We start from the raw sequence: 70,072 nt of genomic DNA, 5'->3' as shown, positions 1-70,072 counted from the left end.
TGAGAGTTGTAAAAACGAAGCAAAATATAAAGCACCCGCCCATATGGACCCGCTTGAAGACTATCAAACTCATATGCTTCTCCCCCTTTTGTCAGTAAGGACCAAAAAGGTTCGAAGACATAGAGCATCTACTCGTTCCCATGAAGAGTAGGTGAAGCAGCAGGGTCGTCGGTGGTGTTCGGCGGTGCAGAAGAACTTGGAGCAGTGTCGAAGCGTGCTGAAGGAGGTGGCGGTGAAGTAGCATCGTCTTCATCCTCGATCACTCTGGCATTCACAGTTGCAGCAGAGGAAGAGAAATCAGAGTCTTCAAGAGATGGAGTTCGTCGCAGCACTGCCCTTCGAGGAGGTGTGGAGTCAAACTTGAAGCGTTCAGAGAAGCCATCCTCTTGAAGATCATCTTCAGAGCACATTAGCGTCAGCCCTTTCCAGGTGCGTCGAGAGGTTTCGTGTGCAACAAAGGCATTCTTGGTGGCAAGATTGCGAATGCGATTAACATCCACCAAGAGGCTTTGCATTTGACGCTTCAACCAGTCATGATGCCTATCCTGTTTCTGATGAAGAGCCACAAGAAGCTCTCGGTCGTTGAGAACACGAGTGCGCTTCTTGGGTCGTTGGGCAATTGTGCTATCAGTGGCTTCAGTGAGAGCAGGATGCGGTGCACGTGTAGTGCCAGCCAAAGGATACACACGAGTGACTGCTTCAACTCCTTCAATGTTCTGAGAAAAACTTTGATGCTCCGCATTCTGAAGACTTAGAGGTTCCTTGGCAGGCTCGGGATAAATTGCTTCAACTGACATATCCACATCAGGCAGAAAGATCCGATGATTGCGAGCAGATGGCTGATATGAGATGGCGGAGTGGAGTTTGATCAGTCGCATTATCCATGGAGCGTAGAACTTCAAGCCAAAAGATCAGAGCCTGATGCAGCAAGTTGGTGGATGAAGAAGTCCTGTGCATTGAAGCATTTGCCATGAAGAATATAGAAGACCAAAGTCTTCATTGCACCTTCCAGCTTGGCATGTGGAGAATGTCCTTTGATGGGCCAGAGAGTTCGCCTTATGATGTGATAGATAGTCCTTGGCAGATACTCAAGGTCTTCAACAAAGAACTCCGTGGGATATATAGCATCTTGGGGCAATGGCTTCATCATACTGAGCATCTGACTCATGTTAGGTTCAGGCTTCTGAAAGATGCTCTCCACAGCTTCACTGCGAAGCTGACAGCCATGTTCGTAGAGATCGCCAGGAGTGGGCAGACCAGTGAGCTCAATGATGTCAAAGGCTTTGTCTTCGTGATGAACATTTCCTGTCATCCACTCCAGGACCCAAGTCTTCGAATCTCTGTTGTACCCACGGATGTGAAGTGTGGCATAGAATTGGAGCAGCAACTCTTCATTCCAATGCTCTTGGTCGGTGACGAACGGCAGCAATCCAACCTCTTTGAAGCAATCCAGAGCTTCTTCCAGACAGGGCAGACCAGTTGTTGCTTCAATGTCAAGACGCTTATGTGGGAAGATGCGACCTTGATTGTATAGAATGCAGGAGTAATAGCTTCACTGCGGATAGCTCCAGAACTGATCAGATGATATTATTTCCCTTGAGTAGGGGTTCCTGGAGCTATTGAAGAAAGTGTTGTCTGCTTTGAAGCCATTGATATTGAAGGATCCAGGTGCTGATGCAGGACCTGGAAACCTGGGCAATCTTGGGATTGGCTTCTGGACCTGAGGCCTGTGCTCAACATGATAGTCGAACTGAGGACCAGCAGCAGGCGCAGGAACAGAAGTAGTGGGATCAGTGGCTTCACTGACTTCTGGTGCTTGGGTTGGTGAAGGCTCCACATTAGCTTCAGCCATGACAGCGTCATTGGCTTCATTGTTGTTAGTGGTGGCAGCCTCGAGATTCTCAACCTCCACTTGACGAGCTGGAGGGTCGGTCACAGTCATGTTCTCCTCGAGAACAGCTTCTTGGTGAGACGGGGGTGTAACACCGCTTGGTGTTTCTTCTTCATCGGCTGACACAGCCGGAATGTCTTCAGTAGCTTTAGCTTCAGACTCAGAGACTGGAGGCCTTGGTCCTTTGCGAAGCCTGCGCAACGCTGGCGACGCCTGTGGAGTTGGTGTTGGCTGGGCCTCAAAGTCTTCTTCCTCTTGTGGGCGATCAGCCCATGAAGCATCCTGAGCAATTGGTGTCAGAGGACGACCAATGCTGATGAGTTCGCTGTGCGTTAGCACAGGCGATGATACCTGTTGGTGCTCGAGCTGAGGAAGAACTGCATCATCTTCAACATGGTCATGATGACCAATGTCTTCAGCAGCGATGGGATCAGCTGCTGGAATGTCTTCAGCTTCATGAGCCCCTGTGAAAGCAGGCTCATGGACAGTCAGTTGGCGTTCTTGAGGTTCAGCGTCAGGGTGAACCATGGAGATGGGTTCAACAATCAAGGGCTCTGTGGGAGCAGCCCGTTCCTTCTTGGTCTTTCGCTTCTTCTTGAAGGGGGCAGTAGCAGAGGCTTTAGGATGTTTCCTCTTGCTTGCTTCAGCCTCAGCAGTCCTCGTCTTCTTCAGTTCTGAAGCAGTAGACCTGGCTTTTGGCTTCGAGCCAGTCATGCTAGTTGGGAAGACAATGGGAACTACTTCCTGCCTTGGTGCATCGGGTTCATCCATAGCGGGCTTCTTCTTCTTCTTTGCAGCCATCCCGGGGTCGATGCCAGGACGCCCAAGGGCCTTGCGCTTCTCAGCCTCATTGTAGGCTTGCACACACCTGTCAGCCAGGACCTTCATGCACTCACGAGAACCCTGAGCTTCTGCACGTTTCTTGAGAAAGGCTTCCTTGAGCTCGTGCAGCATAATCTTGAAGTTCTTCACCTCTTGCACGCTGAGCTTGGCCATATGCTTCTTGAACTGAGATTTCTCAAAGTCAATCTTCTGCTTCAGTTCAACAATGCGTTGGGCGATAGCTAACTCTGAAGCAATGGCGCCATGGAAGGTGACACTGAGGCCAACGGGAAGTTGCAGATCGTCGAAGCTGATGTTGGGCGTGTCAAACCATTCATCAATGAAGTTGTGGATGATTGCCACGTCAAAGAGAGGCAGATTATTGAAGATTTCTGCTTCTTCTTTGCTCTTGATCAGTTGCTTAAGAGCGTCATTTGCAAGATCTTCATCGCTGGACAGATCAATGGCATCATTACGCAGAACAGCAGCAGCTGTCAGTTCTTGGCCGGTGTGTGGTAGAGGCATCTTGACCTTCTGGGGCTTGGAGATGCGTGACAAATCTTCAGACTGCACACTGTCTTCAAGAGGTGCAGTTGCCAGTGGCTTCGCCCGTGAGATTTTTGGAGCAGAGGCAGGCTTTGAAGCTTTAGGCTGCTTCTTTGGCTTTGGCGCTGCAGGCGCTTCATCTGATTCAGCGTCATTTGTAGGCTCATTCACGGCTGTCCCTTGAACCAAGATATGGGTGATGAGACCTTCAAGGTTGTAGAAAGGACCGACGACATTGGGTTCTGCATCTCGTGTGCCGTCAGCCCTTGGAGCAGAAGGACCAGGGTTGAAGTCTAGTCCCAATGTCTTCTTGTTCTGCTTTGCTGAGTTCTGGGCAAACTGGAAGTTGTGCTTGAACAGAATGTCGTCACGACACCATAGTAGTGACGATGAGTGTGCATCTGCAGGCTGTGGCCCACGGACCATGCAGGGATAGAAGCCTTGTTCAATGGCTTCATCTCTGGTCCTGGGTTGAAGATTTTTGTAGAGGATGTCTCCCCATGGTCGCTTGATGGCATTCTTTTCAGCATATTCCTTTGTCACAAATCTGTACTTGAACCACTATTCTGCCCAATAGCGTCGAATCCATTGGATTCGTGTCTTGTGTTGATTGTAATCCTCTTCAGGATCTGTCTTGTACAGCTCTGAGAGGTCATCGGGCAGATCTCTTGATGTTTCTCCACGACGCTTTCTGCCACCCTTCCTTGTTGATTTCTCTGAAGCCATGAACTTTAAACTGAAAGGCTTCGATACGTTCAAAGGCTTCAAAGGCTTTCGCTTGCTGGACAGACAGGAACTGGCTTCGGGAGAATTTATGTGATACTGTAAGAATTCTGCAAATGAATGCAGACTATGAGAACCAAGGGATTCTCCCACGGACATGTACCTGTGACAGCATAAAGGTGCAAGGGAAGGGGAAGAGGTCATATGCATTCTCAGAAGATTTTGAAGATAAATCAGTTTAGAAGACATTGACCTCATCGTGCGAAGACATTCACTCATAGATAAGGAGTTGGTTCCAGATTTGTACGAATCCATGGATCAGTACAAGTGAGGAATCTAACTACTTTGTGAAGCATAAGTGAATATACTAGGCATGTTATGAGATGCAGTATGAAAGAGATCCAACTTGTGTGAATAGAAACTGCTTGTGGTAGAAAGTGATAAAGCTATAGGATCAGAGGGGCCGTAAAAAGGAAGTTTTATTTACCACACGAAGAACTGCTAGACGGAGTGGAAGAGGAGGCCGAGCAGTTCGATCTTCCGTGCCCTAACTTGGCGATGGAGGACACCTATGGCGACGGCGGAGAGGACGATGTCCGCGGTCGGCGTGAAGACGGCGTTGGAGAGGTTGCGGCAGCGAAGCGCCTCGTCGCCGGCGTCATCGAGGGCTAGCGGTGGCGCTAGGGTTCGTGCGAGAGTGGAAGAAGAGATAATGACTGTGGTGAGGCGTGTATTTATAGGGACAGGGGCGGCTCAGTGTTATTACACAGGTGCCCCTGGCGATTCATATTTGAGGAACACGTGGTCATCATGCAGCATATCGGGGGTTGTTCCACATCCCACGCACGCCTGGATTGTCGGGTGGTTGTTCCCACTTCTCCGGGTTTCAGGTGAAGGAATGAGCATTGAAAACAGAGTTAATGTTTGTCTCTGTATCTTCTGCTGACAAGGACGCAGAGAAGACATTCGATAGTTTCAATAGAATGCATATGATTTGGAGAGATAGAGTTTGAGATAGAAAGCATAGAGAGGTTAGGGTCCGATCACATTCACTTAGTTCAAATGATTCAACAAGAAGACATAGCTATAAGTGAATGCTGTAGAGGACAGAACACTAGTGTATATATATATATATATATATATATATAATCAACATAGTGAAGATAATCATGAAGACATGTTGAGATTGAAGCCAAACCAAATGTGAAGACATAGCAAATGTAACGCCATGAGTGAAACACTTCAAACAGAAAATTTGGTGGTGGCGTTACCCACCGTATAGGAAGTATTAGACCCAGACACGGCGCACAATTATCGTGGCGCTCCGAAGTCAAATTCCACATTAATGTATTCACACTTAGAATGTATGTCTTCATTGATTGAAGATATACTTTACTTCGTGTGTTGCACATCTAAGTCATCAATATGCATAAGTGTTAGGATGTGTGCCTAATCACAGGACATTTGAGGATTCCAAGATATTTAGCTCACACCGTAACTTGCAAAATCTCTCCTCATCCAAGGGCTTGGTGAAGATATCTGCCAATTGCTCTTCAGTGTTGACATGTATGATATCAATATCTTCCTTCACAACGTGATCTCTGAGAAAGTGATGACGAATTTCAATGTGCTTTGTCTTCGAGTGCTGAACTGGGTTGTTGGCAATCTTGATGGCGCTTTCGTTGTCGCAGTAGAGTGGCACTTGCTTCAGATGAATGCCATAGTCCTTGAGTGTTTGCTTCATCCATAGAAGCTGAGCGCAGCAAGATCCAGCAGCAATGTATTCAGATTCAGCAGTGGAGAGAGATACACAGTTCTGCTTCTTTGAAGACCAACATACAAGTGATCGTCCCAGAAAATGACATGTGCCTGATGTAGACTTGCGATCCACTTTTTCACCAGCATAATCAGCATCCGAGAATCCAACCAGATCAAACTCTGAGCCCTTTGGATACCATAATCCTAAATTTGGGGTGTGAGCCAAATATCGAAGAATTCGCTTCACAGCTAAGTGATGCGACTCCTTTGGGGCCGCTTGAAATCGAGCACACATGCAAACACTAAGCATAATATCTGGCCTAGATGCACATAGATAAAGCAAAGAACCAATCATGGAGCGGTATACCTTTTGATCAAACTCTTTACCATTGTCGTCAGGACCTAGATGATGCTTGGCTGGCATTGGCGTCGTGAAGCCTTTGCAGTCTTGCATACCGAACTTCTTCAGGCAATCTTTGAGATACTTCTCTTGAGATATGAAGATGTCGTTGCGTTGCTGTCGTATTTGAAGACTAAGGAAGAACTTCAGCTCTCCCATCATGGACATCTGATATTGCTCTTGCATCATATATCCAAACTCTTCACTGTACTTCTGATTGGTGCAGCCGAAGATAATGTCATCCACATATATTTGGCACACAAACAGTTCACCATCATATGTCTTTGTGAAGAGAGTGGGGTCGAGGGAACCAGGTATGAAGCCTTTGCTCTTCAGGAAGTATTTGAGTGTGTCATACCAGGCCCGAGGGGCTTGTTTGAGGCCATACAGTGCCTTGTTGATCTTGTATACCATGTCAGGATGTTTTGGATCTTCAAAGCCAGGCAGTTGTGCAACATACACTTCTTCTTCAATCTTGCCATTGAGAAAGGCGCTCTTCACATCCATTTGATATAGAAGTATGTTATTATGATTTGCATAGGCCAGCAGTATGCGTATAGCTTCAAGTCTAGCCATAGGAGCAAATGTTTCATCGAAGTCAATGCCTTCCACTTGAGTATATCCTTGAGCAACGAGACGAGCTTTGTTTCTGACAACTTGACCATGCTCATCTTGCTTGTTGCGGTATATCCATTTGGTGCCTATTATGTTGTGCTTCCGAGGATCAGGACGCTTAACTAGTTCCCATACATTATTCATCTCAAACTGTTGAAGCTCTTCTTGCATAGCTTGAATCCATTCAGGTTCCATGAAGGCTTCTTCAACTTTCTTGGGTTCTGTTATTGAGATGAATGCGAAGTGCCCACAGAAATTTGCTAGCTGAGTTGCCCTTGAACGAGTGAGCAGACCGGGTGCATTGATGCTATCAATTATTCTCTCAATCTGCACTTCATTGGCAACACGAGGATGTACAGGGCGAAGATTTTGCTCTTGCTGATCATTGTCATTGTTAGAGGGATTGTCTTCAGGCTGAGCATTGTCTTCAGGTTGATCAGGTGCGGAGATGATAAGTTCCTCTTCAGGTTGAGCTTCAGAAGGTATGATTTCTCCAGTTCCCATTAGCTTGATTGATTCGCTGGATGGAACTTCATCTAGCACATTTGGCAGGTGTTCTCTTTGTGAACCGTTAGTCTCATCAAATCGCACATCCACTGTTTCAACCACTTTATAATGAAAGAGATTGAAGACTCTGTAGGAGTGCGAATCCTTTCCATATCCAAGCATAAAACGCTCATGTGCTTTTGGTGCAAATTTTGAAGTGTGATGTGGATCCTTGATCCAGCACCTGGCGCCAAATACTCTGAAGTAACTGAAATTTGGCTTCTTGCCAGTAAGGAGCTCATAAGATGTCTTGTTCAGAAGCTTGTGAAGATAAAAACGATTGATTGTATGGCATGCAGTATCAATGGCTTCAGGCCAGAATTTTCTTGGAGTCTTGTATTCATCAAGCATCGTTCGGGCCATCTCAATGAGTGTTCTGTTCTTGCGTTCGACGACGCCATTTTGCTGTGGCGTGTACGGGGCTGAGAATTCATGTGTGATGCCCAAGGTATCAAGATATGTATCAAGGCCAGTGTTCTTGAATTCAGTGCCATTGTCACTTCTGATGTGCTTTATCTTGACGCCATAGTTGTTCATTGCTCGATTGGTGAAGCGTGTGAAGACATCCTGCACTTCAGTCTTGTAGAGGATTATGTGCACCCAAGTATATCTAGAATAATCATCAACAATGACAAAGCCATAGAGACAAGCAGTAGTAGTAAGAGTTGAGTAATGAGTGGGACCGAAAAGATCCATGTGGAGCAGTTCAAAGGGTCGAGTAGTAGTCATGATTGTCCTCGAGGGATGTTTGGCCCTCGTCATCTTTCCTGCTTCACAGGCACCGCATAAGTGATCTTTCTTGAACTTGACGCCCTCGATGCCTATGACATGCTTCTTCTTTGCAAGGGTGTGGAGGTTCCTCATGCCAGCATGCCCAAGCCTCCGATGCCAGAGCCAGCATTCTGAAGCTTTTGCTAGAAGATATACGGCAAGCTGTGGTCCTGCTGAGAAATCTACCACGTACAAATCATCTTTCCGATACCCTTCAAACACTAGAGACTTGTTAGATTCCATTAGAACAAGGCAACGATATTTTCCAAATATTATGATCATGTTCAAATCGCAAAGCATTGAGACAGACATTAAGTTGAAGCCAAGGGATTCAACAAGCATGACTTTATCCATGTGTTGATCCTTTGAGATTGCAACTCTACCTAGACCCAATACCTTACTTTTACCAGTGTCAGCAAATGTGATGTGACTCTTGTCGGATGGACGTAAGGTTGAGTCCATAAGAAGGCTTCTTTTGCCAGTCATGTGGTTGGTACACCCACTACCAATAATCCATTCTGAAGACGCTGGTGTCGTACCCTACAGTGCAGTTAGGGGGATAGGCTTCACGAAGAGAATTGTGAAGCAAAAACATTTGACGAATCAGTGGGTTATGAAAGCTTAGATCCAGATTAGGACTGATAGGGAGAGTAGCAAGCGATTCAGGAACGAAGTACATAGTAAGACCATTCGGGCATTTGATCTTGCGCCCTACAAGATGTTTAAGGTCCCCAGCAATAGCGTCAGACGATTTTGGTTTTCTGCTGGAGACCTTTCCCTGCAAAAGAGAGTTAAGCTTTCTTAGCCACCCACATCTTCAAGGGTGGCTTAGAAGCGATAAGTCTAAGTGCAGCGTCTGAGAACTTTGGCTTTGGAGCCCTAGAAAAAAGTCTTGCAGGCGGACAATAGTACTCATAAGAATAAGCAGAATAGTTCTTGGTCTTATGAACATGGCGGTTCGATGAACCGCGCTCATATTCATAGGCCTGAGTATGGTTTCCCTGCAAAACATTTGCGTTAGTGCGACTCAGGTGAGTCCTCTGTCTGTATGAAGCCTTTGGACCGTATGAAGCCTGTGGTCTGGGGTTTGTCTTCTTCACCTGTGGTGTCATGATGACATTCATAGGAAGATTTTCCAAACACTTTTTCGGCACCCAGATCTTCTTCATAGGCGGCCCATTCCTGTAGTTAGTACCAATATACCTGGCAAACACGTCACCATTCTGATTCTTAAACAGTTTATAGTTTGCATCAAAGGATTCATCAATGACAATGGGGTTAGCACAAGTGAAGCCAGATAGATTGGATGGATCTGCTGAAGGTTCCTTTGCAGCAACCCAGGTGGTTTTGGGGTACTGCTCAGGTTTCCAGTAAGAGCCATCAGCATTCATTTTCCTTACGAACCCAACACCCTCTTTCCTCGGGTTTCGGTTCAGAATCTGCCTTTTGAGGACATCACATAGTGTCTGATGCCCTTTAAGACTTTTGTACATCCCTGTTTCAAGCAATGTCTTCAACCTAGCATTCTCATCAGCAATAGCAGTGGTATCCTCAGCAGAGGGGTTAGTTACCACATCAACAGTTGAAGATATTGCAACAGTAGCAGCAGTAGAACATTCAGCAACAGAAGTAGCATTATCGCGCTCAATGCATTTAAGACATGGTGGTTCAAATCCTTCCTGAGCGGAACTGATCTGTTCGGCGCGAAGTGACTCGTTTTCCTTTTGAAGATATTCATGAGCCGCTCTCAATTTCTCAAGATCTTGCTTCCTTTGAAGATAATCATAGGAAAGCTTTTCATGAGTTGTTGAGAGCGTTTCATGACGACCTTCAAGTTCCTCATACTTAACGTGAAGATTTTTTATGTCTTCAATTAAGGACTCAGATCGAGTCATTTCAGCGCCTAACAGATCATCGCTTTTGTCTAACAGTTTTTGAATATGTTCCATAGCTTTCTGTTGTTCAGTTGCAATTTTAGCAAGTGTTTTGTAGCTGGGTCTTGAACCACAATCAGAGTCATCTTCACTAGATGTTTGATAGTGAGTAGTGCGTGTGTTTACCTTGGCACCGCGTGCCATGAAGCAGTAGGTAGGAGCGGAGTAGTCCTTGTCATTTGCATTGGTGTCGGTGATGAAGTCATTGTCTTCAGTGTTGAAGATGGACTTGGCAACGTATGCTGTAGCCAGACTTGCAACGCCAGAATCGGACTCCTCCTCAGACTCCACCTCCGCCTCCTCAGAAGCGGACTCCTCCTCTGAATCCATTTCCTTACCAACAAACGCACGTCCCTTGCCAGATGAGCTCTTCTTGTGTGATGAAGACTTTGAGGAAGACTTGGAAGAAGACTTTGAGTATTTCTTCTTCTTGTTGTTGTCAGAGTCATATTCCTTGCTCTTCTTCTTCTTTTTGTTCTCATTGTCCCACTGCGGACACTCAGAGATGAAGTGGCCAGTTTTCTTGCACTTGTGGCATGTTTTCTTCTTGTAGTCATGAGCAGAAGCTTCATCATTCCTTGAGCTTGATCGTGAAGACTTCCTGAAGCCTTTCTTCTTGGTGAATTTTTGGAACTTCTTCACAAGCATAGCAAGTTCCTTTCCAATATCTTCAGGGTCATCAGAACTGCTGTCAGATTCTTCTTCGGATGAGGAGACAGCTTTTGCCTTCAAGGCACGAGTTCGCCTATAGTTTGGACCGTAGATATCTCTTTTCTCAGAAAGCTAAAACTCATGTGTGTTGAGCCTCTCAAGTATGTCAGACGGATCAAGTGTCTTGAAATCAGGACGTTCTTGAATCATTAGGGCTGGGGTGTCAAACGAGTTGTCAAGTGATCTCAGTAGTGTCTTGACGACTTCATGCTTGGTGATCTCAGTAGCACCGAGGGCTGAAGCTCATTTGTGATGTCAGTGAGTCGATCAAACGTGAGCTGGACATTCTCATTGTCATTTCGCTTGAAGCGGTTGAAGAGGTTGCGAAGGACACTGATTCTCTGATCTCTCTAGGTTGAGACGCCTTCGTTGACCTTGGAGAGCCAGTCCCAGACTAGCTTAGATGTTTCCAAAGCACTTACACGGCCATACTGTCCTTTGGTCAGATGAACGAACTTCTTGACATCAGCAGCAGTGACACCTTCTCCAGCCTTGGGAACGCCATTCTTGACGACATACCATAGGTCGGCGTCAATGGCTTCAAGATGCATGCGCATCTTATTCTTCCAGTAGGGATATTCAGTTCCATCGAAGACGGGGCATGCAGCGGAGACTTTAATTATCCCTGCAGTCGACATAGCTAAAACTCCAGGTGGTTAAACCGAATCACACAGAACAAGGGAGTACCTTGCTCTGATACCAATTGAAAGTGCGTTATATCGACTAGAGGGGGGGTGAATAGGCGATTTTTATGAAAGTCTTCAAAACATGGAAGTTTCGAAGACAAACGATAGAAATAAACCTATAACCATGCAGCGGAAGGTAGACTACACTAGGTAAACCACAGTCATGTATTCAATGAAGTGAAAGCACAATGACTAATAGCAGCTAGGTAGTAAGGATCAGGTAGGAAGATATTAAGAAGCCAAACAGAACACACAGTCGCTCAGTGAAGACAAAAGATAGTGCAATCATACAATGACTTCACAAGGAACAACAGTAAGTAAAGGGAAGGGAAGGATGAAACCAGTGACTCGTTGAAGACAATGATTTGTTGGACCAGTTCCAGTTGCTGTGACAACTGTACGTCTAGTTAGGGCGGCTAGGTATTTAAACCTGAGGACACACAGTCCCGGACACCCAGTCCTGAACACGCAGCTCAGGACACCCAGTCCTCACCGTATTCCCCTTGAGCTAAGGTCACACAGACCTCGCCCAATCACTCTGGTAAGTCTTCAAGGTAGACTCCCAAACCTTCACAGACTTCGTTCACCGGCGATCCACAATGTCTCTTGGACACTCAGAACGCGACGCCTAACCGGCTGGAGGATTCACAGTCCTCAAGTGTAATAAGTCTTCTGATCACACAGACAAGAAGACTTAAGTGATGCCTAATTCTCTTTGGCTCTGGGTGGTTAGGGCTTTATCCTCGCAAGGAATTCTCTCTCAAAGGCTTCGAGGTGGGTTGCTCTCAAATGACAAAAGCCATACTTTAACTCTGAGCAGCCAAACGTTTATGGTTGTAGGGGGTGGGCTATTTATAGCCACTAGGCAACCCGACCTGATTTGTCCGAAATGACCCTGGGTCACTAAGGAACTGACACGTGTTCCAACGGTCAGATTTCAAACTCACACGACAACTTTACTTGGGCTACAAGCAAAGCTGACTTGTCCGACTCTGGACAAGATTCGCTCTCATAGTCTTCACTCGAAGACATAGGTTTTGGTTAAGCATCACTTCAGTCATTCTGACTGGTTCTCTTGGACCCCACTTAATAGTACGGTGGTTCCTATGACTCAACAAAGAAGAAAAAGAACTACGAAAGATCTAAGTCTTCGAGCTCCATAGGCTTCATGCGATGTCTTCTCTTGTCATAGTCTTCAATGTGAATATCTTCATATACCACCTTTGACATCAATGTCTTCATACATTTTTAGGGGTCATCTCTGGTAGGAAAACCGAATCAATGAGGGACTTCTACCTTTGTTATCCTGCAATTCTCACAAACACATTAATCCCTCAACTAGGTTTGTCGTCAATACTCCAAAACCAACTAGGGGTGGCACTAGATGCACTTACAATAAGTCATTTTGACCTATAAAAAATAAGTAAAGTACTTTCGGGACGAAGCGCCACCGCCTCGAGATGGAACTTGGGCAGGAGCACTTTTGCCCTCGGGCGGAGCCATTCTGCCAGGGGAACTTCCCTCCCGGAGGGGGAAATCATTGTCATCATCATCACCAACAACTCTCCCATCTTGGGGAGGGCAATCTCCATTAACATCTTCACCAGCACCATCTCATCTCAAACCTTAGTTCATCTCTTGTTACCAGAACTATAGATTGGTGCTAGGGGGTGACTAGTAGTGTTGATTACATCTAGTAGTTGATTACTATATTGTTTATTTGGTGGAAGATTATATGTTTAGATCCATTATGTATTAATACCCCTCTGATCTTGAGCATGATTATTATTTGTGAGTAGTTACTTTTGTTCTTGAGGTCACGGGAGAAATCATGTTGCAAGTAATCATGTGAATTTGATATGTCTTCGATATTTTGATAGTATGTATGTTGTGATTCCCTTAGTGGTGTCATGTGAACATCGACTACATGACACTTCACCATATTTGGGCCTAAGGGAATACATTGTGGAGTAGTAAATATATGGTGGGTTGCGAGAGTGACAGAAACTTAAACCCTAGTTTATGCACTATTCATTAAGGGACCGATTGGATCCTAGAGTTTAATGCTATGGTTAGAATTTATTCTTAATACTTTTCTCACGGTTGCGAATGCTTGAGGGAGGGTTAATCATAAGTAGGAGGTTTTTTCAAGTAAGAACAACACCTAAGCACCGGTCCACCCACATATCAAATTATCAAAGTAGCGAACACAAATCAAACCAACATTATGAAAGTAACTAGATGAAATTCCCGTGAAACCTCAAGAACGCTTTGCTAATTATAAGAGACTGTTTTGGCCCGACCTTTTCCTCAAAAGGATTGGGCTACCTTGCTGCATACTTGTTACTATTATCGCTACTTGCTCGTTACAAATTATCTTGCTATCAAGCTACTCGCTACTCATAGTTTCAACACTTGCATACATCACCTTACTGAAAACTACTTGTCATTTCCTTCTGCTCCGCATTGGGTTCGACAATCTTACTTATCGAAAAGAGCTACAATTGATCCCCTATACTTGTGGGTCATCAATGATCCAATCATATTCATGCTCAACACAAACACCAAATACCATTTATTTAGGTTCAATTCTAATCCCGAATGTAGATGGAGTGTGCGATGGTGATCGTATCAACCTTGGAATTACTTCCAACACACATCGTCACCTTGTCCTTAACAGTCTCTGTTTATTTTGCAACTCATGTTTCGAGTTACTACTCTTAACAACTGAACCAGTATCAAATACCGAGTGGTTGCTATAAACACAAGTAAATTACACATCAATATATGTATATCAAATATACCTTTGTTCACTTTGCCATCCTTCTTATCCGCCAAGTATCTAGGGAAGTTTCACTTCGAGTGACCATTTCCTTTGCAGTAGAAGCACTCAGTTTCAGGCTTGGGTCTAGCTTTGGGCTTCTTCATGGGAGTGGCAACTTGCTTGCCATTCTTCTTGAAGTTCTCTTTCTTTCCATTTGCCCTTTTTCTTGAAGCTAGTGGTCTTGTTAACCATCAACACTTGATGCTCTTTCTTTCTTTCTACCTTCGCCGATTTCAGCATCGCGAAGAGCTCGGGAATTGTTTTTGTTATCCCTTGCATATTATAGTTCATCACAAAGTTTTAGTAGCTTGGTGATAGTGAGTAGAGAACTCTGTCAATCACTATTGTATCTGGAAGATTAACTCCCACTTGATTCAAGCGATTGTAGTACCCAGACATTCTGAGCACATGCTCACTGGCTGAGCTATTCTCCTCCATCTTGTAGGCAAAGTACTTGTCAGATCTCATACCTCTCGACATGGGCATGAGTCTGAAATACCAATTTCAACTCTTGGAACATCTCATATGCTCCATGGCGTTCAAATTTTTTTGAAGTCCCGGTTCTAAGCCGTAAAGCATGGTGCACTAAACTATCAAGTAGTCATCATACCAAGCTTTGTCAAACATTCATAACATCTGCATCTGCTCCTGCAATAGGTCTATCACCTAGCGGTGCATCAAGAACATAATTCTTCTGTGCAGCAATGAGGATAATCCTCAGATCACGGACCCAGTCCACATCATTGCTATTATCATCTTTCAACTTTTCTCAAGGAACATATCAAAAAAAGAGCTATATCGCGAGCTATTGATCTACAACATAGATATGCAAATACTATCAGGACTAAGTTCATGATAAATTAAGTTCAATTAATCATATTACTTAAGAACTCCCACTTAGATAGACATCCCTCGAGTCATCTGAATGATCACGTGATCCATATCAACTAAACAATGTCCGATCATCACATGAGATGGAGTAGTTTTCAATGGTGAACATCTCTATGTTGATCATATCTACTATATGATTCACATTCGACCTTTTAGTCTCCAATGTTCCGAGGCCATGTCTGTACATGCTGGGCTCGTCAAGTTTAACCCGAGTATTCCGCTTGTGCAAAACTGTCTTGCACTCATTGTATGTGAACGTAGAGCTTATCACACCCGATCATCACATGGTGTCTCAGCACGACGAACTGTCGCAACGGTGCATACTCAGGGAGAACACTTATACCTTGAAATTTTAGTAAGGGGTCATCTTATAATGCTACCGCCATAATAAGCAAAATAAGATTCATAGAAAATAAACATCACATGCGATCAAAATATGTGACATGATATGGCCATCATCATCTTGTGCCTTTGATCTCCATCTTCAAAGCACCGTCATAATCTCCATCGTCACCGCCTTGACACCTTGATCTCCATCCTAGCATCGTTGTCTTCTTGCCAACTATTGCTTCTACGACTATCGCTACCGCTTAGTGATAAAGTAAAGCAATTAGATGGTGATTGAATTTCATACAATAAAGCGACAACCATAAGGCTCCTGCCAGTTGCCGATAACTTCTACAAAACATTATCATCTCATACAACAATTTATATCTCATCACGTCTTGACCATATCACATCACAATATGCCCTGCAAAAACAAGTTAGACGTCCTCTACTTTGTTGTTGCAAGTTTTACGTGGCTCCTATGGGCTTCTAGCAAGAACCGTTCTTACCTACGCATCAAAACCATAGCGATTTTTTGTCAAGTGTGCTGTTTTAAACTTCAACAAGGACCGGCCATAGTCAAATTCGATTCAAATAAAGTTGGAGAAACAGACACCCGCCAGCCACCTGTGTGCTAAAGCACGTCGGTAGAACCGATCTCATGAACGTGGTCATGTAATGTTGGTTCGAGCCGCTTCATCCAATAATACCGCCGAATCAAAATAAGGCGTTGGTGGTAAGCAGTATGACTATTATCGCCCACAACTCTTTGTGTTCTACTCGTGCATATCATCTACGCATAGACCTGGCTCGGATGCCACTGTTGGGTAGCATGCAATTTCAAAAAATCCTATGCTCATGCAAGATCTATCTAGGAGATTCATAGAAACGAGAGGGGGAGAGTGTGTCCATGTACCCTCGTAGACTGAAAGCGGAAGTGTTTGACAATGCAGTTGATGTAGTCGAACTTCTTCTCGTTCCGACCGATCAAGCACCAGACGTACGGCACCTCCGAGTTCTGCACACGTTCAGCTCGATGACGTCCCTCGAACTCTTGATACAACAAAGTGTCGAGGGAGAGTTCCATCAGCACGATGGTGTGGTGACGGTGATGGTGAAGTGATCTGCGCAGGGCTTCGCCTAAGCACTACGAAGATATGACCGGAGGCGTAAACTATGGAGGGGGCGCCGCACACGGCTAACAATTGTTGGTGTGTGTTCTAGTGGTGCCCCCTTCATATATATAGGTTGGAGGGGAGGAGAGGCAGCCAAGGGGGCACCCCAAGTAGGAGGAATCCTACTTGGGGTCCTCCCAATTCGGCCTCCCCCCTTTCCTATTCCTATTCGAAGTAGGAAGGGAAGAGGGGGAAGGGGGAATCCTATTCCCTTTTTCCTTTCCTCCTTCCCATTTTCTACTCCAATTTGGCCAGCCCATATGGGAGGGGCACACCAGCCCCTTAGGGGCTGGTCTGTCCCCCTCTTGGCCCATTAAGGCCCATGTAGTTGCCGAGGGGGGGGGATGCCCGGAACCCCTTCCGGTGACCCGATATGCACCCGGTACCCCCGAAACACTTCCGGTGTCCGAATAGCATTGTCCAATATATGAAGTTTTACCTCTCGACCATTTAGAGAATCCTCGTCATGTCCTTGATCTCATCCAGGACTCCGAACAACATTCGGTCACCAAATCACATAACTCATATAATACAAAATCGTCATTGAACGCTAAGCGTGCGGACCCTGCGGGTTCGAGAACTATGTAGAGATGACCGAGACACCTCTCCGGTCAATAACCAACAGCGGAACCTGGATGCTCATATTGGTTCCCACATATTCTACGAAGATCTTTACTGGTTGTACCATAATGATTGCACACGTTATTCCCTTTGTCATCGGTATGTTATTTGCCCGAGATTCGATCGTTGGTATCTTCATACCTAGTTCTATCTCATTATCGGCAAGTCTCTTTACTCATTCTGTAATACATCATCCCACAACTAACTCATTAGTCACATTGCTTGCAAGGCTTATTATGATGTGCATTACCGAGACGGCCCAGAGATACCTCTCTGATACTCGGAGTGACAAATCCTAATCTCGATCTATGCCAACCCAACAAACACCTTCGGAGATACCTGTAGAGCATCTTTATATTCACCCAGTTACGTTGTGAAGTTTGATAGCACACAAGATATTCCTCCGGTAACCGGGAGTTGCATAATCTCATAGTCAAAGGAATATGTATATGACATGAAGAAAGCGATAGCAATAAAACTGAACGATCAACATGCTAAGCTAACGGATGGGTGTTGTCCATCGCATCATTCTCCTAATGATGTGATCCGTTAATCAAATGAAAACACATGTCTATGGTTAGGAAACTTGACCATCTTTGATTAACGAGCTAGTCTAGTAGAGGCTTACTAGCGAAACGGTGTTTTGTCTATGTATCCACACATGTATCAAGTTTTCGGTTAATACAATTCTAGCATGAATAATAAACATTTATCATGATATAAGGAAGTATAAAATAACAAATTTATTATTGCGTCTAGGGCATATTTCCTTCAGGATCCATGTATGAGAACAAAGTGTGGACTTTGGTTGACTTGCCCGATGATCGGCGAGCCATAGAGAATAAATGGATCTTCAAGAAGAAGATTAACGCTGATGTAATGTTTTTGTCTACAAAGCTCGACTTGTTGAGAAAGGTTTTCGACATGTTCAAGGAGTTGACTACGATGAGACTTTCTTAACTGTAGCGATGCTTAAGTCTGTCCGAATCATGTTAGCAACTGCCGCATTTTATGATTATGAAATCTAGCAAATGGATGTCAAAATTGCATTCCTTAATGGATTTCTTAAAGAAGAGTTGTATATGATGCAACCAGAAGGTTTTCTCGATCCTAAAGGTGCTAATAAAGTGTGCAAGCTCCCGCCATGCATTTATGGACTGGTGCAAGCATCTCGGAGTTGGAATATACGCTTTGATGAGGTGATCAAAGCATATGGTTTATATAGACTTTTGGAGAAGCTTGTATTTACAAGAAAGTGAGTGGGAGCTTTGTAGCATTTCTAATATTATATGTGGATGACATATTGTTGATTGGAAATGATGTAGACTTCTTGGATAGCATAAAAGGATACTTGAATAAGAGTTTTTAGTGAAAGACCTCGGTGAAGCTGCTTATATATTAGGCATCAAGATCTATAGAGATAGATCAAGATGCTTAATTGGACTTTCACAAAGCACATACCTTGATAAAGTTTTGAAGAAGTTCAAAATGGATCAGTCAAAGAAAGGGTTCTTGCATGTGTTACAAGGTGTGAAGTCGAGTCAAACTCAGTGCCCGACCACTGCAGATGATAGAGAGAAAATGAAAGTCATTCCCTATGCCTTAGCCATAGGTTCTATCATGTATGCTATGCTGTGTACCAGACCTGATGTGTGCCTTGCTATAAGTCTAGCGGGGAGGTATCAAAGTAATCCAGGAGTGGATCACTGGACAACGATCAAGATCATCCTGAAATACCTGAAAAGGACCAAGGATATGTTTCTCGTTTATGGAGGTGACAAAGAGCTCGTCGTAAATGGTTACGTTGATGCTAGCTTTGACACTGATCCAGATGACTGTAAGTCACAAACCGGATACATATTTATATTGAATGGTGGAGTTGTCAGTTGGTGCAGTTCCAAGCAAAGCGTCATGGCGAGATCTACATGTGAATCGGAGTACATAACTACTTCGGAAGCAGCAAATGAATTAGGTTAGATGAAGGAGTTCATATCCAATCTAGGTGTAATACCTAGCGCATCGGGTCCAATGAAAATTGTGACACCCTCGATTCAATCATACACTAATCATACACGCAAATGTGTACGATCAAGATCAAGGACTCACGGGAAGATATCACAACACAAGTCTAGACACAAATTAAAATAATACAAGCTTTATATTACAAGCCAGGAGCCTCGAGGGCTCGAATACACAAGAGTTAGTGAAAGCATTAATATCTGAGTACAGACATAAGTTAAACAAATTTGCCTTAAGAAGGCTAGCAGAAAAGTAGCAATGATCAGAAAGGCAAGGCCTCCTGCCTAGGACCTCCTAACTACTCCTCGAAGCCGAACTCCACGTAGAAACATCCTCGGGGTCCTCTGGCTCCTGGGCTCCATCATCTGGTTGTGTCATCCGAGAAAAATGGAAAAGGAGGAAAGAGGGAGCAAAGAAACTGTGAGTACTTATCCAAAGTACTCGCAAGCAAGGATCTACACTACATATGCATTGGTATCGATGAAAAGGGTAGTGACTATGGACGGAACTGCAGAATGCCAGAATAAGAGGGGGGTAGCTAGTCCTATTGAAGACTACGCTTCTGGGAGCCTCCATCTTGAAGCATGCAGAAGAGAGTAGCAAGTGTAGCATCAAGTAGCATTGCATAGCATAATCCTACCCGGCGATCCTCTCCTCGTCGCCCTATGAGAGAGTGATCACCTGGTTGTGTCTGGCACTTGAAAGGGTGTGTTTTATTAAGTATCCGGTTCTAGTTATCATAAGGTCAGAATACAACTCCGGGTCGTCCTTTTACCGAGGGACACGACTATTCAAATAGATAAACTTCCCTGCAGGGGTGCACCACATTACCCAACACGCTCGATCCCTCTGGTCGAACACACTTTCCTAGGTCATGCCCGGTCTCGGAAGATCAACACGTCTTAGCCCCACCTAGGCCTAACAGAGAGGTCAGCACGCCGATCTAAATCCTATGCACGCAGGGGTCTGGGCCCATCACCCGTTGCACACCTGCACGTTGCGTACGTGGCCGGTGAGTAGACCTATAAACCTCCATTACAAAGGAAGTTGCGTTACGCGGTCCAACCCGGCGCGCGCCGCTCAGTCGCTGACGTCTAGGAGGCCTCAGCTGATACCGTGATGTCGAGTGCCCATAACTGTTCATGCGTAGTTGGTTGGTGTGTATAGGCCAGTGGCTAGACTCAGATCAAATATCCAGATCTCGTTAAGCATGTTATTTGAAGTATTCGCAGACGCCGACTAGGACCAGGCCCACCTGTCTCCTAGGTGGTCACAACCTGCCCTGTCGCTCCGCCACAAAGTAACACTCGGGGGCCGTCGAGAACCCAGGCCCACCACTACCTGGGTGGAACCACCCATCCCTTCAGCCCCCACATCCGAACAGTATCACAAGTGATGTAGCAGTATAGTAGTATATAGTATATATCCGTGATCACCTCCTGAAGTGATCACGTCCCAGTAGTATAGCATGGTAGACGGACAAGAATGTAGTGCCACAGATGAAGTACTAGCATCCTATACTAAGCATTAGGATAGCAAGTAAAGACATCTACAATTGTAGCAACAATGACGGAGGTGGATTAGGAGCACTCGGCGACGACCACCTACGGAATCGCTGCCGCCCGCATGCAACCTTGGGATCTGTGCCTTTTGTCTTTAAATGATTATAGCCTGTTAATACGGCGCACGCGTTGTAGGAAGGAACAGTCTATACCTGTTCTTGCTCATTTATTGTTTCCTGTCTTGGCCACCATCGTACAGAAAGCTGTCCCTACCTAATTAATGTACTCAACCATCGCCTACCTGTGGAGTTTTCTGCTTCCTCACAAGGACTCTGTAGCCAGATCTGAAAACCAGCTCTCCTCTCGGCTCTTTGTGGTGATTTCCAGTCATAAAATTTCGCCACAGAAGTAGTTGATTTCAGTTTGGTATAGCTTCTATTCGTGTGTTGTTTAGCAGTAATCTTTTTCTTGAGTTCTTCGGTGCGAGAAGATGAGCAGTCCGGCAGATCCGCTTGACCACGAACCCACCGCCATCAAATCCATGTAAGTTCTTTAGTTTTAGAACAGATTGGTAAGCAGAACTGCTGTATTAAATGAGTATGTGTTTATTTTCCTTTTGCTACTCTCCCCTTTAAGATCGACAGAAGAAAAAAGAGCCGACCAGTGCGCCGCGGGGATAGCTCAGATGTCCGTCAAAGAGGCGCGGGCACTGTCGACGGTAGCTGAAGCAGATGAGCTAGATTCTTCTAATGGCAGCACAGAGAAGCACGTCTCAACAGTAGTAGACGGAGATCCTGGATCGAAATCAAGGACTCCAAATGTGATTGATGTCGAAAGGGAAAAGAGCGGCTAGGTTCGACGGTATGTTATATCTGTACAATTTCCTTCATGAACTCGATTTATGAGCTTGATGCACACACACAGAAGGTTCGAATTCTGGAAAAAAAATTGTTGATTCTATGGACATACCATCAACATAGAAATTTAATGTGTTCTCCTAATTTGTATGTAACGTTAATCGTATTTGTATGGGATTGACACTGGTCTTTTTTTTCAACTACAGTCACAGACACGGCGCAATGCCTGATGAATGAGCCGCTAGTGCAGAAAGGATTAGTGCACTAGAATTAGCATTTAGAGGATTCGCTGAGAGGAAAGGAGATGAAGTCGTAGTGCCTTCTATGGGGTTGACATTTGATTCGCTAGGAGAGGCCTACGACTACTACAATCTGTATTCATGGGAATGCGGTTTCGGAATCAGGTACGGGAAGAGTCGTACAAATGTCAAAGGTGCTAAAAGCATGCAAGAGCTGCTGTGCAACTGCGGGGTAAGCAAACAAACTCTATAATCCCTGTTCATTTACACCTTTTCAGAATATTGGATGCTTATTCAATTTAGTTTACTTTCTCATTAGGGGAAACCAAAGAAGGTGAACTCTACCTCTTCCAGAACAGAGTGTCCAACGATGATTAGATTGCTGAGAACTGAAGATGATGGTTGGTACATATGTGAGTACAGAGTCTCTCACAACCATGAGATGTTACACACATGCGCCCAGAAACTCCACTTCCCTTCCCACCGGCACATAGACAAATACACAAGAGAGCTAGTATCTCAACTGCGTCAGAATAATGTCAACCTCAGCAATGTTTACAGCATAATAGGGACATTTTTTGGTCGCATAGAGAATGTTCCTTTCACCAAAAGATGCGCGAAACTAAGCAGAGACCAAGCAGATGAAGATGTTAAGAAGACAATGGATTATTTTGCTGAGCTGAAGCAGAGTGACCCTGAATTCACTTATACAGTTCGTGTAGACAGTGAGAGTAGAGTTAGAACACTGATATGGACAACTGGGAAGAGCAAATTACAGTACCACTACTTTGGTGATGCTGTTACATTTGATACTACCTACAGGACAAATCTATACGACATGCCATTCGGACTATTTGTTGGGGTTAACAACCATTTCCAGAGTGTTATATACGCTGGTGTACTTATGCGTGATGAGAAAGTAGAGAGCTTTAACTGGGTTTTTCAGAGTTTGTCAAGTTGATGGGAGGGAAGAAACCAATTACCATTCTAACTGGTAAGTAAGTTGTCAATTTGGTAATATATATTTTTGTAATGAAAACTGGTTGGATCTGATATTGACCAATATTAATGTAATATTCACGGACCAAGCAAGAGCCATGGAGCTAGCTATCGAGCAAGTTTACCCCGATGCAACACATCGTTGGTGTAAGTGGCACGTTTTAAAGAAAGCAAAAGAATCGCTCGGGACTTTGTACAACAAATGGAGTGAATTCAGGGTTGAGTTCCACAAATTAATACAGGAAATGTTGACTAAAGAAGAGTTTGAAAAACAATGGAAAGAGTTGATTGACAAATATTCACTGCAGAACAATACTTTCCTCATACAGACTTATGAAAAGCGACATATGTGGGCGAAACCTTATTTTGCAGGGAAGTTCTGTGCCAGGATGACTAGCACACAGCGTAGCGAAAGTGCGAATCACATGCTCAAGAACTACATACCTCCAGGCTGCCCTATGAATCTTTTTGTGAAACAATATAGCAAGCTTCAATTCGACAGAGACCAGGAAGAAGGTTTCCAAGAAAAACGTACTAGACTGGTAAAAGTTTCAGTACTCATCTCTATAGTAATATGCTTTTGAAAATGAAATTTATCTTAGAAACGCTTATTTTATAATAACAATAAATCTAAATTTTACAGGGAGGTGTTGTACTAAAGGCAAACATTCCACTGGAGAAGCACGCAAGCAAAATATACACAAGGACAATGTTTGAAATGTTTGGTTCTTATATGTATGCAGCTGGCTCATACACTGTATCGGAGATAACACCGAAGAAATTGTACAGAGCAACTCATGTGAATGCAGAGAAAAGAAGCAAGTACTGTAAGACTGATTTTGAAATAGAAATAACTGATGATGGGGAAAAGTACAGATGCCAATGCGGACTATTCGACCACATGGGTATGGTATGCTGCCACATAATCAAGGTATCTTCGGTGCAAACTATGAAATACTGAAAATCTAATAATGACCTATGATTGCTAAGGTAGATTGACATGATATTCTTTTGTATTGTCAGGTGATGATGGTATTGAATGTTAAAATGATCCCGGCACACCATGTCATGAAACGATGGACAATAGATGCACGTGACATCCTACCTGACCATCTTAAACATTACCAGAAAGACATGGGTCCTATTGAATCTCCAACATACAGACACTCTGCTTTGTACAATGCCACACTTGAGCTGGTCAGACTTGGCGACACAAATGTTAAGAGTTACGAGTTCACTATTAATTACATAAAGGAAGGATTATTGAATGTGGCCCCTCTTTGCAATAGGGGAGATGGCATGAGTGTGTTGGACAAAGCTTCAAGCGTTGCTAGGTCAAATGCAACAAGCAAAATCAGGGGAGATATGAGCATGAACATGCCAGCTGATGCACAAGAATTTTCAGAACTCCGTCACATTCATATGGCAAAACGCACAAGGTCTGAAAGTTCGTGCATGAATGGAGGTGATGCTAACGAAGGTGAAAGTTCAGAGTCAATGAACGATGTATTCTCACCTGATAGAAGTCACCATGAGTTATCCGCACCACCTCCAAAGAGGTTGAAAGGCAGACCTACGACAGCAAGAGAGAAGGCGCCTTATGAGAAGAATGTTAAGAGATCGAGATTCTGCAAGATTTGCAGGGGCGAAGGACACAAATGCACAACATGTCCAATGAGAGGTGATGCATCGGTTAAACCGCGAAAACAATCTACTTGCACAAATTGTGGTGTAGCAGGGCATCGACGGAACAATTGCGGCAAGAAGGCAGTGTTCAATGACAAGATTGTTATGGAATGAATCATGAAGTGTTGAACCAGAATAATGAAAAAAGTACATTGGCATTTGCAACATGTATCTGCGATGAAACAGTCTCTTTTGAATAATTCATGTTGTTTGAGTGCAAAATGTTAAACAGCATAATGATTAGTTTCTTTTATTGTACTGGTTCTTAGATGCACCGTGTTTCTTACATTCATTTCTTGTTTTTAGTATAAATTTATATTTATATGATCGAATAGTAACTTATTTTATTAATGAGTTCCTCAACGCTGGGGAGATATTATTATCCACCTTGTGTAATAATTATGTTATATTGCAAAATGTCTTCAATTTCTGCAATTAATTATGTATATACAACTATGAAACATATTTATATATTTATTTATTTTACATTAAAAAAACTTCACGTACCGCCGCCATGTTGCACAACATAAAAAATAGAAACAAGGAATAAAGGTTATAATGGGCCGTTTGCCCGTACATGTTCATTCTTTTGTCATGTAGGGTGAAATGGACATAACTGATGGGCCGAGGCCAACTTGAAGGAGTGGGGCGAAGGGCCTGCAATTAATACAATCAGTGCCGGATTCAAATTTCAAAAAACGACAGCAGGACCGAGCGCGTGCGGTCGTCTTTGTTCTATATATAGAAGCAACGGCTGTTCTCCAGGCACATAGCCTATACTTGCAAACGTGAGTTAGACCTGCGGCTTCATCAAAGCTTTTATATCCATAAGATATTTTTGAATTTCAAGAATGGCTAAGAGGCTGAGGTCTGGTGGCCAGATCCATGTGGAGGTTAGTGAAGATATTTTTATTGCATATTCAAATTGTTGCTATTTTACTCCACACGAACTAGTTCCACACGAGTTGTTGCTATTTTTATGTATATTGTATTTTCAAATTTATGTTTTCTAATGCAGCGAATAGTGCTCAGGCCTTCCTATGTCAACAGCCATAGCTGTGATGGAGGTTGGAGATATACTTGATGAGAACTATTCCGCAGAGGTAAACAGTAAATAATATGTTAAAACTATTTAAAGTTTGTTTATTATGATCAATCTAAAAACAATTAAACCTTCACTAACTCAGGCATCCGTGGGTTGTTACATTAAAAAAACAACTAATCAGGTCGTGAAGGAAGATAAGCTGCTACTAGCATAGGTATTTTTTTCTAAATTTTGTAAACTAAATTATATTATTTTGTGGTTTATTTTTGTAATTAACTATTATACAAAATCTTTGATTTTTTTTATTTTAGGAACATGTATGTTTCGAGATCGAAGAAGGATACGGAGAGACCGATCCATATGTGTCTACCTTGTTCGACGAAATATGGTACGTGGAAGACGTTGGTGACTGTTGCTCCCGCATTTCTTCAAAATTCAAAACAAAGAAGGATGACAACGATGAATATGGAGAAGAGGTTGACAGCTTTGCGTGCAAAAGGCGTAAAACTGGAAGCCAGGCAGTGCTCACTGCCATTGAGGGAAAATATATTAATAAGCACTTGACGGTTGTGTTGGCTATCTATATATGAGAATAAAAATATGCTATTTTCATTTGAATTTAGTTATATCACATGTCTCACCTAAGAATTAATTTCTATTTCAGATTAATGTGTGTCTTTAAATATGTGTGTGCTTGTATAATGCATTTTATTTAACTTTAAAAATATGTATTACTCGATGATTCAAACTAAATATATATCCGTTTAATTTTTACATTGTATCGGCGCTGGTCATATTTACTTTAAACATTACAAAGAGAGGACCCAGGGTCTTCCCTTAATGAAGACGGCCGCAGAGCTATAAATTCTTTGCATTTAAAATCAAACGTGTGCACAGAAGCCGGTTTCGTAGTGCCAAAAGTCTTATGTCGTACGCATAAACAGTGACACATATTAAATGTTATGTCATATTAAATTGGGTCGACAGCTAATTTCCGAACGTGAAGCTATCAAATATAAAGTTAAAACTTAAATGCGTGCCTGTAAAGTTATCCCGCACTTAATTCAGCTTTTAATGGACTGCGTAATGCATGGCGTGAACAGTATGCAAAATGCATTGTTTACCCGCTGAATAACGTGTGTAGAAAAAATGTTTCGCGGTCAGGGCTATAAGTATAGGATCGCGTGGAGAGCGTATACGTTTGCGCGGTGCTCGTTCTTTGCTCGACAAACGTTTGTTCTCACGAGCTTGAGTAGATCTGGTCGTTTGCGAGCGAGAAAACGGATTTGCAATAAGGTAAGAGTTTGTATCTAAGATCTATAATTTTTACATACGAATGTGTCGGCATGTATTGTTCTATATGGTTTCTTACGCATATATTGATTTTTTGCATTTGTTTTGTAAAACCAGAAACATGTCAAATTCGTATACTTTTGCACTAGAATCGGGCGGTGGCTGGGGACTGGGAGACGTCTCCTTGATGGGTGCTGGTGGGCGTAGTTTAGTTCTGAGTAGTTTTGCGCCAAAGGACATCAAGCTTGGTATAGCTTGTTGGTGTGAGAACAAAAAATCTCTTATCAGATCAATTGGTCTAGGTGGGATTCTTACCATGCCTGATATGCAGACATTCAACCGAGATTTCACACAGTTGCTCTATCAACGGGTAGATAGTAATGAACGTTGCCTCAGAGTCGGAGTCAAAGAGGTTGTAGGGATAAACGAGATCCAGGTATCTAGAGTGCTAGGCATTAGATATGGTGGATCTGTATCTATTAAAAGAGATGATGGGATCCCAAGCATTGAAGACGTAAGGAACGCAAGGGTTATGTTATGTCTGGTTAAAGATGGTTTGCAAAATACGAAAGAGATAACAGTTCCAGAGGTGATCGAGGTCCTGCGTAGAGTTTGCAGCAATCCAATGACTATTCAAGAAGAGGTTATGACAAAGGTGGCCTTTGTAATGCTTTGTACGGCAGTTTTTTTTCTGTCCAAGAGAGAGTCGGACATCGATACCTTTAGATGCATATGAAATGGTGAAAGATCCGTCTATTCTTCACAAAATGAACTGGGGGGAGTATATAGTTGCTGAAATTTTTGACGGTGCGAAGAAGGTTCAAAATTCTCTTATCACCGGCAAAAGAAGATTCCATGTATACGGATGCATAATATTCCTTCAGGTAAGCATCATGTCTTGTCATGACTTTTACAAACAACCATGATGCCTTCCTTAAACTAACAATTTTGATTCCAAAACATCTGACTGCAGATACTGTACTTTGACACGGTCGACACGGGGTTTATCCGCGTTGACCAAACATCGACGCCTAGGGTTTCTTACTACACAGGTGTCTGCATAAAGGCACTTATCGAGGAAGATACAATTTTAGTGAATGGGGAAAGGTTATATGGCTCCATGCCGGTAAGTTATAAATTTGTGCTAGAAGATTGGATTGTATTTTCTAGTCATAATTGTGATTTAATTAAAAATATTTCATCAGGCCAAGGCATCGGATCAAGCTATAAATGGACACCAGTGCCAGCTGGAAGGTACAACCGGACAGGTAAGTAGAGGCATGTCCTAATTGGACAACCACTCGAGTAATTAATTGAATACATGATGATTCATTTTCATCGAACATTGCACAGTGCAAGGCATGGATAATTGATAGGATAGAAGAATACCGTAAGAGCATGGAGGAGGAAACCAGGGACTTCTACGCAGCCGGTGCAACGTCGGCTGACTTTACAGTGCACACAGTACACGAGCACGAGGCCAAAATGATCCAGAAAGCTGCCAAGCATAGAATAGAGTTGGTGGCATACATGAAGGGCAAGGGTTACTACGAGCATGTTGAAAAATTGAATTGTAGCTTGGAAGAAATGTCTTCTATGATAGCAGGTGATTGTTATTTTAATAATTTTACACATAAATGATAATTTATAATTTTTTAAAAATGTAAGCAATTATAAACTTTGCCAGCACTGATTTAATATGTTGTCAATTTGAAACTTACACAATTAGGTTTGCGTTTTAGCATGGGGAATTGTTTCGACGCAGTGGGCGACAGAACACTGGAAAACAATATGTCTATAGATGAAGGTATGGAATATAGACTGTAAATATAAAATTTAATGGCATTTTATTTTACAGCAAAATATTATTATGATATATAATTTATGTTGATCCTAATGAGTGAAGGCGGTCATCATGACGACATTGTTTTTGCAGCTAAAGTTGACTTCAAAACAAAAAAATAATTATTTGTTTAAATTTCATATAAATACTTTTGTCTTAAGGCTTATATCGAATTTTTGTTTAAAAGACGTCCAAGATGCTCGCATTTAGCAAACAATAAATATAACATCACAATCGGGACTTGTAGGACAATTTAGTATGACAGGGAAACGTTCATCGACAAGAGTAAACGGTAGATACCTTCTGCTTCGACCTGGATCAACATCGGGTAATTTTGATTTGAATTAATAATTAAAAAACGTATTTGTAAGTAATAGTAATTTTGAATTAAAATCTAAGCATAATTTCTACAAGTTTTGCAGGTTTTGCTTTGCCGGACCTTAACAATCCAAGTTACCGCAATGAGCATGATTTGTTAGTTCAAGAAAGAGAGGAAGCAATTTTTTTTGAAGAAAGCAGACTTTCCTTCGACAAACATGACCATTTGGACGAAGATATTGTTTGCGTACCTGACAATGCTAGTGAGTTGCCTTTTCTCTTTTTAACATGATAATTATGATTAACAAATAAAAATTGGACGTTTCATTGGAAATTACATATTTGAATTTACCTAAACTAAATGTTTAATGCCACGTCTTATTATACAAAACTTACATAATATATAACTATGACTATTTGAAATTCTGGACGAGGAAAAATTAATCCTTTGTGCTAAACTAACGTTAATAGATTTTGAATAAGATTTACATATAACTATTTCTTTAATTTTTTTTCACTAACTATCTGTAATGCAAATGATCTACTTGTTATCTTAACATGCATAACTGTGCCAGTAATATTTTAATATATATAGGGAAGAGGGCACGTGTTGTATCTTCCGGTTCAGATGAAGACAGTGACGAATTTGAGCTTGAGCTACTGAAGAAACATATAATTAATGAAAAATGTGGTACATCACCGTTTGACATCGGTGCAAAATATCCAACATTTGGAACAGGATCTTCGGAGTTAGCTTATCAGAATCTAATAGATTGTTCACGTACAATCAAGTCAAGGTTCGTTGTAAACTTATTATACCTATACAAGTTATTTAAAATAGAATTTTATGTTGAAGGATAATGTTAAAAAACAGGATATGGGTGGAACTTGCAAGACCTACTGAAATTAAGTTGGATGGGAACACAATATTTGAGTTACTAAAGCCGGGCGGGAGGATGAATTATGTCGGTTTTGATATGTTTTGCCGCATTAGCCGGGAGTATGAGTCGAGATGGTGTTTAAGCGGCGATAACAGCCGTTGGAGACACTTTCTGCATCCTATGTTGTCGGTGAGTGTAGCTAATTATTATATTAAAATATTAGAACATGTTTTAATTTAACTTTTAATGGAATGCTAAGTTGTTGATATTTAATATGTAGGGCTCTATTCTACACACAACGAATCCATGGTTTAAGAAGCCGATAAACGACCTTTTCGTGGGTGAACACATTGGCTACGACGTGGAGTCATGCAAAATGGTGCGTTTATTAGATAATTTTTTTATTTATAGCAATATATGAAAAAAAATTGACGAGAATTGAAATGAATTGTTTACAATTGTTCGCTCCATACCAAGAAAATGACAAGAGCTGGGTCTTATATATATTCGACTGTATCGAAAAGAAGCTACATGTGCTAGATCTGGTAAGGTCTTGCCTAGGAGAGACATATGTGGAGGAACATCATGTTGGTAGATGTTCAATACTTATAAAAGGATTGGCAATGTGCTTTGAGACGTCTTTTGAAGGCATTGACATAGGAACCAATGGGTGGGAGTATATCTTCCATACAAATCTGAATGCAAAGGCATCAAGGTTGGTTAAGGTACGATGGTTATGTTTGTTTGGTATGATTTTCAACTAACATTTTTGAAAATAATGCAGCGGTGATAGTGGTTACTATGTGGTTCACTACATGAAAAATTTTGATGGATCAGAGGTCCGCGAGAAGATTAATGCGGTATGATACATTAAAATGTTTTTAATTACGTCTCTATTTTGTAAATTCATTACACTGGGTCATATATATGATTTTCTCCTTCTATTCATAACTTTGCAGATGGATCTGCACGTATTAAAGAGGAACCTGCTACAGCTAGCATGCAGGATGGAATCAAACATGGTGGTGGCACCCGAATGTATCATCGGTTTTTAATCAATGTTCAAGATCTTGATTTGTAATAAATAAAATCAGGGGGCAGAAAAGCACGTTGTAACAATTAATCCTTATTGCTTAAAATGGTCAGAAGGTAGACAACCAATTTGTAATAATTAAAATTCAATTATCAGGTTCGGTCCACAAAGGACATGGCTAGATAAAAGAAAACAAAATTTAGGTATGTTGATGGTGCGGATGCATTGGGAAAGAAATGCATGTACTGGTTTGACGCATTGTTTGTTCCTGGGTAGCAGCCTTTTGTCGTGGGGTAGCCGGCTCTGTAGATCTGTCTGAAGTTAAAATGATCCAGGGTCGGCATACACGGGTGCGTTGCCCCTTCGAGTGCGACGCGACCCGACTGCTGGAGCGTAACTAGCATACGTGTTGGTAGCACGGCGCACGGATCCTTGTCGTTTGTTGTGTGGACATTTTGCGTGACAAACAGTAGACCTGTGCGTGCAGACATCTGCAGCGTATGCTATAAACAGTAGAAAGGGATAAAAGAATTAGCAGAAACAGTGTCGCATAACGCGTGCTGGGATGCTAGGATGTACTACTGGCGTGCTCTAGCCTCTGCACTGCTAGCCGCTCTTAATTGCTGAACTGTCCGGCTGTTCGGACGAGACGTTTTGCAGGCCAGAGAAATTGGTACCCCAAAGTCATTGCGGGTGTACTACATTACCACTCCGATGGAGAAACTGAGATCCGATTGACTTAAAGACCGGAGCGGGTGGGAGCTAGTGAATCTTATCTCTTCAGCAAGAACCAGAGCCGCGGAAGCGAGTTCTACGCATCCGGTGGCCTCGCATCATCTTCCAAGGTAAGTTTCTGAAAACTTTCACCGTCGGTACAGGTCATTTGTTTCTTCTATTCCGAGCGCTGGTTTAATTTGTTTTCTGTCCTTGTGTAATCTATTAGGAATCAAATGAACTTGGTTAGAGGCCGCCATGGAAATGGCAGACCACAAGGTGTAGATTTCAGATCAAGTTCATGTCTTAATCGTTTTGGTGGTAGCCGTGAGTTGAAAGCGGAGGCGTTCGGTGAGCATCTGGAATCTGTAAGCTTAGATGGATGCATAGTGAGGAGCAGTTACACGCCTGATGCGGTAGGATTAGCGATGCAGAACTGGGGCGAAGAATAGAAAGCATTAGTTCGTGCGATGGGCCTTGGTGGGTTACTGCATCTTCCGAAAACAGGGATTTTTTATCTCTTTCACACGATCTCTGCTTGATAGGATCGACCCCAATGACAGTACGATGAGGCTGCCAGGCGGTGCGAAGTCGATCTTGGGTGAGATGGAGATTTGCTCTTATATGGATATAAGGAGAGGAGGTTTGACACTGCAGAGGAACAACAACAGTCCAAGTGATGATCACTACATGAGTGCTAGGTATCTTCTGGGAATGGCTCTGATTCCACAAGAGATCACTGTGAACAATGTAGTTAGTATACTACAAGAACACGTGGACTCGCCGATGACTCGAGAGCAGAGGATTAAGACGGAGGTGGGAACGGCCATGCTTGCTGTTTCCGTTGTATTTGGACCACGAGATGGTCGCAACCACGTGACAAATGATGTATACCGGCTTGTCGAAGAACCATCCAAACTTAGTGTTTGGAACTACAGTAGATATGCTCTAGAGGAGATAATGCGAGGTGCCCTGTGCCTGGCAGAGTCCAAACGAAAAGGAGAGCAAAATGTTTGGCTATATGGATGCCCAACTATTTTGCAGGTATGAAGAACTTGTTATATCTACTTAATTCAGCATTGCAATTTACAACATGTGAATCCATTTGTTGATAACAGAAAAAAATCTAACTGTGCATTAATACATTTGAAAAACAGATACACTACTTCAACTCGGTTGATACCGGTTATCTCACCATCGATACAACAAAGCAAGCCGCGGTTAAGTTGTATTCAACTTCTGTAGTGAGAACTTTCATCGAAGCAGATACCTTCGAAGAGGATGGCCAGGTCAAGTATGGAGGCTTGAAGGTTAGGAATGTAGTTATGTTATTAAGCAATTGTATATGATATATATTTAATCATGGTATATATATATTTATATATATATATATAACTGTCTATGGATGCAGGGCAATGTTGCTTGTTCTGGAAAAGCTATAGCTGCCGGTTGTATACACTATGAGGTAATCAGAAAAACTGAAACACTCACCATGTTTATCTTTTGTATGGTTAGTAAACTTAATTAGATTGAATGGTTAATTTTTTTTGCAGACACTATTATACCTAAAAGGAAAGTTGAGAATGTCTATGTTAAAGGCAGATTCAGTATGTCATGAGTTCAACGAGCTCATGTCCAAGGATCATTCAAATGATGTTGGCATGATAAAGAGACGGATAGAAGAGCATGATATGGCACAGACTCTATCGAGGCTTCATGAATGGAAAGATAATGACGCCAAAATTGAATCAGCCTTAAAAGGTAACTTATCAATCATTATCATTCTTAGTAATATGAAGTCAGCTCCTACTGATATGTACATAAGCTATGAATAAAATGATGATTTAGGTAAATGTGGATGGAGCCCAAATATGCCACCACGCATATTAGAAGGTATTATTTATAGTTATGCTAAGTTATTATGTATTAGTGTAATCATTAATATATATGAATTGTTAATCATGTCAGCATGTTTCTTTTTAAGGTGTGGTTGTTAGTACAGAAGACTGTAATGATATTGAAAATTGGGAAAGGAAGAAAATTGCAACAGGTTAGTCACCTTCAAAATTGTCCAATTATGGCATTGGTGAAATTACCTAAGATGGAAACCTAGTATATGTGGGAACTGTAGTTTGTACAAGCTAGGTGAGTGATTTATCCTGGATGTACTTTCCAGGATCTGCAAGTACAGATGAGGACCATGATATCAAAACAGTAGTAGAGGCACTTGCTGGGATGAAAGCAGGTCTGTAATTAACTCCCAGTATGTGACGTACATTTGTTTCTGGATGGCACATGCCAATTAATAGATATCCTCACTAATGTGCAGGTTTGTTTGGTGCTGGGTTAAGTGGGGCATGTGGCTCTAGGCAAGGTACATGCACACGTACAGCTACAGTCAATTCAACAAAGCAGACATTGATGGTACAACAAGCTAGTTCACTTACTGGAGAAATAAACAAGGGTGGTAAGTTTGTGTTCTTGTTTACTGTTGAAGATAAAGCATCATGTTCCATATGATGTGCCTAAAAAATTTGCAATTACGAAATCTAGTTGCATTGATTGGAGATGAAATTAAAACTAATGAAGGTACACTTGAAGGAGATGGCGGAAAACAAAAACCAGGTTAGTTGGGTTGCTAATTTTATATTTGTAATAGGTCTGCTGCTGATAAAAAGTATATTTGAGATTATTTGCTCCATAATAAAAACATAATATGCAAATCATTTAGATTTTTTCATTTTGTTCCGTAAGAATGTAAATTGCAGATATGTACGATATATATAGTTGATGGTGCGGATGTGTAACAGGATTCTAACATTTTCACAAAATTCTATAGTGTTGAAATTCTATGTCAGGAGATTGGCGAAAAACAAAGATATTTTTTTGGATCGTGAAAGAACCAATGAAAGCTGTACCGTTTTGTCTGAAAGTGTTAAGACAGACGAAATGAACCCGGTACTAGCACATGACGCATTCAAGAAAAATTCTTTGGGTGGGTTAATAATAGTACAGACCTTTATATATAGGATGGAACTTTTCTGTTCGATTCTAATTGTGACAACATTTTACGTTGTACGTTTTTTTTCTTAATTGTACTGCAGGAGGTAATAATTTAAGTGGAGAGAGCATTACAGTTGTTGCAGATGCAGATATTGGGAAGAAGAGGTCAATCTCTCAAATAAATCGACTGATTGAAGGTTAGAGTAATTTGTTTTCTGTATGTATATGTAGGTAGTATATATTGTTTTGTAATAATATAATATAGTTTGATTCCCAGTTTGTAAACGGCAACGTATCGCCGCGAAGATGGATGTTCCAATCATATCAAATGGACTTAGCAATGGTGGGTTAGGAGGACCTGGCGCCTACTTTTTAAGCAGTAGGAAAGTACTGAAGGATTCTATAGAGCAGCTGGAGAATACAAAGGGAATGGAACTAAGGAGGTGAATATAATCTAAATCCTATAACAATTAGTTCATTTTTCTTCCCTAATATAAATTTGACTGATTAAGTTCATTCAATTAGGATCTGGATTGAGCATCCTATACCTGTTGTGCTGCAAATTACTGGAACTGAGATATATGCAATGATGAAACCTGGAGGAGAAGTTGGTGCAAGACAATTTGATATTTTCCGTAGGCTTGTGTATTGTCAGGATAAGAAGTTATATGCTCCTAGGTCAATTTTGAGGCTGAGGAAGGTTCGTCATCTAAGCTGGGCGGTTAGTTCATTGTAGGAAAATAAGTATATAAGAAAACAATTTGCGCGTAGTTAAGATTTCTAATTTGGTAGTGGTAATATGTTTCCAGGAGAGAGTGCTTAATGGTGCAGCCGTATAGATTAATGATGAAATAAAAGCAAGTTTGGTTGGTTTGAACGGAAAATTTGATTTGAGGACTTGCAATATGGTAAGGGGCTTAGCAAGTAGATCACATAATGTATATTGTTTACCAATTAAATCATCTTATGAAGTTAATTGCTGTGTGCAGATAATGGTTCCAGACATATCTGTAGAGGGGTATTACGTTCTGTATGTCTTCAATATGTTTACTCATGTGGTCCATGTGTTTGATCCAGCAAACTCATGGCAGCTTGAGACAACATTGGAGAAGAAGCACTGGGCAAAATATATGCTGTTGCTTAATGGGATGTCGTCCTTGATATCTGAGTTATACCCCGGCTATCATGTTGATGCTTCTAAATGGAAAATGAAATGCCATAAAGTGTTGGCGGACCGAGTGAAGAGGTGAACATACTGAGCTTTGATTTTTCATTTAGATATAATTATTTATGTTTTTCAATATTTGGTAGTCTCTAAAGTTCTGCTGCAATGTGCTGGTAGGGGTGATACTGCATTCTATGTTTTACTCATCATATTGAGCTTCAATGGGCAAGAGATAAAGCACATTCTTAACACGGTTAGTAGTTATTATTCTAGAAAATTGCACATGTAATGTGGAAAATCATTAATCGATTTGTAATGCTGACATAAGTAAGTTGTTTCTTAATGCAGAATTCTCTGGCATTATTCAAGCTTAATGTGCTGCAGTGGTTGGGTAAAATGGATGCGGACAGATCAAGTTTCCCAAGGGAAATCATACCATGTTAAATTCTGAGTTACCTAAGTTATTTAACTGGTAGAGCGGCAACAAGTCGTGGTATTGTAATGAATGTCATACTACTTATTATTTAAGACATATATGGATTGTTTTAAATTAGTTAAGCGCTATGAAGAATGTGGGATATATTTCGTAAGCTTAAATTCGACAAGTACTATGGCTATGTCTCTGAATGTTTGTTTGGTTTTATTTGTCTATATTGTCGTTGTATTGTTTATCAGCATGTTTCGTTTTTTGGAGCATGGTTGAGTTTTTATTTATATTTGATTCACTGTATGCTACGTACATTAGGGTTTATGTATATAGTAATTTTGATATTTGTAGCAACTATTTTAGGATCATTTTTTTTGAAATAATAAAATTTGTTTTCTATATATACTTAGAAAATTTAATTAAGAATGCTGTACTGCTTGAAGGAAAATATAATATTGAAATGGGTGGTGTTTTAGTAGTAAGATACATTCCTGGTACACATGTGGTGCTTTGTTTGCGGTGTATAGATTTATTAACAATTAAAGTATTAAAAAAATTACTATGTTATTATGATGCAGGGGTGGAATATGCTTAAGTGGCAGAATCAAAATCAATTATAGTATCATAATGTGTGTAATCCATATTTGTTTTTGTACTAAAGTAAAACAATTAAATATGTTATTGCAGATGAGTAAGCTGTCAGGTGTAGTTGAAAAAGATATCTATAGAATGTGTGTACTTGTAAAAAAAGTGTATGAGCAGCAGTATGATGGATTAGTAGCATTCAGAAATTGTGTATTTAATTTTGTTATACGAGTGCAATACTTGGTTATGTTTTATACAATAAAATGTTAGGGAATTTCAGGACTTATTTGAATTACTAATATGATTTGAATATAAGGTGGCGTAGCACCCGAATGATCGTATGCATTTTCTGTTCAATCCCCTTAAATTCAATAATAATTTAATAATTGAAAAAATCAAGAAAAACGTGTATATATTTTTTAATCTGACTAGGTATCGTACTCATATAAATATTTTGGAAAATGAAAAAATCACGTAAACTTCAGGGTTAGGAAAACCTGGATATATTGTTGAACGAAAATTAAGGTATGAAATATGACGACATATTAGCATGAATAGTACTTGAATCTAGCCTTTTTGGGGAACATCATTTACCCCTAATACAATAAATTCCCGTAGTAATGTTTTGTTCATTTAAAAATTACGTGATTTTTTGAAAAAAAATTGAATTACTAAATTATTTGTGAATAGGGGTGGGGTAGCAACCGAGAGCTCCAATGCATTTTCTGTTAATTTACTATAAAAAATTATTAAGTATATATGAATAATTTAGGAATGTGGATGTGTGTGTGCGTAAGTCTTCCTACATATGTCAATAATAATAAAGTTGTGTCATTTTGTTACGTTCCATAAAGAGACCTACATTACTGAACATGCCATAAAATGCATAAATATATTAACTAATACATCTGTTTTATAGATTTTGGATGAACGGACATGAAGTAAACAAAGCTTAATAATAATACAATTTTGTGGAAATGGAATGTATGTAGTTTTTACACTGTATAACATGAAAATAGTTACAAAGTTGACGATATGTATAAATTAAAGATTGTAAAGTTGTGTAGTAGTAAAACTGTTGGGATATAATTATTCAAAATAAATTACATAATAGCTTACCTTATGTGAAAAGTAAATATTGAAAAAAGTTGATGTTGCATTGTAATTTATTCTTTTTTGAAATTAATTATAAGAAAATGGATGAAAAGGGCATTGTGTTTTTCGTCATGTACAGAAGATAAACAACGATTGCATCGTAAGGATGAAGAAAACACATTCGGTACATTGGTTTGGACGTCAAATTGCAATGAACGATAAATATAGTTGAAATGGTAAACATCCATTCTAGTAAGGTCGGTAATGTAAAAAATAGAAGTTTCTAAAAGGATTGTTCACACAGTAATAAACAAAGTAAGTAAATATAAAAAATGTATCAAATGTACGGAATAAGAGTGACTTATGAATTGAAGAGGGACATTAAGTACGTCAAATTCAGAACATTAATGTTTCAATATAACTTGGCAAACAAAGTAAGTAAATATTACATTCCAAAGACATGACTTATTGAATGCAACATAAAATAAATAGTATATGATCAGAACACATGGAACAATCCATATGACAAATGTTCTAGCTGACTATGGCGTGAAGCTTGACAGGCGGTTCTCCGGCGTTGTGAATGAGTTTGGCAACGTCTGCAACCAAATTAATTTTCTGGATCCTCACATTTATCTGAAAGTAAAAACAAGCAGATTTAATGCTGGATATTGCTGCTAAAGATAATAATTAAAATCCGGTGGAATTAAATAGTATTTTGGAAAAATAGTTAAAAATGCTTTATAGGAATCTAACAATCATATTATAAAAAAGAAGACTGAATTATATATTCTATTACCTTGTTAAGCATTTCAGACACACCAACGCCGTTGAAAGAACAGGCCATTTGAATCATAGCCAAGCCAGATTCATCCCTGTGATGCAAAATAGAAAAATTAAAAAGATCATGTTTGTTTGATCCGGGGTTGAAGTAGTAGGAAAACATGGCATGGTTTAGAAATACTCACTTGGTGAAAACTTCGGAGGCAAGTATATCATATACTTTCTTCCAATTCAAACAGTCGACGTGCCAGGTATTGAAAATTTTGAATAGACAGGAGTAAAGGCCAACATGAAGTTTGTCGGCGATGCAATCATGTGTGGTATTTAGAGAGCTATATTGGGCTGAGTCGGCACAAGGGTTTAGTATGTGTATAAGTTTGCGTTCCATGTCCCATGCGTAAGCACACCAGCCAGTCTGAAGCGTTGCCGGCATGATGAACTGTGTAGGTGGGCAACCTAATGTTAAATTTATATTTAAATATAATATGTTATAAATTGAAATGGTAAATGTTGATTACCATTTTACAATTCGATAGATGAGTTGACGCTCGTTGGCTAAGGAATTGGTTTTGTATGGAGCGTACTTCCCATAGATTCTCACCAGCAAGAATACATGTCTGCATAGAAGGTAATTAAATAAATACGTAAAGTGTATAGGGAACCGTAGTGTCGGTAATAAAATAACAATAAGGTAACAGGAAATTAATGGTTAATTGAACTGACCGATAAATCTGGTTCAAAGAAAATACGCCAAAAGCCGTCTGAGGGATATAGGAAAATGTTGTCATTAATAACAATAGTCCGGACGATTAAAGAGCATACTTCATGGTCTAGTGGTGTATCACCAACTAACTGGTCTCTAATGGAAGATCCATTGATTGAAATGAATCTTGGATAATCATGTCTGACCCAAGGCCTACAAATTTAATGGTGTTAGAGTTGTGTATTATGTAGTGCAAAAAGTTTAAACAGTATGTAATAAGTGGCATACCTCCTAGCAACATCTTCAGATAGTTTGTTCATGAATTGTTCAACAGAAGCAAGGCTGTCAATACTCAGTTTAGGCTGATAAGCACGTGCAGTCCAATGGTCAGTAGCGTACTTTAGATGGCGAGACGCTGATTTAGTAGGCAGCTGATCAGATAATTGGGCAAAAGTAACGGCTCCATCAGGTATGTTTTGGTCATCATTGAACATAAAAACACCACAAGCGATTGTGTCGGCCCATGTCTTAGCTAGCTGTAGTGTTGAAGGCTTATTTGAAGTGGTGGCAAATGACGGAGGTGTCACAGAATTTGCTGGTGATATACATGCGAAATGAATAGGTTAGTGAATTGAAGGTAAGAAAGAATGAAATTAATCGAACTCTTGCCGAGGATAAAACACCAAACCTTGAAGAGAGTTAATCCTAGGTCATTTCTTGGAGTGTGTGGTTGGGACACTATCTTGTGTAGTGCGGTTGAAAAAAGGGACCTTGCTTGTGGACGAGGAAGTCTCACCTGAACAATGAATGAATTACACGTTAGGAATGGAACGTGTAGAAGAAAGGAGTTATTTGTACGACATAACAATGAATGTAATAATAACCTTCAGAATCTGACATGTCCAATTTACGACCACTTAAAGCTAAATTTTGATGAGTTGTGCTCATAGGAGGCGAACTCTGCATTATACATGGAAGAGACCGAATGCTACAACAAATACAACTTGAAGATAGAAGGGACATTAGTTTGTCAAGAAATGTCGTGGTCTCGCGTAGAATGGAACTCCGCAATGATGTGGCTTCTCTAGTTACAATGGCATTGTTGCGTCTTAGAAGTATACCAATATCAGATGACACCTGTAGTAAGAATAAATTTTAATAAGTGGTTCAATAATAGAATGATCGTTAATATTAGACATATTGCACTAACCATATGAGGATAATTGGACTTCATGTAGTTAGCAAAGTCGTGGACAGTGGTATGTGGAACGGCTGGTGTGGTTGGAGTTCGTGGTGTCTTCAGAGATAATGATGTAGATGTAGGTATGGTAGGACGTAAAGTAGGAGTAGGTGATTGATTACGTTGCGGCATTGTCTGGGAAAGATTTTCAGCGGCTAAGTCAAATGTACTCCTTGTGTAACAATTATCGTGGGGTGATCGTATCTGCAGACAGTCAGATAAACAATTATCGTGGGTTAGCGCCCGAGAAGTACTACGAATTTTTCGGAAATAAAACCATCTTTTGTGGGAAATCTATAATATTGAATACAATAAAGGTCAAAAGCTATTTAAATGTTGTATATTAGTGCAATAAGTCGTCATGTTTGGTTAGATAAATATTTCTGAGTATTACTGACAGATTTTGAATTAGTAATTTGTTTGGACTAAGACGGTGACGTTGGACGCGATAGCTGTTTAGCATTAGTAACATAATTGAAATTTAAAACTTGTGAAGGGTTTGTCAGTTTGTCATGACGTTATTGTAAAATGTAAAAAAATGGTAATGTGTGATTATTGATAAAGGTTAGGTTAGGAAGTGATAAATGTTAGGAATGCAAATATTGATGTACATGAAAGTGCTTCAAAAAACAGGTTGTAGAAAATGTGAGGAAATGTTGATTATTGGGTTAGTCAATGTGTAATGTATGCATGCTTTAAAAATAATACTTAAGTAATGTGAGGAAAGAAGGAATTGTTTTAATAAAGTATAAACGGTGCACTTAGATAATTAAGTATAGATTATGAAAATTAATACGGTTATTGTTGCATCTAAAAAAAAGTTTTATTTGTTTATTTGGGAAAATTATTTATTATAATTGAATCTAAAAAATAAACATGGAAAAATAATTATGTTATTTGTGTATCGAAAATGACTTAGGATGTTTTGGAATGGAAAATAATAATCATTGGAAAATGATCGTGTTAATGTGCCTAAAAAATGTACAGGTTTTATATTCGATTGAAAGGATAATATATTAAATATTGAAGGAAAAGAAACATTTTATTTTGCATTGAAAAGGGATGAAATTGTATTTTGAGGGAAAAATGTGTAAATGAAAATGTGATGAAGTATAATAATTTTACCGGCGAAATAAAAAAAACATAAGCACTATTGGCAGTTGATGCCCATTAGTAATTCATGGTGAAAAGCATAGAAATCATATGTAGGGATCATTAATAAACAATATGAAGTAATGATTGACATGTAAGTGGCGATGAAAAAAGGGATGTATAAAATGAATGTGATAAAATGTTGATTATTGACTAATTCAATGTGAAATGTGTGAATGGTTTTAAAATATGGTTGAAGAAACTCTTATTGTTCAATTGATAAGTACATTAGATTTTTTGCATGTGAAAAGTTTTTATGTTAGTGTGCAATGAAAAAAAACATTAATGGGCAAAGTTTTTTGTCATTTGTGGTTAGAAAAAAACTTTTGTTATTTTGCATTGGAAAAGGACAACATGTGAAAGAAAGCATGTTATTTTTTGATGAGAAATGTACAGATTAATTATTGGATTAAAAGTGCAATATATTAAAATTCGTTGGAAAAGACGTATGTTATTTGGCATTGGAAAAGGATTACATTGTGTAATAATTGGAAAATGTGTACAAATATATGTATATAAGTAAGATAATTAGAACGCGTGAATAAAAAAACGTGAGCACGATTGGCGGTTGATGGCCATGTTGCATTATAAATTGAATTGAACGATGCCCCAATTCTGAAAGGGAATAAAATATAGTAGAATATATTAAGTGAATTTGCATGAATAACAATTTGTATATAGTAATAATAAACCGGAGGTTTGGTGGATATATATATATATAATTCAATGGCATTGTTGTGAGATTGAAAAAAAGGACGCGAATTGTTGTACTGGAGCACCAGAGTAGTCCCACGTTAATTTGTCGGTACTTGTGGTAGCCAATATCATGCGTCGTAATTTGTTATCGTCGAAGGAGGCAACTCTTGGATAAGTATCGTGAGGGATATTGTTAATTCTAAGGTTTAGGTTGTCAAGAACAAATACCTGGATAGTGTGAAGTATAATTATAATTGTAGCGCATGGAATCGGTTAAAAACAACAAGTAATAATAACATATGTAGATCTACGGGTCGTACCTGGAGGAATACGTGACATCCTTGAAGATGGGTCTTTAACTTGTTATTGCGCATGTCTGATTGAACTTGTTGTGATGCAAAAATCAAATCGGATAGAACGTAGTTGCACCAATCAAAGTCAGCTATCCTATCAGTGTTTGCTATTTCTCCCCAATAGTCAATTATTGATGTGTCGTGCTTGTTAGAAGGAGCAAGAAGGTGGCCGATAACGAAAATAACGAATGCCATCTTGAAACAATCTTTCTCTAAATTACTAGAACAATGCTCAGACAAAGGACGAGTGAGGTTGGATTCAGCAGCTTTTAGAACTTGATTTCCCTTCTTTGGCATTCCAAGAACAGAACGTAGGAACTGTATAGTCGTTTCTGAGCATTGGCCATCCGGCCCAAGAATATTTTTGGGCCCACATGGCACACCAAATACTTTGTGAACATCTCCAGGCCAGAAACGAAGCCTTTTAGTGGCATTTAGGTGTACAGACATGGAAGGCCCATCAAGACGACTCATCCACCACTTGCTAAAACGTAGATTAAGTCGGGCGAGTGCTGGGAGTTTAAGAATCTCTCCCCAACCAATTTCATTAACAAGAAATCTTTTGTACTCGTTGAAAGACGAAACAATAGAAACAACCTTTGTTACGGACGTGCGTGAAGTTGGTGCTAAACCTCCCGGATGAGAATTTGAGCTGTCATCGAGTTGGTCAGCTGCATCTAGCACCTCTTCGATCAAGCGTGATGAACTAGGGCGTGAATATGACATCCTGGAACATGAAAAAATTGATAAAGTAGTTAGTTTTCTCCTTTTAGGGATGAAATAAGATGCAACCGATGGGAAAGCATGTACGCTTGTTTGAGACATACCTTGGTTAAATGATGAAGATATGAAATCTTTAGATAAAAGCAGGTCTTGCTATGCGTGGTGAAGCCTATGGCGTGGGTGGACGGATTGGGTGTCTGGTTGGGATGGAATACATTTGTGCAGATATGTGTAGGGGGGTTTATAATTGGAGGAAGCAAGCGTGTTGGGAGAGCTGGTGGACGATATTGATGGTTGCACAGGAGCATTTATGCCTGTTGAAGCAGCCTTTTGGGCAGGGAATGTTGACTTTGGGGTGAGAGGTTATTTATTGAGAGATGGTACAATGTGGTGTGGGATGGACGTAAATAATGAACAATAATGACAGAGGTAATGGAGAAGGTGGATAATTAAAAATTCATACATCATAAATCTGATTACGAATGCGTGAAAGGGGTACTAGTTCTGATACATGATTACAACATCTAATCATAAGGTGGATTAAAATAAAAAATAGAATTTGCAAGTGGATGGCAACTGGTTATAGACAATACAGATAAACAAATTTATTCAATAAAGAGTGGCTTGAACTTGATGGACATGCATTAGTCGGGAGAGCTCCCGGCGGCTTCATGCGACCTTGCAGCATACAAAGAGCAGAGCGGGCAGATTGACCAGAAGGAGAACGAAGATGATGCGGTGGAATTTCCTGTCTTCGCGGGAAGGGACGGTGAACAGCCTCGGCCACTTGGCTCATATGATGTTGATGTAGTTCACTTCCCATTTCCAAAAGTTGCATTTGTGAGTCTGGCAAAATCGGAAGAAAAAAGGAAGATGGTTACAGGATAGAACAGAGATAGTGGAAAAAGAATTAGGACATACCCATTCGTGCTCGCACTTGTAAAAGTGCTTGCCTGGATTGTTTGACGTGCAAGAGACCCACCACTAAACCATACCATTGTTGTAGAAAGGGCAGATCATGAGTGGAAGTGGTGGCTGCTCCTCAAGAGAAACAAGGGGGGACCTGGAGCTTGACATGGGATGGGTTGAGCTAGACATGGCAATGAGAACCATGTACAAGGGAGGAAGCTGTTCTGAATGGGTGGTATGAAATGTTCTTGACGGTATGATATGGAGTAGTAAGGAAGCTGCTAGCTGCAAGCATTTTATATCTGACGAGAAGAGGAAGATGACCGTTGTAGCTTTGGATTGAGCCGATGACCGTTGTAGCTTTGAATTGAGCCGTTGTAGGAGATTGTGAAGCGTGAGCATTAAATCCAGATGGGTGGTTGGGAGTTGGCGGGCGAGTGGGGAGAAGGACAGGATGATGTGAAATTGCCTGGACAAAGGAGAAAGCGCATTGCACTGTTCAGTTTATATACCGTACTGTAGAAATGAATAATACACGTTAAATGTTGTGAATACGGCGGAGCTAATATAGTGAGTGCGAATCCCAATGCTGGTGGATGGGATGGATTACAGTGGGGGGAATCGCCAAGAGCTCCTAAGCATTTTCGCAACAATGACAAGCTATGCAACAGAATAGGAGCTATGGAATCAATAACAGTAGCAAACCTAATGCAAGAATAAGGGAGAAGAGAGTGGGCGATATATGGTTAATCAAAGGGGGGATTGCCTGGTTGCTCTGGCAAGGAAGGACGGGTCGTCGTTGATATAGTCGTACTCAGTGGCATGAGCACCGGTCTCGGGGTCTACCGGAGAAGAAGAGGGGGGAAGAAACAATAAATACGAAGCAAACAAGGCATCACAAAATATAACAAGGCAATACGCGGTGCTAGGAATGATCTAACGCAGGGATAGGTGATACCAGCGAAGGGGGGAAACATCCGGGAAAGTATTCCTGGTGTTCGGCATTTTCGGACAGACGAACAGAAGAGGGATGGTTGCATGTTCGTGGCATTTCAGATTCTTCATATTTTTCTGAGCAACTTTCATATATAAATTATTTCGATCTAAGCTACGGTTTATTTTATATGATTTTCTAAAGTTTTAATCATTTTATGAATTTATTTTAATTCAAAAATAAGACAATAAAATACTTTTGTTACATAGTGCTACCTAGCCCATGTGTATGACAACGGGACCCAGGGGGCTGGTCAACACAGTCAAAATGACTGGTCAAAACTAGAGGTGGTGGCCCACTTGTCATTGGCACAAAAATTAAACTAGCGTAGAATTAAAGTGAGGTACATGTCATTGGGCCAACCAAGTTTACCTAACACTAAACAAATCGATGTTGGCTGGCTGCAAGCACGCACATGAGCATGCAAGGCATGCGTAGGAGCGCCGGATGCTTTGTGTGCACGCATATCTGGCCGGCTATGGCCGAAGTGCAGCACAACAAGCACGCGTAGAAGGCCGTGGGCCGGCAAGCAGCGGCGAGTGCGGCTGGGCGCCGCAGCAGCATCAGTTAAAATAGCAGTCGAGCCGCAAGGCAGCAGCAACAGGCAGGGAAAGGAGCAGACTAGCAGCTCAGCAGCTAGCAAAAGCAATAGATAGCAGTGGCAGCCGCATGAGGAGCAGCCAACAACGGCAACAGTAGCAAGAAGTAGCACTAGGAAGCAGGCAACAGCAGCAGCGACAAAGTAGTAGGCATGGCGTGCAGGGAGCGTGGTCGGGCGCCGTTGGTCGTGGCCGTGGGCGTGAGGCGGAGGTGGGCTTGGTCAGGAGGGGGCGCGAGGCTGAGTCGGGCAGCACGGCAGGCCGCAGTGGGCGGCTGCAGTAGGGCAACAGATGTTGTGGCGGCTGGCAGGGGCGCCGACGACGAACCCTGGCGGCGGCGGGGATCAGACTAGATCGGGCGTGCCTCTACGGGACACGAGGAAGAGAGGGGAGAGGTCGCGAGGGACCGGGGGCTCATAGAGAGTGTCGCAGGCGTCTCGGTGAGGCCGAAGGTGGGCGAGGTCGAGCGGATCGACCGATGAAGTGTGGCGGCCGTGGCGGAGTGGAAGGCGATGGATCCGGCACCGTGAGGGCTCTCCGGCTTGGCCTGGTGGGCAAAGAAGAAGCGGCGGCCTCCGGTGGTGCTCCTGGCGCAGGCCTAGGCGATGGGGATGACGGTGGGCACGCAGACAACGGTGGCCATGGCTTCGAGGTGCTCGGGCAGGGCAGGGAGGGCGAGGGGAGAGATATGGGGGCGCAAGGGAGAAGAGATCTAGGGTTCCAAGATGGGAGAAAGAGGGGCAGGGGGTCTTGTAGGAGAGGGAGGAGGCGTGGATGTCCGACACCTGGCCGGGGCGCCATGGATGGCCTCCACGCCCTCGTGTGAACAGGAGGTGGGAAGAGGGCAGCTGGGCTGGGCCTCCCCAGCCACATGGGCCAGAGCACCCAGTAGTTTATGTTTTCTTTATTTTTTGTTTGCTAACTTGTATTTAGTTTTAGGTACTAAACAGTTTTAACTAAATGTGCAAAGTAACACATAAATTCTTGGCAATATCTTGGGATAGCCAACAAGTTAAAATAATTTTGACTTGTTTACATATTTATTTAAATTGAGATGGTTCAGTTAAAAGCTTTATGGGTCAGTTACAAATAGCTTAGGGGCATTTTATCATTCTGAAAAATGTTGATCCTTTCATGAAAAATTGTTAGTGAAAATTTGCAACCCAACCCACATTTTTGTTTTGCCATTTGAAAACTTTAATTATTTTGACTTTAATTTAAATTTGAATTTGAATCAGGTTTGGATCAAAGTGAGGTTTAGAAAATTAATTGTGATGGCTTGGCACATTAGGGTGAGGTTACTGTAGATTAATTTAATTATCGGGGTGTTACAAATCTCCTCCACTACAAGAAATCTCGTCCCGAGATTTAGGAGCGGGAGTAAGGGGGAATGGATTTGGTTACGAAATTCTAACGGGTCTTCTCGGTGTTGGTTGATCTTCTCAAAGAGGTCGATCCATTACATTGACGTCTTCATTCCTTTGTTTTAGGCCATCATGACGAAGTCGACAGCCTTTCTTTGGGAACTCTATCATACTTACACAAGAATAAAGGATGGGTATTCCGGGAGAACGAACCTCTGCAAGGTTGTCTATCTGGTCGATAACATCGGTGAAGGTGGCAGAAAGTAACTCTCGAATTGAAACTTAAGAAAATATCGAGAGCAAAGTAAGGAGGTCACGGGAAGTTTCAAGCAGGCGGGGAAATGTTCGATGCCTGAAAAAGAGTGTGGAAGGGGTTCAAAGCATCAAGATTAAGTATTGCATCTGATACCGGAATAGATCACTAGGAAGGTGCCTCATGAATCACATATGAAGCCAAGTTCTCGTCCATCGGTGGTTATCGGTATGTCATCAACAATAGTAACAGGGTCTTACTGACAGAACTGTACACCGAGGTGTTTACATAAGCAGGAGAATATTACTGCTTAGATCATATAGACCTCAAGAAAGTTTAAACCAAACAATGGAAAGGATAATATAATTATCAAATTAAACAGAACAATGGAAAGGAAAATGTGTTTAAACACATATTTCAGGGGTATATCCTTCCCAAGAAGAAGCAGACCATGATATCCATGACAAGATATAACATAGAAAACCCTTTAGGAAAGGGAGAGAAATTTCATGGCATTACCCATACAACGGTGTTCAGATAATTAACAAAGATTTTTTTAGCATTGTGCTTCAAATGTTCTTATCAAAAATCGTAGTACCATTGACATGCTTCGGGATAGCATTGACATGGTCTTCAAGCAAAGGTCAGACTTTGCATACACAAAGGATCCATCGGGAACACTCATAGAATAAGTCTTATACTTTCCTCATGGAAGAATGGTTAACCTTGCTAAAAAGGAAACTATAATAATAGGTTCTTCGGCCAGGTGTGCTAGGCATGACATCACCTTACCGGGTCATATAAAGACCAATGTTATAACTTTTGGAAATATGTTTCAACCATCATATCTGATCGAGATTCAGATCTGATCGGTGTTAGGATACCTCAGGCTCATGATGCCCGAGAAGAAAAGGTGCAACACAAATTGATGATATGACATTGTAAGATCCTTGGGAAATGAACTATGGAAGCGAGTTCCACAAAAGAGTTCATCATTAAACCAAGGAGGGGACGAGGAGGTGGCTGATGGACTCATCAAAAATTCATTGAGATTTTCCAAAAAGATGGATTTCCACAATTATGTGAACAAGGAGATAACATTTGTCAGATCAAATGATATAATGATGTATGCTTGAGAAAAAACATACACAATTAAACATTGGTTGAAAGGTGCATCCGAGATATGGGCTTAGTTAGCATGATCAATGTTAGAATGGTGGTTCAATAACTAATAGTCTAACAATGAACTGTTGACCATTAACTTCAAAGCAATAGGGTTGCTAGAAGCACAGAATCCAAGGAGCACCGTTCACTTCTTGGTATCCTGGTTAGAATCAACACGGGGACCAAGAAAGAATGGTGATGGTGATAAGTATCACTTTTATCAATAATTCTCAAGAGGCGGTGAAATTTCCAAGACATCCTTGACATAAAAGATGGCAATACTTCAAGGTAGAACACAATACAAACTGGATAGCAAGGAACTCAAGGTATACACAAAACACGAACAAGTTTGTGTTGAACGGAAGGCAATAAAGTGGTCGATGATAATACAAATCTTCGAGGGCAAGGATGGTATTTATCATTATGAATTCGATTGATATCCTAGAAGATCTCAGAATGTTGATGATGATCATGACACATTTGTCGAGAGATTCATGAAGATGTAATCAATCAGCGATGACATCAAGTGAAAGAAATGATGAAGCAAAAGGTTATTGGAACCACGGGTATGACACAAACTCGAAATCAAGCTTGATGTACAAGGTGAAATGATATGACGAGAAAGATCGACGTAAGCTTAGCTCATCATCGAAAGTTGTGCTCCGGTATTAAGGACCAGGTAGCACAGTTAAAATCGGCACGATAATGATATAGCCGAGCAGGCTAGGAATGACGTGATTGAGTTCAAACTCGTAAATAATGAAGGTTACCAAGAGTTGTTTAATCATGGTGCAGACTCGATTCAGTTATCGGTGTCTTTGAGTGTTTAATAACTCAAAGCCCATGAAATTTTTTGGAATCAGTGAGAATGTAGTACTTGATGAAACACTCATAAGAAGTTATGCAGTTTTGTGACAATCTCGAGATACCAGGGGGGTAATACTCGACGAAAGATCAAAGTAGAGGTTGGACTAGGGTATTGCTCTGCAGAAGACAAGTGTTTTAACTTGTCCGAGAAATGGGATCAAAGAAGAACAATCTTGGTCGGAACCACGGTTGCAGAGGATCAATTCACATATACCAGATGATAGTTATCAAGGAAACATTTATTATTATAAGAAGCTTCCATGATAGGATCTACATCGTGTCTATGGGCATGACCACATAGTTCAAGGTCGACTCCCACTTTTCTAATGCATAACCTTTCATTCACTTCTCTCCTTCGACGAAGTTGTAGTGTTGAATTTTTATCTGACATAACACCAGTAGAGTATGACCCGTAGTAGTTTCCGGCTTCACACAGATTAGAAAAGGCATAGGTATAGCCCATCGGGGCCTCTTAGGAACATATACCACAAGCTTAATGAGTAAATATCACCAGCATCGAAAGCAGAGCATGGTTGGCCAAATCAGAGAATAGGATTTACCAATGGCATTATGTATCAAGGAAAGAACTCCAGGTTTTGAGAATATGCACGAACGGTCGTATAATAGTCCACCAAAGGATCTAATGTGAGTAACGGTACTCAACCAGAAGAAGAAAGAATGCAAGCGATCAGATTATAGAAACAATTGACTAATTCAAAGCTCAAATGTAAAGAAATTATGCTTTCCAAATCAAGGGACTAGAAGCAAACACTGTGATTACAGATGGATAGGTTCAGTAAGCTTAGGGGTACAATCGATGACAATTTGATTGGTCGAGATCCAGCTCATGTTTAAAAATGACGCCTGAGTCAGAAGGATGAATTCTAGGATCTGATTGAGTATTGCGAGCATTCGCAACATATTGAATCAATGGACTCAAAATGATAATGACAAAGGATGCCAATAAGATTACCAGACTTATGGGATTAATCATAATGCTTGCAAGCAAGAATTTCAAGAGCATTAGGCTGTTGAGGATTTTTGGAAGAACGAAAGGTATTTCGAAGACTTTTGTGAAATACATGAATCAATTGGCATGAGTGGATACTCGGTAAGTGCGAGAAATTATTCGTAGGGGTATTCAGGTGGCAAAGAACTGCAAGACAGTAGGCATAAAGTATTCTCGGAACAATAGAGAGAATTTTGGGGTATCTTATAATAAAAATATCAACAAGGAATGATTGTATGAATGAGAAGTGTACGTGGTATCCATAGGGGGTTTATCGATGAAAGGGAATTGCAAAAGCGATTGCACAAAGTCTCGAGAGAACATCATAGAGTATCTTCAGAATCTTCTGGTGCAGCAGACGATCATCTGTAATAAGGGGCTCTCCAGGTGAATGTGATCATGGGATCCTAATGTTAGAGTTAGTAAAACCATTTTAACCCGAATAGAAGAGAGATTAGAGTCCTAGATTATAGACGAGGAATAAAAGATCCTACTACCACCCAATGGCGACGTGGGCTCGTAAGCCACACAGCCATGTTAGTAAAAGTTTTGTAATGACTAGACTCAACTTCGGCCAAGGAGTTTGGAAGGTAGATTCCTATAGGCAGTCGGCTCTGATACCAACTTGTGACGCCCTTGATTCAATCGTACACTAATCATACATGCAAATGTGTACGATCAAGATCAAGGACTCACGGAAAGATATCACAACACAACTCTAGACACAAATTAAAACAATACAACCTTTATATTACAAGCCAGGGGCCTCGAGGGCTCGAATACATAAGCTCGAATACACAAGAGTCAGTGAAAGCATTAATATCTGAGTACAAACATAAGTTAAATAGATTTGCCTTAAGAAGGCTAGCACAAAAGTAGCAACGATCGAAAAGGCAATGTGTCAGTGTCAAAACCGGCGGATCTCGGGTAGGGGGTCCCGAACTGTGTGTCTAAGGTCGATGGTAACAGGAGACAGGGGACACGATGTTTACCCAGGTTCGGGCTCTCTCTATGGAGGTAATACCCTACATCCTGCTTGATTGATCTTGATGAGTATGAGTATTACAAGATTTGATCTACCACGAGATCGTAATGGCTAAACCCTAGAGGTCTAGCCTGTATGACTATGATAATGAATATATCTCTCTACCTCCGGACTAAGTCCTCCGGTTTATATAGCAACCGGGAGGATCTAGGGTTACACAAGGTCGGTTACAAATAAAGGAATCTTCATATTTGGTCGCCAAGCTTGCCTTCCACGCCAAGGAGAGTCCCATCCGGACACGGGTGCAGTCTTCGGTCTTCGTATCTTCACAGCCCATCAGTCCAGCCCATGGCTAACAGGCCGGACGCCCGAGGACCCCTTAATCCAGGACTCCCTCAGTAGCCCCTGAACCAGTCTTCAATGATGAGGTGTTCGGCGCATAGATTGTCTTTGACATTGCAAGGCAGGTCCCTCCACCGATGACTCCCAAGTAGTATGTTCGGCCTTCCATTTAATGTTACTCCCCTCGGCTTCTGTGTATCAACAACTTCAGTTTCCACGTGTCGAGCGAATGCGAGAGGTCAGGGTATTTTTGCACATAACACCCTAGCCATGCGAGGGACAGTGTCTACTTAACGAGATTGGATCCCAGATCCATTCAACATCTTGCGGAGAAAATCCTCAAAGGTTGCCAGGAAAGAACATTCCAACATGTCTAGCATCCCCAGCACCTCCTCCTGTCTCTGCGGCCCAGAGAGAGGTGAGTGGGAGAAGTGCTCTATATCCATGGTCAGCTGGAGAAGCTGCAAACGCAGGGGTTTCTCCCCCTTGCGGATTTGGTCCCTGTTCGAGCAGGGTTGGCTTCCTTCAACGGCAAAACGCAGGCGGAGGATTTCCTCAATCCATCTGCGGGGGAGCGAGTGTGCTTCGTCCCCTATCTGCTAAGGGGCATGGTATTTCCAGTTCACCCATTCCTCCGAGGGCTTCTGGAATATTATGGCCTCCAGCTGCACAACTTTACCCCAGCCTCCATCCTGCATATTGCCGGTTATGTCGCTTTATGCGAACTGTTCCTGGGTTGTGAGGCCCATTTTGATCTGTGGAGAAGGTTATTTTGTCTTGTCCCGCGTAACCACGAGGGATCGATATTTGAAGTGGGCGGATCCGAAATATGGCGCATTGCTGAGACCGGATACCTATCCGGCACACCGAAGAAAGCTTCCGAAGAGTGGACCTGTGAGTAGTTTTATATCGAGGATGTCGTACTTCCAGATCTAGTCCGGAGGGGTCTCCCTGAGTTTACAAGTGTTCCTCTGAAGAAACGCCACAGCTGGCGCCCTCGGAGCCTCGAGGAGGAAGATAGTGCGGAAGTTCGCCAACTCCTGAGTAAGATCAGGACGCTTGCCCAGTCCGGATATACGATAGCCGAAGTGATGGCGACCTCCATAGTGCGGGGGGTCCAGACACTCCAATACAAAGGACTTCCCATGTGCAACTACAATGGGGAGGATGACGCCTCTCGCTGCGGTAGGAAGGGTCCGGACACCCCTGCCGCCCTAGCCAAAATATCGGCCGAACTGTTCAAGGGTGAGGAAGAGGAGTTCCTGTGCATCACGCACAGAGAAGGATATTCCATGTACAGTCCTCCTAGCTGGGTAAGCCCCCAGCTCCCCTGCTCTACTCATTCCACTCCCCGAGCTTCGTTCAATGAATATTAACCCGTCCATTTATAACAACACTGGCGAAAGATTTCCTAGGGGCTTCACAGCCCCGCCCCGCAGCCCGAGGGCCACAATAGGGACCTTGACCCCGGATTCGAAGAAGATGCGGATATATTTGTGGTGCTCGACAATGGGACGTTTTACCAAACGAGCTATGACGGCACAGAGGTGGCCATCATCGCCGACTATCCCGGTCTTCTCCCCGCTTCACATGTAAGTAATCAGGAGACACTTTGTCCAAGAGGGTTTTTCTCATTCTTCCTCACCCACCGTACCATCCTGTGCTTAGAAGGGGAGGCGTTTGGCGTGTCATGCTGCCCCAGGGGAATCTCCAAAGAGAGCGGCTCCCACGCCGGGCAGGTCTTTGAAGAGGAAGGCAAACAGAGATACAATCGGGCCTTTCTTGAAGAGGTATGGGTTTGCAACTATGCTCTTTTAGCAATCGCGTCCAACTGTGACTCCTCTGTTCGTCTTGTATCAGGCAAAAGGCTCGACGGACTGTGTCCGAGGACCCGGCCAGTCGTACTCCTAATAGCCAGGATTCGCCCCCAGCTGAAGAGACGGGGCACGATATGGGAGTGGCGCCGGACTGTCCTTCTACCGAAGGTTCGAAAAATATGTCCGTCACCAATTCGAAAGTGGAGAGCACCATGAATCACCTGCACCGGAGGGCTGTTTTACGAAATCCCCGCTTCTCAAAAGAGGCGTTTGATGTCTTCAGCTCGGCTGATGCATACATCCGGGCTGCTCGAGATGGGCTTAAGAGAGCCACAGAGCAGCATTTGAAAGATGTGCAGGTAAGTTTACCTTGTCCGAATTTGATAACCATGTGCCAGTAGCCCCCGAGACTTGAAGCAGTTGGGACAAATGTTTTAAGGATCGTTGTATAACCAGGTTCTTACAAAGAAGAACGATCTGCTAGCCCAAGAGCTGGAGCAGTGCCGGACACAACTAACTGATGCTACCACCGAACTGGAAAAGTTCAGGAAGGCATCCTGTGGTAATATTTCCCTCCATCGAGAAAAAAAAATGATATGCCAGCTGTGTTGAAACTGCTGCTTTGTCTCATAACAGGGTCATCAGACCAATTGGAAGAGAAACTGATGGCCGCTCAATCGAGCGAAAAAGAGGCGAAGAGACAACATGCCGCAGGCGAGCGCGTTCTGACCCGTGTTAGAGAGGAGAAGAACAAACTCCAGGATTCAAACACCAAACTGGGCGAAGACCTGAAAGATGTGCAAGCCCAGCTAGCCGACTCCGTGAAGGAGAACAAAAAGCTGCGAGGCGGCATATTCAGTGCATGGTCGAATTTACCTTATAACAGTTTGGAGGTAAAAATAGCTGATATAGCCATGATTGCAGGTATGTTGACGGGCCGTCCTGAAGAGGAGGTGTCCGGATCATCAAGTGATCTTCTACAAGTGCTGTCGCAATTGCACGAGCAAGCTCGGCAGGCAATGCGGAGTGTAGCCAAGGCCTTATGGCCATCCGCCTCCTCTCCGGGGAATATGGAGGAGCTTGTAGAGCTGTTCAAGGCAGCGCGGCGGCGTATCCGACTATGGAAGATATCGGCCTGCCGGGAGGGTGCGCGAGAGGCCTGGGCCATGGTGAAAACGCGGTATACCAAGCTGGATCCAAATCACATGGCCCGGGTCAGACCGTTAGGGTTAAATGGGGAAGAAATTCCCGTTAGTTTAGTATATGACCAAGTAGAGGTGGCCGCTAGATATTCCCAACAGGATTGTAAGTTAGACCGCCTGTTGGACGGTATAGAGGAGGAATTTTTTGAGTCCTAAGTGACTATGTACTTTCCTTCTAGCTGGATTGTAAAACGATTGTCATGACCAACCTTTTCGCTTCGACCTCTCGACTCGAAGGCGTGGAGTGTTTCCAAATACCCGTGTGGCCGAATAGACCGGGGTATGCATGGAAACCAGGCGTAGGGGTCATAGTTGCTTGAATAGACAAGTTGTATCCGGCTAGTTATGTTATATTACATTATGTAAGAAACATCTTTGAGAGAGAATACTTCCGTTAAGGGTTCCTTTCCCTGGGTGTGCATGCGCTAGAGCGCATGTCCGAACTGTGATTGAAAAAATCGCAGTATATATATATACATACATAAACACTATTCTGATCACGGGATCAGAATAATATTCTGAACACAACATGAACTTCCCGAGTAACGTGCCTGACCTTCCCCGTGTGCTAGGTTGAACTTCAGCTAAAAGGTGTCCTAATGGGGCTTGCTATATACCGTTGGAAAGCCATGGACACCAGTATCATGACCCAAGTTAAATTTTTGGCAAAATGTAAGCGGTTTAAGAGCAGTTTTGAAAACCGTTTTTTCTTCGTACAAAAAATGAGAATCGTATTTTCGATCGCATTTTAAACTGTTTATCGGAATGAGGCAAATAATATGGCGTTGGAAAGCTGCTGCAAAAGCGCTTCTTCCACATGTTGAAAGTTTTCTATAATTCCCTACGGTTAAAGAGTAATTCGGAAAATCGTAGAATTTCGCAAACGGAACACCCGAGTTCGTATTTTCGATGTCATTTCTAAACGGCTAATCCAATTGAGGCAAATAATATGGCGTTGGAAACTTATGAAAATGCGCTACTTTTTCATGTTAAAAGTTTTTTCTAATTTTGAACGGTTTAAAAGTAATTTAGAAAATGGTACAAGTTCCACCGAGTTCGTATTTTTGAGCTAATTTTTTAACCGTATGTCCAAATGCAGCAAATGATGGCGTTGGAAAGATTGAAGAAATGCAAAACTTTTTTTGTATATATTGTTTCTCCTAATTCATTACGGTTTTATGTCAGTTTTGAAAATGGCTAAAAACGTATTTTTGCCGTAATTTCTACAAACTTTATCGAAATGGGGCAAATAATATACCGCTGAAAAGCTACGGAAAATGGGAAACTTTTTCATGTTGATGGTTTTCACTAATTCCTAGCCGTTTTTAAGTAATTTCAAAAACAGATAGATCATGCGTTCTGCCTTTATCGCGAAACAGATTCTTTGAAAATGCACCGCGTGTAGAACCTAAACTTCTCGGCATGTCTACTTGAACTTCACTCTGTTTTTCACGTGCTTTTTTTGCCCATAGCTATCCATCCACTCACTGGAACACTCGCCGGTATTGAGCAACTAATATACCAGTGGAAAGCTGATGTAAACACGCAACTTTTCTGTGTTGATCGTTTTTTCATACTCGCAACGATTTTAAAAGTTTTTCATCTGAAATTCATTCAGTATAGTAGTCGAACTTCCTGCTGTTTTCACGTTGAACTTCTGTGATGTATTTTCGTTTGTAATTTTCTCATCCATTCGTCCTTGTTACACAAATGATATTCCTTTTGTACAAACCTCTCTCACAATAAATTTTTTAACTTTCTCAGACGGAGGACTTGAACTGATAACAACAAAAAATTTACACTTAGTTTTTTATTCTTTTTAATACAAAATGCACACCGTGTGGTACGTAAACTTCTGGCAGTTCTCAATCCGAACTTCTCTCGGTTACGTGAAAATATCTGAGTTTTTTTTATGAATTTTTAATCTGATTTTCTAAATCCTTTTTATGAATTTTGAAGCACTCTATTTTTAAAAGTTGAACTTCTTGTTATTTTATTTTTGAATTTCTTGTTTTCATTCTTTAATAACGAGGAAAATCTGAGTTTTCTATAATCATCGAACTTCTCCATCTTTTTAATATGGACTTCCTGGTTTTATTTCTTAAACCTTTTTACGAAATTTTGAAGCGCTCTATTATTAAAAGTTGAACTTCTCGTTATTTAATTTTTTGAACTTCTTGTTTCCATTCTTTAATAACGAGGAAAATCTGAGTTTTCTATAATCATTGAACTTCTCCATCTTTTTAATATGGACTTCCTAGTTTTATTTCTTAATCTTTTTATGAAATTTTGAAGCGCTTTATTATTAAAACTTGAACTTCTTTGTTATTTAATTTTTGAACTTCTTGTTTCCATTCTTTAATAACGAGGAAAACCTTGCCTTTTATTCCTTTTTTCATATTAAACACACACCATGTTGTACATTAACTTTTTCCATTTTCATAATTTAAAATTTTTATTTTCTTTTTTGAAATCAAATTGCTATCAAATAATAACTGAACTTCTTTATGGATTGAGAGAATTATTTTAAAACGCAAAAGGAAATAATTTCTTTTTGTGTTTTCGAACATGGAAATACAAAGTAAACCTCTCTCGCAAATTTTTTTGAACTTCACCGGACAGACCACTTGAACTTCTTTCAACAAACCTTTTGGGCTTTTATTTTTCAATACTTTTATTTCTTACCAGAAATGGAATCCTTGCAGTACTTGAACTTATTGTTGTTTTCACTATGAACTTCTGTCGCATTTTTGTGTATACGCCGAATTACATGCAATTGAAGGTCGAACGTCACTTTTTGCCATTTTAAAACATGTAATTGGAGGTCGAACGCCCCGCAATATAAATTCTGAACCATGCACAGAGGTGCACTTGAACTTCTTGCAGCAAATCTGAGTTTTTTTATACATCTCGAACTTCTCTGTTATTTTGAATTGAACTTCTTATTCTTATTCTTAGAAAAAAATGTTTTCAAATAAGCATGAAACATTTTTTAAAATTGAACCTCACACATATATTTTTCCTAAAAATGGAAAGAATTTCAGTTTCCGTAAACATCAAAATACTCCTTTTTTTAAGATTGGAACTTCTTTAATTTTATTCTTTAGTAACGAAGAGAAACCTGTCTTTTTTATAAATATTGAACTTCTCTATTTTTATAATTTGGATTTCTTGGTTTATTTGAAATACTTTCTTTTTCCATTTTTTGAAACCGTAAAACAATGTTCTTTTTATAAGAAATAAGAATCAAAGTCATGTGTTATGTCACTTTGAACTTTTGGCTATCCATTTTCAATAATGGGAAAATCCATGGGAACTTTTTTTTGTATAGTGATAACATTTTCTTTGAACTCTCTATTTTATCAAATTTGAACTTCTCAACTAAACACATTTATAGTTGAAGCTTGTTTTTCTTCATGTTATATAACCATCGAACTTCCGTGTTATCTTAATTTGAACTTCTTGGTTTTTATTCTTTAGGAACTGAATAAATCCAAGTTATGAACACTGAACTACTCAGTTATTTTAATTTGAACTTCTAGGTTTTTTAGAAACGGAGAAATTTTGTTTTTTCAAAAACATTTTAAACTACACTATATTTTTAGTTTCACCTTCCCGACTTTCTAATAAATATTGAACTTCTCGGTTATTTAAATTTGAACTTCATGTTTTTTTATTTAGAAGCAAGGAATCCCTTTTTTATGAATTTTTATTTTCGTAAAACTTTTTTTGGATTGATTGGTTAATCTTACTCAAAAAACATAATGTTGTTTTATTTTCCAAACTTGCTTTGTTTCATGTGGTGATCATGTTTGATATTTTGTGTTGTGATACTTTTCCTTCCTTTTGTTCTCCTTGTGAAGTTTTTCTTTGCAAAAAGATGAACTTCTCGCACGAATTTTACATGTGTTTGTCTTAAAAAATGTTTATGTTTTATTTGTGTTACCATTTTTTCTCCATCAAAGTTCCTGATGTTTTCATATATGAATTACTTGGGCATTTTTATTATAAAAAGCTAGGTTTCATATATACAAAAGGTCGTGAGAACTTTTTCTCTCCAGCAACATACAAATTTCTCAAGCAATGTTTCCACATCAGTTGACAAATCTCAAATTTTGATTATACAAAGTAGATAGAAACACATATATTTGAATGGGTGTACTGGATAACCAATTCATCATCCACACGTGCATACAGAAGCACATGAGATCTGCACCAACGTACTCATGAACAATGCACTCATTTACAATCAATTCATCATCAAAGTACTATGCTCCTGGTTGCACGGATTCAAGAAAGAGGGAGGGTACGTAACTCGCGTGCTTGTAGCACTAGCAGGCAGCAGCAACTCACACGCTGGAGAGCATGAGTTGTTGCTCGACGCAACCAGGTGGGCAGCAGAGGCTGCGTCGCGTAATGTAGGTGCAGAAATCTGAATTGTTCAGAGAAAAGTGAGAACACTGAACCTGTAGCTTGATAGAATCTGAACTTCACAATTTTTCATTTCCACATCCGAAGGCCGGAGCCCTAACAACGGCATGAATGGAGATGGCCACGACTCGGTGGGCGAGATGGGGGGGGGGGAGTCCGGTGATGGCCACGACTTGGTGGGCGAGATGGTAATGAGAAGGTCAGAGAGAGTTGGCAGGGAAGGTCACTGGTCGTGGCTGGCTTCCTGTGACTCAAGAAGCAAAGAACTTGGGGGAGGAGCACGGAAGATTAGACGGGGATAGGTTGTGGACCTCCAGCTTGCTTCCTGGCATGGCGGCTGTGGGAGATGGACAGGACAACCGCTAACATTTTTCAGAAGACCGGGGATGCACCCGCATATGGACGTGACCGGTGAGGCGCTGTTGAACCGGGTGGCGGCACGAGCAGGAACCGAGCAGCGGCGAGCAGGTGGTGGAGGCGGCGGCACAAGCAGGAACCGAGCAGCGGCGAGCAGGTGGTGGAGGCGGCGGCACGAGCAGGAACCAAGCAGCGACGAGCAGGTGGTGGAGGTGGCGGCATGAGCAGGAACCGTTTGCCGGGGAGGAAGGTGGGGGAGGCGGCCCGTCTGCCAAGGAGGAAGGTGGGGGAGGAAGGCTCGGTCCGGCGACGATGCACAATGGCTGTGTCGCGCCGGCGGCCGTCGGGTGGCTGGGAAGGCGGCGGCGAGCCCGATGGATGGGGGCGGCGGCGGGGAGCTCGGTGGATGGCAGCGGCAGCGGTCGGGAAGCGGCGCGCGGGGCGGCGGCCGGGGAGCGGGGCCGCGGCCGAGGAGAGGCGTCGGGCGCGGCCGATGAGAGGGGAGGGAGTTCGATGGCGATGGGATCGGGGGAGGTTGGGGACGAGCAGTGGTGGGGTGGGTCTTTTTTTCTGCAGCGGGTTCGGGAGTTCGCGAGCACCCAGATCGCTGCTATATAGGGCGCGCCGTGATCCAAAAAACTATTCTGATCCCATGATCAGAATAGTGCTACTATATATATATACATACATATATATTACATTTCCGCGAGCATACTAGCGTATATATACAGCCCGTCTATTCTGATAATATTATCAGAATAGTTATATACGGCCCGTCTATTCTGATAATATTATCAGAATAGTTATTCTGATAACACTTCCGCACTGCATGCTCAACGCAAGGGCACTGCACTTTCTTTAGCAAGAGCACTGCATTACAGAAACTAGTGAACTTCGTTTCGAAAAAAACTGCGTGTAGTGTTTTTTTGGTACAATTTTCGCTCTAATTTTTTAACCGTTTATCGAAACGAGGCGTGTAATATACCGTTGGAAAGCTACAGATTAGGCGCAACTTCGCCATGTTGAACACTTTTCGAGATTCCCCGCGGTTTAAGAGCAGTTTCATAAACGGTGCGGCCCACAAAGAGTGGCAGCGAGCGTTTTTTCGCATTTTTTTCTAAACCGCTTGTCGGAATGAGGCAAATGATACACCGTTCGATAGATATAGTGGAGGCGCATCTTTTTCATAACTATTGTTTTCTCTAATTCGTTACGGTTTAAGAGCAGTTTCAAATTTACTAAATCGCGGAATTCTCTTTTTTTTTTGAAATTTTTGCAATTTTTGGTACTGTTTTCCCTCTAGTTTTTGAACCGTTTGTCAAAACAAGACGTGTAGTACTTCGTCAGAAAGCTATGGACAAGGCACACCTTTTATATGTAGAAATGGTTTTGAGATTCCTTACAGTTTTAAGTTAATTTTGAAAATCGTGTGGCGGACGACGAGAGGCAGCGGTCGTTTTTCGCGAAATTTTTACAAACCGGTTATCGAAACAATTCAAATGATATGCCGTTGGAAAGATATCGACGAGACACAACTTTTTCATGTAGAACACTCTCTCTAATTCCTTACGGTTTAGGAGCAGTTTTGAATTTACCGAAATACGGACACTCTGTTTTTCGCAACACCCAAATCGACGTGGGTACTTCATCCGACTAAAAACTGCACTGCATCGGACGAAAAACCGCAGTGCATCAGACGCGTTAGAGAACTACATGGTTTATTTTATTCAAACGTAATTTTTTTAAGGACGAGAAAGTAGAGTGCACTTCACATCGGGTGTAAATGAACCACAACACTATTAAGAAGTGAACCGCATTACTTTTTTTCGCTTTCGTAACAATTTTTTTGCATTACGGGATGAACAACATCACACGTCCGACCACACTGCGTCAGAATGAAAACTGCACTGCATCAGACGGGCAAGCGAGCTGCATAATTTCTTTTTGTCGGACGTAATTTTTCTCATACGAGTTTTTGTTGTCTTTTTTTACCTTTTTGATGAACGAGAGTGGAATGCAGAGATGAGGCAAGTGAACTGCGACAAATATCGTAGTGGACCACATTATTTTTTAGTTGTTTCGCTAAAAAAAATTGCACTTCCACGATGTGCGCAAGTGAACGGCATCACTCTCAAAAGCGAACCACATCCAAGGACCAAACGGACTATAGACGTTGATGTAGCCAACTAATTTTTGAAACACGAAACATTTTTTGCATTTCATACATAGGGATAATGAAACATATTCTTTTTAGAAAAACTGAGTGCACTTCAAAAAAAATCTCCAAAAAATGCAACACATGGATGGACTAAACTGCGTCACCCAACTTTATCATAAAAAATGTACTCCACACCCATGCCCCAAGGAGAAACACCGCCGCACTGCACCACCTCAAAACACAAATAGAAGTCAAGTAGTGGACTACACGCCCATGCTGCCTGAACCACGAGCCACTCACCAATGAGCTGCATGTCTTTGACGAAGAAGAATTCACTGACGCCCATACTGCAAGGTGGCGTGGAGTCGAGGAGGGCACACACCCACTGTGCACGCTGGAGTCGTGGTGCATTGCATCACTATGGTCGTGCTGCTCGAGTGGCGGAGTACTAGCCAAGCAAACTGCAAACAACATTTACACTAAACCACATCTGAGCATCACAAAAAGGTCGTCGCTGAAGCCGTGCACTCAGCAGGTGCTTGTAGCCATCATCGACTCCCCACGGAGTACACTTCTGTACTGTGAGTCGAACATCAACATGATTCGTCAGTAGCAAGTGCTCCTTCAACTGAATGGGTTGACAGAGGCTACCCCCATGGGTGCTGGACGCCGACCGCGTTGCGCCAACCGCAAGCTATAGTGGACTGCATGCCCGTGCTGTGCCAACCGCAAGCCGCTCGCTGGTGAGATGCAAGTCCTTACTGAAGAAGTTTTCGTTGTCGCGCTGTACTGGAAGGTCGCGTGCCGCCCAACTTCAGTGGTCGCTGCCTGTGACTTGCTCGTCGTCCTCCTGGTGGATGTTGGAGAAGAAGAAAAGAGTTAGAATGGGGAGAAGCGGAGACAGAAGTGGTTGTTGGGCCAGATCCGGCAGCCATGGACCATGGTGGTGGATTGATAGAGGGTGGCTCTTGGAATGCGACATGACCTATAGAAGGGGAGAACAAGAGAAAGTCGCACCGTCAAATTTTTCTGCACGCAAGTGCTTCGCGAACTGCACAAGCGGAGTAGTGTGTATTGCAATTCCTCATTGGACGCACTTGTATGCAAGCACGCACTGCCGCACTACACAATCAGCGGGCTATGAGCTGCACGCGCTGGAAACATGGACCGAGGGCGACCTTCAGCGGTGTGAACTGCACCATTTGTGGACGGCCACGCACTGCAACGGTGGGAGATGGGCACTGCACGCGAGGCCTCCCTCCACCTCCACGCTGGTCGTGCTCCTACTGGAGATCAGCCTGGCCGGCGGCGCCGGCCAAACCTCCCCCAACCCCGGATCCATAGTTCCACATCGCCCCCGCGGGAATCAGGTGGCGACGCTGGAGGAAGGAGGTGGGTCGGGCCACCGTGGTGGTTGGTGGATGTTGTGGATCAGGGGCGCGCTGGATCCGGGCGAGGTGGTCCGTTGGCAGGCTTGCAGCGGTGCCTGGGTGAGCGCGACTATGCGTGTGGGACGGCGGCGACCGTTGCATCACGGTTGGGCAGTTGGTCATGGCACGACGGCGCATGGGTGGGTCACGACGTAGGGGGTCACCGGATCTGCAGGTGGCAGGCAACGGGATCAAGTGGCGAAGGAGCGTGGCTGCTTTGGCCTGGTCAAGGCGACAGCGCCCCGTGTCGGAGGAAGGTGGAGGGGATCGCCGGGCGGAACTACTGCTGGCGGCATAGGAAGTCCAGGTGGACCCGTGGATGGTGCGGGAGGGGATTGGGGGGCGACGGTGGTGAGATGTGTTAGGGAAGTTGGGTCGTGGGACGTGCGGGGAAGAAGGCGGGTAGTGCGGGGGTGGGTGCGCTCCGGGGGTGGGTGGTGGATGTGGTTCCGGTCGGGGACGAAGGAGTGTTATCAGAATAAGCCAGTTGATGTGCAAAATAAGGTCTTAAGGCTGCGTTTGGCAGCAAGGTTTTTTTAAAGTTTTCGGAGAATACTGCGGTATCTGAAGAAAACCATGGTTTTGAAAACTTTGATGTGTTTGGCTTCAGAAAAACTGAAGTTCTATAAACCAGAGTATCTCAGAAACCAAGGTATTTTTGCTGTTTCGGAAAAAGAGGTCCCGAGCTCTTTTTTCTAAACCGAATGGCGCAGTTGACGTCCCCGTCTATATCCAGATGAGATCGCCTCCTACTTTTCCTCTGACTGTTATCTCGCTAACGAATTCGATTATATCTCCTGCTTATTAGCTGATTCTGTTTGATTCACGTACGTTCTCTTCTCAGGTGCTTCTTCTTCCAGCCAGCATCACCTGCAAGTCTCCGTCTCCCATCTCCTCCATCGGCCATGAGTCAATCAAGCCCACCACCAGGGAAAAAAGGTATGCGCTCATCTATGCCCTTTCCGATGAATGCAATACTGCCACAAGGGGCGGCATATTGAATTTACTCCATGCTGATCTTCCAAGGAGTAGATGTCAATGTGGGCTAATACGAGGGCAGTGATTAGTTTCCAGTGATCTTCCAAGCTTCTTGCTTCTCGGTCGTGTACTTGTATGCCTATTAATTTCTGGCAAGTAGCGCATGTCTTGAGTAGTTCATGGAGTAGATCGATTGGTCTGTCTGAAGAACACTCGTACACACAAGGCTTTGCTAGGTAGCCAATGCAGTACCAACGGCGCACGTACACGCACATATAATTTTGGCCGGACTGAAAGTACACGCACATATAGAAAAAAATATGATGGCAACACTCCTAAGATTGCATTGCTTTAATCTAGTTGATTAATGAACTAGATGTACGTCCTGGTTAAATTAATCTTGCTATTGAATGCTGGCTGATTGATCTATTTCTTGCACTTGTCTAGTTAGCTCAGCATCTAACTGTAGTCATGTTGAGTAGGTACATCATCTTTACTTGGCGACGCATCATATTGTCTTGCTATGATTATATGCCAATCTTCAACTAACAATTAAAAAACAATTGCAGAGCCAAAAAAGGACAGAGCAGCATGGACTAATAGTTGCTTAGCTTTTCTAGTGTCAATGATGAAAGAGTACTCAGATGTGGGGAAGTACCATGGCCAAAATGGGTGGACAAAGGAAGGATGGCAGGCTATGAAAGACCGATTAAATGCGAGACCTCCTGGAGCTAATTTTACTGTTCAACAGCTGAAAGATAGGGAGCAAAGGCTCAAGAAGGAACTGAATGTCGTCAAGTCTATTGTGGAAAAGAGTGGATTTGGTTGGGATCCCAAGAACAAAGTTCCAACGGCTTTAGATGAAAAATGGGAGGAGCTATCAAGTGAACAGCGCAAGTGGAGGCACAAACCATTCCCATACTATGATGTTCTATATGAAATTCACGAAGGTTTGTTTCTGACAATGATTAAAATTAAGAAGTTAATCCTATCATGTCACTTATTAGTCACCTAATTTGTATGCAGGTAAAATGGCAGAAGGCAAGCATTGCAAAAGGACAACTGATGGTACTGAAGAGAGGTACAAGAATATGTCCCAGCTTCCTGAACATGGAACCTATACTGATGATGTTATGAGGGCTGCTAGTATGGATACTCCTGAGGCAACACTATCTGCTCCGGGATCAGCAATCCCAGAATATGACTGGGGTGGAAATATATATGGTGATGATGTTGATTTATCATATGGTGGATATTCAGAACCTCTAGGGAGTAATGAAAATCATGTTTCAGCAGTAGAAGATTTAACAAGTGTGGATTCACCTCGAAGGAAGAGGCTTCAGAATTCAAAAGGATCTGATGATAGAAGTGACAAAACTAAGGGGAAAAGAGGCAAGGACATTGTGTTGTCCAACTTGGTTTCTGTGAGGGAAGAAGAAATGCAGACTTATAAGGAAATGAAGACAAAGCAAATTGACAGCTACAAGGAAATCAAGATGGCCCAAATGGAAAGGAATGACCCCAAAAATGATCCTTATGGCATGCCAAACTGTATTCAGAAACTTAAAACATTGGGACTCACTCCAAGTGACCAGCACAAGATGATTAACCATCTGAAGAAGATATGCTAAACCGTCAAACATTCATGGAAGTAGACAATGATGTTCTTTCCGTGATTATCAAAGAAGTGGTGGCCCCGCATGTCTGAAGGTTACCAAAGCAGGAGACATTTTATTTAATCATGTTACCATTTCATTATACGTTCGTTCAGTGTCATCTTTCATGAATCGTTGCCAATTAAGTAGTATCATGTTTCTTTCTATATTGTGAATAAAGGAAGCACAATAACTCTATTGATTCTTTTTATTCATTCCTCGTATAGAATATTAATATTCTGCATATTTTATTGTACTCATGAGACATCCAACCTACCGGAAAAAAATTGCTAAAATAAATGAATTTATTTTATTCAGTACACTTCTGAACAAAAACATATATAAAAAGGAGAGCAAATGAAAGTCATGCAGTATTTCTTCTAGTCCGTCTGAGATAGTCTTGATAGTCATTCCACATGGCATTGGCTATTTCATCCCTTTTTGTGCTACCTGGTGCTCGTCGCTCATTGAGAGAATGTATGTCATTTGTATACTTCATATCTCCACTTGGAACATCAATTATTTTTACTGGATCAATCTCTAATTCAACTTGGTCCAACCATTGTTCGCCACCCTCATTACTACAAATGAAATTATGAAGAGCACAACATGCTATCGCAATTTCTGCTTGCGAGTCGATGGGGTATTGCGATGCACATTTTAGTATAGGGAAACGCTTCTTCAGAACTCCAATTATACGCTCAACATGATTACAAAGTTGTGCATGCCTTAGGTTGAATAGTTCTCGAGGATTCTGCGGCCGCTGATTGCATTTAGCCTGCTCCACCAAATGGTACCTTACATTGCGATATGGTGCAATAAAATTAGGCATATTCGCATAACCAGCATCCACCAAATAAAACTTTCCTTCGGGGACACAGAAGTTATTTTCAAGAGCATCTTGTAGAACACGAGCGTCAGAAGCGGAACCTTCCCATCCGCTGCTGACATGGACGAAATGATTATCAAAATCACATGCAACCATAACATTTTGTGACAGTGTTCCCTTTCTGTTACGATATGGATCTTGGTCATTTGGAGATATGCTAATTGGAATATGTGTTCCATCTATTGCTCCAATACAATCCTACAAAAAAATTACATACAATGAAAACTTTGTATTTATATATGGTTATAGCACTGAGGGGTTAAAAGGTGAATAATACCTTGAAATATGGCATAAATTTTGTATTGCTTGCAACTTTGAGAGGAACATTAATTGGAGGCAACTGTATTATACTTCCTGACAATATCATGAGGGCGTTCAACACAATATGGAAATAGCGACTTATGACCTCACCACTATGCTGAAATTGCCCTTGGAGTGTACGATTGGTTGCATTCTTTGAAACGGCATATAAAAATATGCCTACTTGTTCTTCCACTGAGACAAAATTTGTATCTCTTAGATGGCATCTTTCTCGAAGGCACTGGACTAAGTTACCAAAAATATACTGCTCCATCCAAAAATCTCGTTTGCATCTCAATTCATGACCTTCTAGAACTTCTCGCACGTACCGATCTCCCGTAAGGATGGATGTATGTATACGTGTGTGGTTGGCCGAGCTTCTATCATTAGCATACAAAGCTTCGATGATAGCTAATTCATCATCTTCTCTACGTTTGCGCATCAAAAAATTACCCAACATTCTGATTGACAATATAACACACCTACACAAATATGCATATGACATCTTAGGTATACACTTTCCTAGATCCCCCAACCCTCGAAAAAAATGATTGATAATAGAACATACCTGCTAACTTCCTGTAGATCACATTTGTAAATCAGGAGAAACTTGTTGTGTGAAGACTAGAATATCTTGTGATTGTGTGTTCGTTTGAAGAGGGGTATATATAGGTGGATTAGTTCAAGTCTTCAACGCTAGTGGACCAAGCAAAGGCCATACGTGATTCTAGGATAGACATATTCTAGGTTAGGTGACATGCATGTAGATGCAGCAGAGATATACATTTTCTATAGATCCTAGCATCTAGGTCGGGTGGACGTGTGCATGCATGGCGGCTGCATGCAACCAGCCACCGTTAGCAGCAGCTAAATATTCAGTCATGCATGCTAAATACCTGGTCAAAACTTTGATAAAACAACACCAGCCAAACACATGTAAAAACTGAGAAAAGCGTTGGTTTTTAGAAACTGCGGTATTACTTGCCCACCGATGGGAATACTTTGGTTTTCAATTACAACAGTTTTCTAAAAACTTTGCTGCCAAACTAGGCCTAAGGGGTGTTATTAGAATAGACCCACCCTATATATATATATATATATATATATATATATATATATATATCTTCTGGGGGTTCGCAAATGGAGCGAATGCAAAAAACATCTTTAATTCACCGACCGAATATTCCCTTAAGAACGCTAGATTTCGGCTTCACCCAGTCTAAGATACACATCCGGATGACCCGGCAGTAACAATCGCAGAGGTGCTCCCTTTATGCATATAATGGCGAAGAAAAGGTACATATGGGGAAAACACATATGTGATGAGCTTGATGCCTGGAGAATAATAGCAAGCTTCTGTACAAGAAGCCCCCAGGTATAATGGACGTACATATTTGAAGGCATATGTGTGCGTCCGAGGTGCGCGGTCTGACCGCACGAGAGCTTCAAGGCTAAAGAGAAAAACTAAAAGAGAGAGAAAGAAAAAAGTATTATGGAAACAGCAGGGAGAAGGAGACGAACAAAGAGTTCGGTGCTTAGGCATAGAATCTTCGGAGTCTGGCCGTGTTCCAGGGGTTCGGCTCGAGGCGATTGTTTGACGCATCACGCAGGCGGTACGCTCCTCCAGTGAGGACTTCGTCAATGATGAAGGGACCCTCCCATTTAGGCTTGAGTTTGTCCTTTTTCCTCTCCGGCAAGCGTAGAACGAGTTCTCCAACGTTATAAGTCTTGGCCCGTACTTCTCTGCTTTGATATCTGCGGGCCTGTTGTTGATAAAATGCGGAACGGGCTTTTGCGATGTCATGCTCCTCCTCCAGGGCGTCTAGGCTGTCCTGCCAATCGAGCTCAGCCTCTCTCTCTTCGTACATGCGCACCCGAGGTGAGTCATGTATAATGTCGCAGGGTAGCACAATCTCTGCGCCGTACACCATGAAAAAAGGTGTGTATCCGGTAGTTCGGTTGGGCGTAGTCCGCAGCCCCCAGAGTACAGAGTCAAGCTCCTCGACCCAGTGTGCGCCTGATTCCTTCAAAGACCGCACCAGCCTGGGTTTGATGCCGCTCATTATAAGACCGTTGGCCCGTTCGACTTGACCATTTGTTTGCGGATGATAGACAGAGGCGTAATCGAGCTTGATGCCCAGATTAGCGCACCAGGTTTTCACTCCGTCGGCTGTGAAATTAGAGCCATCAGTGATGATGCTGTGTGGGACACCATAACGGTGTACGACGTCGGATATAAATTCTATCACCGGCCCAGACTCGACCGTTTTAACTGGTTTGGCCTCTATCCACTTAGTGAATTTATCCACCATGACCAGCAGATATTTTTTCTTATGGCTTCCTCATTTAAGGGGTCCAACCATGTCCAGTCCCCAGACCGCAAAAGGCCATGTGATGGGGATTGTTTGTAGGGCAGTGGGGGCATGTGGCTTTGATCGGCGAAGAGTTGGCATCCGACGCAACATTGGAGAAAGTCGTGTGCATCTGCTCGGGCCATCGGCCAATAATACCCTGTATGGAAGGCCTTGCTAACAAGGGCCCGAGCTGCGGCGTGGTGCCCGCCGAGATCGGCATGAATCTCAGCCAGGAGCTGTCGCCCCTCCTCCTCGGAGATGCATCTTTGAAGGACTCCGGTAGTGCTTTTCTTATAGAGTTCTCCATCATGAACCTTGTAGGCCTTCGAACGCTGGACAATACAGCAGGCCTCATTCTGATCCTCAGGAAGTCCCTTCCTATTAAGGTAGGCCAAGAAGGGTTCGGTCCATGGGGAAATG

The 70,072-nt window shown here is 42.0% G+C and overlaps 7 protein-coding genes across 15 annotated transcripts; 5 read left to right on the top strand and 2 right to left on the bottom strand.

Annotated features, from left to right (window-relative positions):
* Positions 1-21,943: 21,943 nt before the first annotated feature.
* On the top strand, positions 21,944-22,819 carry LOC147990625 (protein FAR1-RELATED SEQUENCE 5-like). Its single transcript, XM_087538321.1, has 2 exons — positions 21,944-22,090; positions 22,178-22,819. Exons 1-2 carry the CDS (start codon positions 21,944-21,946, stop codon positions 22,817-22,819), a joined length of 789 nt encoding a protein of 262 aa, XP_087394447.1.
* A 681-nt stretch (positions 22,820-23,500) lies between these two features.
* On the top strand, positions 23,501-24,769 carry LOC147990624 (uncharacterized). The gene is made up of 2 exons (XM_087517345.1): positions 23,501-23,788; positions 23,881-24,769. Exons 1-2 carry the CDS (start codon positions 23,567-23,569, stop codon positions 24,655-24,657), a joined length of 999 nt encoding a protein of 332 aa, XP_087373471.1. The 5' UTR covers positions 23,501-23,566; the 3' UTR covers positions 24,658-24,769.
* Positions 24,770-25,394: 625 nt separating this feature from the next.
* On the top strand, positions 25,395-30,767 carry LOC147990623 (uncharacterized). The gene is made up of 11 exons (XM_087538320.1): positions 25,395-25,436; positions 27,855-28,007; positions 28,087-28,149; positions 28,235-28,487; positions 28,611-28,688; positions 28,972-29,052; positions 29,147-29,305; positions 29,638-29,839; positions 29,917-30,112; positions 30,204-30,302; positions 30,382-30,767. The coding sequence occupies exons 1-11, from the start codon at positions 25,395-25,397 to the stop codon at positions 30,685-30,687; spliced, it is 1,632 nt and encodes a 543-aa protein (XP_087394446.1). The 3' UTR covers positions 30,688-30,767.
* A 718-nt stretch (positions 30,768-31,485) lies between these two features.
* Positions 31,486-36,509, top strand: LOC147990622 (uncharacterized). Of its 3 annotated transcripts, none has more exons than XM_087517344.1 (18): positions 31,486-31,801; positions 31,900-32,714; positions 32,828-32,980; positions 33,082-33,135; positions 33,224-33,431; positions 33,519-33,563; positions 33,655-33,720; positions 33,847-33,915; positions 34,000-34,137; positions 34,260-34,295; positions 34,510-34,665; positions 34,775-34,870; positions 34,951-35,116; positions 35,199-35,394; positions 35,483-35,581; positions 35,663-35,919; positions 36,016-36,091; positions 36,187-36,509. In XM_087517344.1, exons 2-15 carry the CDS (start codon positions 32,238-32,240, stop codon positions 35,510-35,512), a joined length of 1,890 nt encoding a protein of 629 aa, XP_087373470.1. In that variant the 5' UTR covers positions 31,486-31,801; positions 31,900-32,237; the 3' UTR covers positions 35,513-35,581; positions 35,663-35,919; positions 36,016-36,091; positions 36,187-36,509. The 3 variants fall into 3 exon arrangements, with proteins under 3 accessions (XP_087373470.1, XP_087373469.1, XP_087373468.1); XM_087517343.1 differs by having other exon boundaries at positions 34,224-34,295; positions 35,199-35,373; XM_087517342.1 differs by having other exon boundaries at positions 31,487-31,801; positions 34,224-34,295.
* Positions 36,510-38,306: 1,797 nt separating this feature from the next.
* On the bottom strand, positions 38,307-46,849 carry LOC125552034 (uncharacterized). 7 transcript variants are annotated; one of them, XR_007303364.2, is made up of 12 exons: positions 44,517-46,849; positions 43,700-44,441; positions 42,840-43,599; positions 40,642-40,875; positions 40,316-40,568; positions 40,120-40,227; positions 39,720-40,026; positions 39,452-39,644; positions 39,247-39,345; positions 38,914-39,167; positions 38,745-38,820; positions 38,307-38,581 (listed from the first exon to the last, which is right to left on the bottom strand). XR_007303364.2 is itself a non-coding variant. In XM_087517340.1 (11 exons), exons 6-11 carry the CDS (start codon positions 39,923-39,925, stop codon positions 38,480-38,482), a joined length of 930 nt encoding a protein of 309 aa, XP_087373466.1. In that variant the 5' UTR covers positions 39,926-40,026; positions 40,120-40,227; positions 40,316-40,568; positions 40,642-40,875; positions 42,840-43,599; positions 43,700-46,841; the 3' UTR covers positions 38,307-38,479. The 7 variants fall into 7 exon arrangements, 5 of the variants coding, with proteins under 5 accessions (XP_087373466.1, XP_048571464.2, XP_048571455.2 ...); XM_087517340.1 differs by having other exon boundaries at positions 43,700-46,841; XM_048715507.2 differs by having other exon boundaries at positions 43,470-43,599; positions 43,700-46,841.
* A 17,075-nt stretch (positions 46,850-63,924) lies between these two features.
* LOC125520095 (uncharacterized) lies at positions 63,925-66,322 on the top strand. Its single transcript, XM_048684935.2, has 3 exons — positions 63,925-64,415; positions 65,024-65,404; positions 65,481-66,322. Exons 1-3 carry the CDS (start codon positions 64,382-64,384, stop codon positions 66,083-66,085), a joined length of 1,020 nt encoding a protein of 339 aa, XP_048540892.1. The 5' UTR covers positions 63,925-64,381; the 3' UTR covers positions 66,086-66,322.
* Positions 66,323-66,473: 151 nt separating this feature from the next.
* Positions 66,474-67,758, bottom strand: LOC147990621 (uncharacterized). The gene is made up of 2 exons (XM_087530109.1): positions 67,276-67,758; positions 66,474-67,196 (listed from the first exon to the last, which is right to left on the bottom strand). The coding sequence occupies exons 1-2, from the start codon at positions 67,756-67,758 to the stop codon at positions 66,474-66,476; spliced, it is 1,206 nt and encodes a 401-aa protein (XP_087386235.1).
* Between the last annotated feature and the right edge of the window lie 2,314 nt (positions 67,759-70,072).

The sequence above is a fragment of the Triticum urartu genome, chromosome 1A (assembly GCF_056163025.1).
Source record: "Triticum urartu cultivar PI428250 chromosome 1A, HENAU_Tu73, whole genome shotgun sequence".
NCBI classification, from domain to species: Eukaryota; Viridiplantae; Streptophyta; class Magnoliopsida; order Poales; family Poaceae; genus Triticum; species Triticum urartu.
Note: the sequence above shows the minus strand (reverse complement) of the source record. Positions and strands in the feature narration are given on the sequence as shown.

Coding starts and splice junctions, on each gene's coding strand:
- LOC147990621 (XM_087530109.1), bottom strand. CDS start 67,758: ATGTTGGGTAATTTTTTGATGCGCAAACGTAGAGAAGATGATGAATTA. Junction 67,197..67,275: donor AATTTATGCCATATTTCAAG/GTATTATTCACC, acceptor ATTTTTTTGTAG/GATTGTATTGGAGCAATAGA.
- LOC125520095 (XM_048684935.2), top strand. CDS start 64,382: ATGAGTCAATCAAGCCCACCACCAGGGAAAAAAG. Junction 64,416..65,023: donor CCCACCACCAGGGAAAAAAG/GTATGCGCTCAT, acceptor AAACAATTGCAG/AGCCAAAAAAGGACAGAGCA. Junction 65,405..65,480: donor TCTATATGAAATTCACGAAG/GTTTGTTTCTGA, acceptor ATTTGTATGCAG/GTAAAATGGCAGAAGGCAAG.
- LOC147990622 (XM_087517342.1), top strand. CDS start 32,238: ATGAGGCTGCCAGGCGGTGCGAAGTCGATCTTGGGTGAGATGGAGATT. Junction 33,432..33,518: donor AATTGAATCAGCCTTAAAAG/GTAACTTATCAA, acceptor ATGATGATTTAG/GTAAATGTGGATGGAGCCCA. Junction 33,721..33,846: donor AAGGAAGAAAATTGCAACAG/GTTAGTCACCTT, acceptor TGTACTTTCCAG/GATCTGCAAGTACAGATGAG.
- LOC125552034 (XM_048715498.2), bottom strand. CDS start 39,925: ATGTTCAATGATGACCAAAACATACCTGATGGAGCCGTTACTTTTGCC. Junction 39,645..39,719: donor TCTGAAGATGTTGCTAGGAG/GTATGCCACTTA, acceptor TTAAATTTGTAG/GCCTTGGGTCAGACATGATT. Junction 39,346..39,451: donor TCTTTGAACCAGATTTATCG/GTCAGTTCAATT, acceptor CCTTCTATGCAG/ACATGTATTCTTGCTGGTGA.
- LOC147990624 (XM_087517345.1), top strand. CDS start 23,567: ATGTTTGAAATGTTTGGTTCTTATATGTATGCAGCTGGCTCATACACT. Junction 23,789..23,880: donor TATGCTGCCACATAATCAAG/GTATCTTCGGTG, acceptor TTGTATTGTCAG/GTGATGATGGTATTGAATGT.
- LOC147990623 (XM_087538320.1), top strand. CDS start 25,395: ATGGCTAAGAGGCTGAGGTCTGGTGGCCAGATCCATGTGGAG. Junction 30,113..30,203: donor TTCTGCATCCTATGTTGTCG/GTGAGTGTAGCT, acceptor TTTAATATGTAG/GGCTCTATTCTACACACAAC. Junction 30,303..30,381: donor ACGTGGAGTCATGCAAAATG/GTGCGTTTATTA, acceptor AATTGTTTACAA/TTGTTCGCTCCATACCAAGA.
- LOC147990625 (XM_087538321.1), top strand. CDS start 21,944: ATGGGGTTGACATTTGATTCGCTAGGAGAGGCCTACGACTACTACAAT. Junction 22,091..22,177: donor AGCTGCTGTGCAACTGCGGG/GTAAGCAAACAA, acceptor CTTTCTCATTAG/GGGAAACCAAAGAAGGTGAA.